General features: G+C 40.4%; 1 protein-coding gene across 4 annotated transcripts; it reads left to right on the top strand.

Annotated features, from left to right (window-relative positions):
• The first annotated feature begins 11,008 nt into the window (after positions 1-11,008).
• On the top strand, positions 11,009-42,896 carry LOC133575326 (transmembrane protease serine 2-like). Of its 4 annotated transcripts, none has more exons than XM_061927976.1 (14): positions 11,009-11,091; positions 13,619-13,760; positions 15,607-15,699; positions 17,488-17,604; positions 18,762-18,885; positions 18,964-19,074; positions 19,149-19,192; positions 26,631-26,790; positions 26,858-27,030; positions 34,255-34,356; positions 36,044-36,067; positions 36,129-36,265; positions 42,592-42,744; positions 42,805-42,896. In XM_061927976.1, the coding sequence occupies exons 1-14, from the start codon at positions 11,077-11,079 to the stop codon at positions 42,820-42,822; spliced, it is 1,413 nt and encodes a 470-aa protein (XP_061783960.1). In that variant the 5' UTR covers positions 11,009-11,076; the 3' UTR covers positions 42,823-42,896. The 4 variants fall into 4 exon arrangements, 3 of the variants coding, with proteins under 3 accessions (XP_061783960.1, XP_061783961.1, XP_061783962.1); XM_061927977.1 differs by having other exon boundaries at positions 19,152-19,192; XM_061927978.1 differs by lacking the exon at positions 36,044-36,067.
• The last annotated feature ends 29,193 nt before the right edge of the window (positions 42,897-72,089 follow it).

The raw sequence follows: 72,089 nt of genomic DNA on the forward strand, positions 1-72,089 counted from the left end.
TTAGGTTTAGATTGAACATTTAGTCTTCACACTTAGTTTTAAGTTTTATGTTTAACATTTAGCTTTGTATTTTAGATATAGATTTAACATTTAGTTTTAGATTTAACATTTTGCGCTCACATCTAGATTTAAGATTTAGATTTAAAACATGGGTTTAGAATTAACATTTAGCGTTTACATTTAGATGTAAGATTTATATTTAAGATTTACATTTAAATGAAATTGTTAGATTTAACATTTAGGTTTAAATTTAACAAATTTAGATTTAACATTTAGCATTCACATATAGATTTGGATTTGGATTCAACATTAGGACTTAACATTTACATTTAGTATTTATTAGTGATGGGTTGATGAGGCGTCATGAAGCGTTTCGACACATTGCAAAACTGTATTGATACTGTGTCGATACTGTGTCACTAAATACTGACATCTGCTGTACATTAAAAATCCCTACAGGCAACCTATGGACCGACTCAACAGACACTGATTTTATGACCTAGTAATATAAACCAAGTCATTGTATTTCATTTAGGATTATTTCATATCTTCATTTAAATAAAAATGTATTTTTACCTTTTTTAGATACAGTCAATAAATAATGTGAACATGTATTATAACATGGAAATCTAAGAGAACGTGTTGTGAATGAGGATGCTTGTGGACTGGGAATTTCTTATTTTTTATTTTTTTACACATTTTCATTAAAAAAAAAACAGTTTTTCCAACGTATTACATTTTAGACGATTTCTTTTCTTAGTTATTATTTCTCCGGCTGTAGAAAAGACCCGCTCACAGGACACAGAGGAGGCGGGAGTGCAACACAGTTTGCGTATCGGTTACGTGACCGAAACAGCTCATGATCGGTCACGTGACTTTCTAAAAGCGGTACGCGCACCGACACAGGGTTTTGCTCTATGCCGGACCCATCACTAGTATTTATATTTGGATTTTACATTTAGGTTTAGATTTAACATTTAAAATTCAAGATTTAGATTTAGATGTATTATTGAGATATAATATTTATAGTCAACATTTAATTTAAATCTGAAAGTGATGAAAATGTGGTAATTGTGAGAAAAGTGAGTTAAATCTGAGAAATATATCTGCAAGAAAAGTGTGACTGAACTTTACCATTCAGCACCCTATATTGAGGCTGTTGTAGTGACACAAACTACATTGAGGTAGGGGACATGGACGAAGCAATGCAAATTCTGCATGAATATTATTATAAAATGTCAAGACGTGGTCTATGGGATGTTCGTTTTCCCGAGTTGCAAGGAAGGTTGGAGTGGACAAGACGTGCAGGTAAAGACATTTTTATTTTTACACTATAAACTACAAAAAAGGGTGCAAACAAAAGGCGCGCACAAGGCGGAGAACAAACTTGGCTATGAAACAAAAGAACGTCAACACATGAACTGAACTATGGTCATAAACAATAACTTACTTGGAAAGCATGGAGCATGAACTATGGTATCAACAGGAAGCAAAGGATAGCATGGGTGTCAGAAGTAAACAGGGGTAATGTCGCCAGACCGACTGCCTGGCAACTACAAGCTTAAAGGGGAACATTATCACAATTTCAGAATGGTTAAAACCATTAAAAATCAGTTCCCAGTGGCTTATTTTATTTTTCGAAGTTTTTTTCAAAATTTTACCCATCACACAATATCCCTAAAAAAAAGCTTCAAAGTGCCTGATTTTAACCATCGTTATATACACCCGTCCATTTTCCTGTGACGTCATACAGTGATGCCAATACAAACAAACAGCAAGGTATAGCGACATTAGCTCGGATTCAGACTCGGATTTCAGCGGCTTAACACTGTCTGATAAGATAATTACTAACAACTATGAACTAGGTTTACAGCATATGAAATACATTTGGCAACAACATGCACTTTGAGAGTGCAGACAGCCCATTTCAGGCGCGCTAAGAACATATATTTTTCCACGATTTCAGCACTCAGGTTAACCATACCTAAATAGACACAAAATACTGCATTACACACCGAATGTACTCGAATGATTCAAAAAAATAAATATTTTTAAGCTAAATTATTGGTAAACACAGTTTATGTATAATAATTTACATAAAACCGCGAGTAATGAATAAAGTTTTCATCAATTAATATATTCTGTAGACATACCCTCATCCGCTCTCTTTTCCTGAAAGCTGATCTGTCCAGTTTTGGAGTTGATGTCAGCAGGCCAGGGAAGCTAGGGTCGATATTCTTCTCTTGATCATCTTCGGTGGCATAAGGGACGGTGTGAGCCAAGACATCCAGGGGGTTTAGCTCGCTCGTCTGCGGGAACAAACTGCCGCCATTGCTTGCTGTGCTACCGAGGTCCGTTGTCCCTGAATAGCTCACACACTCCGGCAGATTCAATGGGGGTCTGGCGGCAGATTTCTTTGACTTTATCGTTGGAAATGCATCTGCTTTGAGTGTCGCAGGATATCCACACATTCTTGCCATCTCTGTCGTAGCATAGCTTTCGTCGAGGGAGTCAAATCGTAGATTAAGATGTTGTTTTCTTCGAGCGGTCAAAACAATGACCTGCCTGCTCTGTGTGTCCGTGCTGGATCTCTCGAATTCAATTTAATTCTTCCTTCCCAGCAAGCTTCTCCAAGATGAGATCCATTTTGCGATTCAAATCAGAAATCGCCCCAGTCTGTGTTACCACAGCTCGACCCAATCCTTCCATTGCGATGAACAGCCGTTGGGCTCCTTGAGTGACTGCCATCATCTTCCGAATTTGATGATACACCAGAGCAATACCCAGCCCAATCAGCAGGTGCCCCGCGATCACGGTTCCAAATAGGTAGATTGACTGAGAGGCACATGAGTCTCCATTTATCCCAGGAATCTCTCACGTACTCTGCAGCAATGGTTCCATCAGGGCAGCCAGGCTCCCCCGAACCTCTTTTCCTTGTTGAAAAGACTTTGTCAATTGCGTCGAGAGTCCAGCTGATCATATCCATGTTTGATATTTAGATTTGAGGACAGCGCAAAGAAAAAGGTTATGTGACTGTAGTCACATTTGAAAAGATCAGATTCCAAATGGATTCGGACTACCTCCTAATCTGGCCCAAATCTGATGCAAAAAGATCCTATTTGAAGCACTCATCTATTAATAACCCTGTCATTGCAGCTATGATAAGGTGTCATAAGCTGCGTTTCCATTATCCCCAGAATTGAGCAAAACCTAAATATCGCAATAAGAAACTGGTAATGGAAACATCCATATTTCCAAAAACCTTTCAAATATCGCTAAAACATGTTTGCGCTCTCATGAGGTGGTTTCGATATTAAAATGTTTTGCAAAAGCATGATGGAAACACTTTTTTCACATTTGGAGGTCATATAAAGAACGAACTAGTGGGTTGCGATGCTGGGGCAGACGGGTCGTCTTGTCTTGTTTCCAATCAGTTGGCCAGGGGGAGTGAGGCGGCACTGCCGCACCGGGCCGTCTCGCGGGTCATTTTCTGGCAATCGATCCGCAGCCTCGTAGAGACCCACATGCCCGGACAACAATGTCAAGAGGGCTGTAAGTACATTGCCTTTAAGCGATCACCCGCTGCCCTCGTTTTCTATTGACATCACAGCAACACGGCAATATCTTCCACAAAGTGACATTTTACGAGAATTATGCTTTAAACACCCTTTCATGGAAACACTTAATGTACTTTGTCGAAATTTTAGCAATATCGATTATATTTTGCGAAAAACTGCAATGGAAACGCAGCAATAATGTCAAAGTGTGCATCCGCCCACTTGAACAGGTTGAAGTCTTTCACCAGATGGTAGATGTACAAATAAAGTGGAGCACCAAAATATACTGCTAACTTTAAGCGTACTTCCCTATTAAGACCAAACTATCCCCCTGGCTGGGACATCTGTAGCAGGACTTGGACCTGTGTCTCCTGTTAAAAAAAAAAACATGGAACCTTTTAGGTGGAATACAATCTTTTCAAGGATGCTGCTCAACCAATCTGTTCATATGTTGAAATATATAATTGAAATGAAAAGAGACAACTGCAGGGTAGTTTAACTAAGGTCTGGTGTGGGTTTGAACAACATCATTACTCACTGTAGGGTTAAAAGGTTGTACGTTTCGCATTGGGCATTTCAGGGATATGTCTGTTTTGGGGTATTTTGGGACATTGGAACTATTTGGGGTCCTTTGAGACCTTTGGGGAGAGCATAGTCCTTTTTGAGGTACTTTGGGACCATCAGTTCTGTTAGTCCTGTCCTTATTCCATTGACTTTTTCAGTAAAAGTAGATAGGCCCCGATCCCTTTTAGGGACACTTCTGGTGGGAAAAAAAGTGCACCTTAAAGTCCCAGCCTTAACAAGTTCAAAAAACCTGATCTATTAAAGGTTTGTGTATATTAAAACCTGCGCAAAATTGTAATAACCTAAATCTGATCTACTAAGCTCATGCACAGAGGATTGTCTCTGTTAAGTGAGCAAAAGAGAGAGCACAATCATTTATGTCAGTCTTCATGAATACGCTAAAATATGCTAATTATTAGAAGACAAAATACTGGGAGAGGAGATGCAAATATTGTAGTAGGGATTGCTTTAAGACTGAAAGGTAAGCTCAGCTTCCCCTAAAATGTAAAAAATAATAATAATTAGTCAAAGATGTACTTTTGTGATTACATTTTGTTGTCGAAATATGCGCTAGAATGCTCCTAATATTTGTTGAGAAACAGCTACTTTGGAGACTTTCTTCTCATTGTATGTGGTAGTGTCACAGTGCATTAAACAGTGTTGAAGCTGAGCTTCCATTGACTTTAATGGGGGAAATTGAACAGGTTGTACTCTATTGATGTTCTCCAGGTCTTTGTGTTCTTAGGGCATTCAATAGATCGCGGTTGGATTGTTTGGTTTGTCTTGGACGACGTTTTGCTTCTCATCCAAGTAGGCTTCATCAGTTCCATTACAGCCAAACTAGACAGCTATTGGATAAACGCTCAGTTTTTTTCCTGCCCAATGGACGTCGAGCGTCTCTGGAGGTCTATGAAAAGTGGGTTTGGCCTCGGCTGGCCTGGACGCTGAGCTTCTGCATGATGATTGGAGGATTTGTCTGAAACTGAACCTCCTATTGATTGAGAGCAAAATGAGCGAATCGGCGATCTTGAAATAGAAACCACTGCCAGTGGATTTTTCAAGTGTCATTCCGTTATTGTGTTGATATGGAGAGCTTAAAGGCCTACTGAAACCCACTACTACCGACCACGCAGTCTGATAGTTTATATATCAATGATGAAATCTTAACATTGCAACACATGCCAATACGGCCGGGTTAGCTTACTAAAGTGCAATTTTAAATTTCGCGCAAAATATCCTGCTGAAAACGTCTCGGTATGATGACGTCTGCGCGTGACTTTTTGGGACAGCATGGTGGCCAGCTATTAAGTCGTCTGTTTTCGTCGCAAAATTCCACAGTATTCTGGACATCTGTGTTGGTGAATCTTTTGCAATTTGTTCAATGAACAATGGAGACAGCAAAGAAGAAAGCTGTAGGTGAGAAGCGGTGTATTGCGGCCGAATGCAGCAACAACACAAACACAGCCGGTGTTTCATTGTTTACATTCCCGGAAGATGACAGTCAAGCTTTACCACTGGCCTGTGGAGAACTGGGACAACAGAGACTCTTACCAGGAGGACTTTGAGTTGGATACGCAGACGCGGTACCGTGAGTACGCATGCAGCTGCGGCTTCCAAACATGTGATCGCTTGCCCGTACGTGCGTGCCGCTATGTGCATGTCACGTACGTAACTTTGGGGACTTTGGGGAAATATATGTGCTGTATGAACTTTGGGGAGGTGAACGGTACTTTGGGCTGTGGGATTGAGTGTGTTGTGCAGGTGTTTGAGTTGTATTGGCGGGTTATATGGACGGGAGGGGGGAGGTGTTTGTTATGCGGGATTAATTTGTGGCATATTAAATATAAGCCTGGTTGTGTTGTGGCTAATAGAGTATATATATGTCTTGTGTTTATTTACTGTTTTAGTCATTCCCAGCTGAATATCAGGTCCCACCCGCCTCTCACAGCATCTTCCCTATCTGAATCGCTCCCACTGCCCTCTAGTCCTTCACTCTCACTTTCCTCATCCACGAATCTTTCATCCTCGCTCAAATTAATAGGGAAATCGTCGCTTTCTCTGTCCGAATCGCTCTCGCTGCTGGCGGCCATGATTGTAAACAATGTGCAGATGTGAGGAGCTCCACAACCTGTGACGTCACGCTACTCGTCTGCTACTTCCGGTACAGGCAAGGCTTTTTTATCAGCGACCAAAAGTTTCGAACTTTATCGTCGATGTTCTCTACTAAATCTTTTCAGCAAAAATATGGCAATATCGCAAAATGATCAAGTATGACACATAGAATGGACCTGCTCTCCCTGTTTAAATAAGAAAATCGCATTTCAGTAGGCCTTTAACAACCCTCTAAATCAGGAGTGTCTAAGGCCCTGTCTACATTAAGCCGGATTACTCCTTAAACAAATACTTATTTCGCCAAGCCCAGTGTCAGATCATCTTCAGATCTGTCGATTATTAGTTGGATAATTTTTTGAGCAATGACAGTTTCAAAGAGAAAAAAAAAACCTGTAAGGCAACTTTGTGTTATTGGAGTCAACATTGCAACTTTTTCTTGTTACATTTCACTTTTATACCATTTTTTATGTTGTTTTTAATCATTTTATTTTAAAAATGTGCTGCGGGCGGGTTCAATGTCTTGCCCAAGGACACACGGGCAGTGACTGGGATGGCACCAGAGCCACTAAACATGTAAAAGTGTGGACTATAAAGACAATATAACATACATCCGTAAACGTGGATGCATATGCAAAAGTGCAATATATTTATCTGTACAGTAAATCTATTTATATCTGCACCTTCTTTTGTAAATGCAAGCACCTTATTGCTCTTTTATCCTGCACTACAAGGAGCTAATGCAACAACATTTTGTTCTTATCTGTACTGTAAAGTTCAAATTTGATTGACAATAAAGGAAGTCTAAGTCTAAATGTGTGTGTGTGTGTGTGTGTGTGTGTGTGTGTGTGTGTGTGTGTGTGTGTGTGTGTGTGTGTGTGTGTGTGTGTGTGTGTGTGTGTGTGTGTGTGTGTGTGTGTGTGTGTGTGTGTGTGTGTGTGTGTGTGTGTGTGTGTGTGTGTGTGTGTGTGTGTGAATCCAAGTCTGACTTTGATGTCCTAGTTGAGTTCCTGGTGACAAATATGTCCAAATGTTTTTCTTTATTCTGCTGTTTGAGTGTTGACGTTTGTCTTTCAGTCAATAATTAACCATGTGTTTGTGTTTGGAGATCACAAATATGCTTTAGCACCTTTGTAATCCAGGCGGTGTGTGTATGTAAAACACGTCAAAACTAATCATTGACTATTTCACACAGTCGTCATCAAATAGATCTTTTTTCTTACTTTGTCAAATAACGAAATTGTACCACAAGTTTTTTGTTTTTTTTTCAGGACCGATATGGATTATTAGTAGTCGAGGAGGTCGATAATCCATCCATTTTCTACCGCTTGTCCCTCTCGGGGTATTCATTTGCAGTAAACGTTATTTAACCATGAATATTATATGTCAGTAAACATCTGTTGATGTTTTTTTAACATTATTTTTTAGAAAAGGTGGGACCAGTAGTGACATAATGTTTGATGTTGTGTTTAATTTATCCTCAAAAAAACATGAAACATCTTTATTACAAGTGTCTAGGAGGAGCATCAACAATTTATTTTGAAATTTGGAACATCTCCTGGAAAAATTGTTAAAAATATGAATTTTTTCTACTCATTTTATACCATTTTGTAACACTTTAATACAATGTAATGTTTCCTCCTTAAATATTGTCAACATTTAAATAAAAACAATTCTGGGCTCCTTCACGTAGATTATAGTTGAGACATTTTTCAAGATGGCTGACATCGTTTCTTCCTGGATGTTACAGAAAGTATGAGAATGTGTGAGCTGCTGCCTCACCTCCTTGACTTATATAATAATCCCATATTTGCCAAGATATTCACACAAAGTTTGCATTCTTGTCAGAGATATCTTTTCTGTCGTCTTCATGCCGGTCTATTAATGACGGAACATGAAACTGGTGGCGCTCCTTTAATGTGTTTTGTACGGAGGCTTTGCAGTAGCCAAAACAAACAAAACACGACCGGGAAGACACCAGGAAAGAAGGACAAAAAACGGATTTCCCGGCAAAAAATGTTTAATGTTATTGTTAAATACTGTTATCATATGTGTATATATTGTATCTGCTGATGTAGTTCTGTTATATTTGTAATTTTTAAAAAAAATTAAAAAAAGGCCGGTACCAATACACGGGGGAAGGATGACTCGCGACAAGATGCGGTCATGCAGCAGGTGTTTGCCATGTGCTCCATCTTGCTGCAGCGCAACAACGACACTCGGAAGAGGAAGCTCAACATCAGGTTACACCTATTACTGCTTTGTATCATATCTGCTCATATGTCACTGCTTGATATTGCACGTGATATGACACACAAGTAAATGTGCTGCAGGACTGTTTGTATCGCACAAGATATCATGCAAAAGTAAACATGCTGCGAGACTGCTTGTATCGCACATGATATCACACACAAGTAAACACGCTTCAGGACTGTTTGTATTGCACATGATATCACACAGGAGTAAACACGTTGCAGGACTGTTTGTATTGCACATGATATCACACACAAGTAAACATGCTGTGGGACTGCTTGTATCGCACACGATATCACACACAAGTAAACGCGCTGCAGGAATGTTTGTATTGCACATGATATCGCACACAAGTAAACGCGCTGCAGGACTGTTTATATCGCACATGATATCACACACAAGTTGACATGCTGCCGGACTTCTTGTATTGCCCATGATATCACACACAAATAAACATGCTGCGGGACTGCTTGTATCGCACATGATATCACACACAAGTAAACACGCTGCAGGACTGTTTGTATTACACATGATATCACACACGAGTAAACACGTTGCAGGACTGTTTGTATTGCACATGATATCACACACAAGTAAACATGCTGTGGGACTGCTTGTATCGCACACGATATCACACACAAGTAAACGCGCTGCAGGAATGTTTGTATTGCACATGATATCGCACACAAGTAAACGCGCTGCAGGACTGTTTATATCGCACATGATATCACACACAAGTTGACATGCTGCCGGACTTCTTGTATTGCCCATGATATCACACACAAATAAACATGCTGCGGGACTGCTTGTATCGCACATGATATCACACACAAGTAAACACGCTGCAGGACTGTTTGTATTACACATGATATCACACACGAGTAAACACATTGCAGGGCTGTTTGTATTGCACATGATATCACACACAAGTAAACATGCTGTGGGACTGCTTGTATCGCACATGATATCACACACAAGTAAACATGCTGTGGGACTGCTTGTATCGCACATGTTATCGCACACTAGTAAATGCGCTGCGGGAATGTATGTATCGCACATGTTATCGCACACTAGTAAACGCGCTGCAGGACTGTTTGTATCGCACACGATATCACACACAAGTAAACATGCCGCGGGACTGTTTGTATCGCACATGATGTCACACACAAGTAAACCCGCTGCAGGACTGTTTTTATTGCACATGATATCACAAACGAGTAAACACGTTGCAGGAATGTTTGTATTGCACATGATATCACACACAAGTAAACATGCTGTGGGAATGCTTGTATCGCACATGATATCACACACAAGTAAACGCACTGCGGGACTGTATGTATCGCACATGTTATCGCACACTAGTAAATGCGCTGCAGGATTGTTTGTATCGCACATGATATCACACACAAGTTGACATGCTGCTGGACTTCTTGTATTGCACATGATACACACACAAGTAAATGCTGCAGGACTGCTTGTATCGCACATGATATCGCACACTAGTGAACACGGTGCAGGACTGCTTGTATCGCACATGATGTCACACACAATTGACCGCACTGCAGGACCGCTTGGATCGCACATGATATCACACACAAGTAAACATGCTGCAGGACCGCTTGTATCGCACATGATATCACACACAAGTAAATGCTGCAGGACTGCTCGTATCGCACATGATATCACACACCAATAAACACGCTGCAGGACTGTTTCTATCAGACATGATATCGCACACAAGTAAACACAATGCAGGACTGCTTTAATTGCACATGATATCACACACCAATAAACATGCTGCAGGACCGTCTCTATCGCACATGATACCGCACACAAGTAAACACAATGCAGGACTGCTTGTATCACACATGATATCACACACAAGTGAATGTGCTGCAGGATCGCTTGTATAGCACATAATATCGCACACAAGTAAATGCTGCAGGACTGCTTGTATCGCACATGATGTCACACACAAGTAAACACAATGCAGGACTGGTTGTATCGCACATGATATCACACACCAGTGAATGCGCTGCAGGACCGCTTGTATTGCACATGATATCACACACAAGTAAACACGCTGCAGGGCTGCTTGTATCACACATGATATCACACACAAGTAAACACGCTGCAGTACTGTTTGTATCGCACATGATATCACACACAAGTAAACAAGAAAAGAGTGGTGGGCGTCCAGGTCAATCTGTTCATCCAACAGGCCATGACCCCAAAAACTCTTTGCGGGCTGGCAGGCGTGGGTGTAGACCCCAATTCATACGCTCTGGTATGATATGTATCCACCGCTCTGTATTATATGGGAAAAGAACATTTCAATGAATGTTTTTATGCAACCTTGATGTCAATGAAATCCTTCCTCTGTGCTTGGCCTGTAATGTTGTGTTGTTAGGTGAAATAAAGCAAAGTGTGATTAAACTGCACGCCTTGTAGGATGCGGCTGTTTGAGCAGGTGGAGTGTTTAGACAAGTGAACAAAGAGGAGCAAACCTCAGAAGAAGTGAGGTGTGGCGTGCAGTCAAGTCGAGCCACTCACGTCTTCATCTTGTGTTCATATTTCCATCTTTAAAGGAACCATGAGCACCAGTCTGGTAAGTCACTTTTAAACCTTCAATATGTCACCCTGTCCTGTTGAAACTCTTCTAAAAAAAAAACTTTCTGCTGGTCATTAAAAAAGTCATTCAAGGGATTAAATGGCATTAAAAGTTTTAAATATGATGTCCGCAGGCTTTCAAAAATGCATACAGAAAAGACAACAAAACAAACAGTTTTTCCAATTGGAAGAAAGTTTACTTAAGTGCAGTTTTTGCTAACAAAATAATATTGAGTCCATTTTAATTAGTTTTTATTCACCTTCCAATTACAATGGTTAGAAATACTACAGTAATGAAAAATACGTTTATAGCGTTTACTCGCATTGTTATTGTTATGATTACACCTACTTTGGCTTCAGCTAATGCAGGGGTGTCCAAACTTTTTCCACTGAGGGCCGCACACTGAAAAATCAAAGCAAGCGGGGGCCATTTTTATATTTTTTATTTTAAAAACCAATACAATACATGTATAAAAAAATATACATTTAGGCCTCCACTCAGTCTTGATCCCGGGGACCCCAAAGGGTTTTGGTCAAAAAAATATTTAAAATGTGTCATTATTCAGTACTATTATTTTTATTATTATTCAAGGTTTAAATCTCTAGATCAACATTAGGTCTATCTGTCAATATAACGTTTTTAAATATTTAAGTTGTATGCTCTTTTTGTCAAAGAAAACCCTGTTTTTTAATGAAAAAAAACACAAAATATATAATATTTTTACCCAATACATTTTTTTTGTGGAATATTTGAGATAATATAATAATTGGAGCCTTAAAAAGGTCAATAATTCGTAACAACATTGATTTTAATTCATTATTATTTTTGGAGCAAAGACACTTAAAAACAAATGACACTAAAAGGGTCCTACTCATTAAAGTGTTGAAAAATATTTTTTTTTATTTTTTTTACTGTTTACTTTTAACACGATAATCTCGAGATCAACTTCAGCTGTATCCGTCAATTATAAGTTGTATTGTTGTTTATGGTTTTTGTTTGTTCGTTTTAGGCCCTTCTTTAAAAAAAAAAACATTTGGTTTTTTATATGGCAAACACAAAATATGCAACATTTTCCCCAAAGAATATCTCAAAGTGGAATATTTAATGTGACGTAATTGGAGTCTTGAATAGGTCAATAATTCATAATGACATTGATTTTGATTCATTATTATTTTTTAAAGAAAGAAACAGCCTGCATGGCAGCTTTGTGTTATTAGAGTAAACATTGCAACATTTTCTTGTTCACCTGGTTGCTCTTTCATACCACTTTTTATGTTGTTGTTGTTGTTTTTATCCTATTTTTATAACGTGCCGTGGGGCCGTTAAAAAGTGACTTGCGGGCCGCACTTTGGACACCCCTGAGCTAATGTAAACTATTCAACATTGTTATTGTTAAATGTTTACAATGTTGTCTATGCACACGTTGGTTTAATACCCATCTGCAGTCGGACATTAAAATAGTTTGAAGTTGCATTCAAACGCATGAAATGACACCTGCAGAAATCCACACTTTTACATGTTTAGTGGCTCTGGTGCCATCCCAGTCACTGCCCGTGTGTCCTTGGGCAAGACATTGAACCCGGCCGCAGCACATTTTTAAAATACCATGATTAAAAACAACATAAAAAGTGGTATAAAAGTGAAATGTAACAAGAAAAAGTTGCAATGTTAACTCCAATAACACAAAGTTGCCTTGCAGGCTTTTTTTTTTCTCCTTAAAACTGTCATTGCTCAAAAAATTATCCAACTTATAAATGACAGATCTGAAGATGATCTCCAGACTTAAGTGTTAAAAATAAAATATACACCTGTATATATGGTTGTTTTTTTTTTAATTTTTATTTGTGGAATCCTTTTTGACCTCCGATACCCTTAGTCTTGTTTTTTTCTCTTTTTTTTTTTTTTCGTTGGGATATAAACAAAAAAGTAATATTTTTAGGGCAGACAATAGATGTATGATGTATGCAAATATGATGTAATGGATAGGAATTCATGATGCTGGAAGTCAATAAAAATAAAAATAAAAATATATATATTTTTTTTTTTTACTTTTATTGTCATTTAATGAATTAAATGTTATGAATTGTTGACCTATTTAAAACTAAAATGACTTCACATCAAATATTTCCATTTCTGTTTTTACCATAAAACAACAGGGTTTTCTTTGTAAAAAAAAAAATAATAATAATAAAAATAAATAAAAAACAGAGTTTTCTTTGTAAAATGATTATAAACACAATAAAACAAGTTTTAAAAAATTGTCAATGTATGGATCTGAAATGTATCTATAGATATTTAAGTGTTGAAGGGAAAAAATATTAATATATGACTTATTTTTAACACTTTGATTACACTTTAGAATCCTTTTTCCTGTGAAAATGAAAGCAAATGTTTCATATTTCACTGCACTAAAGCAACTTTAGAATGTTTGTAGCAGGACTCCCGTGAAAGAGATTATTTCATCTCTCTGATACTTTCTTGGATAAATAAGTTCTCAGTCACACTTGTACTAATCCACCAACAGAGTTTGGATCCCAGCGAGCGTTTGCGCCACGACGCCGCAGAGAAGACACGTCTTCCAGGGAACTTAGAGTTGAAGCCTCAGTTTGTTCACCATCTGACCTCCAGTCCTTCACCTGACCTCAAGAACACTCCCAGACACAAAGGTTTATTCCAACTATTAACTTTATGAAGATGAATATGTTTCATAAATACATCATATTTAACTCACAAACATTAAACGTGTATTCCAACTATTACATTTGTGAAGATGAATATGTTTCATAAATACATCATATTTTACATTAAGGTTTATTTATTAATTTTCCTTGCAGTGATGTCACTACATCACTTATTCAGCGTCCAATCAAGATGCTCTGATGTCATCCCTCATATATGCATGACATTTAGAATTACTGTTTGTTCAATATTGATCTAGAAAATGTAATCCAGACATTTTATTGAAATAAACCTACAGGAAATGTAAGTAAAAAGGCTTATTTGGTGGAAAAATGGAGTAAAGAGGCAGAGTATTCTGAATATTATCTTTTTTACTCTTATCTGCTTAATTTTCCTGCAGTTCATTCATCGATAGAACTTTAGAATGTTTTATAAAATAGATCATAATTAAGTTTTATAATTTATTTTGTTGTAAAAAAAATTATTTTGAAAACTTTATTTGGTTTCTATAAAAGATATATATATATATATATATATATATATATATATATATATATATATATATATATATATATATATATATATATATATATATATATATATGTATATACACATTTATTTTTTTGTATTGTTTCAAAAATATTTATTTAAAAAAACATTGATTAAATATTTAGATTGTTTTTATGGTCTGTAAATTATAGAACAAACTTTATTTTGCTTTATTTTGTCATAAATTTTATTTTGTAAACTCCATTTTGTTAAATTTTGTGTTGTTGATTTAATTTCTATATATGATATAATAATTAGTTTTGCTGTGTTTAAAAAATATTAATTTTAGAAAAAAAGTATCAACCATTTAGATGTTTTATAAATTTGAGAACATCAACTTTTTTCCCGTTTATTTTCTTTCTAAAATATTTGTTTTGTTTTTTAAAAAAATCATTTAGTCAACTTTATTTTATTCAATTTTGTAATGTATTTTTGTATTTCCCTATAAATGATAGAATTATTTGTTTCACTTAATGATTCAAAAATATTTTAGAAAACAAATATTGATTAATCATTCAGATTTTTATTATGATTAATAAATTACAGAACATGAACTTATCCTGCTTTATTTGAAAAAAAATATTTTGTAATCTTTATTTAGTTCAATTTTGCATTTTATTATTTAGTTTTATATTCTGTAAAATATACTGTATAATTTTTTTATTTTTTTTAAAACATTGATTGAACATTTAGATTTTTTATGGTCTGTAAATTATAGAACAAACTTTATTTTGCTCTATTTTTTTATAACAATTATTTTGACAACTCCATTTTGTTCAATGTTGTGTTGTTTATTTTCTATAAATGATATAATTATTAGTTTTGCTGTGTTTCAAAAATATATATTTTAGAAAAAAATTATCAACCATTTAGAATTTTTAATAATTATAGAACATAAACTTTTTTTTTCGTTTATTTTCTTTCTGAAATATTTGTTTTTGTCATAAGAATAACAGTATTTTTTTGAATTGTGTATTGTTTTTTTTGTTTGTTTTATCCTCTATGTATGATATAATTATTTATTTTGCTCTATGTCTCAATGTATTGAATAATTAACCATATATAATTTTTCCATGATCTAAATATAATTTTTTAATGATCTATAAATTATAGAACATCATTTTTTCAAAGTGTGCAGATGGTGCGATTAATTCACGACAAAGAATGGACAAATCTTCATAATCTAGAATTAAAGTGTGTCGATACATTATAACCAAAATTAAATAAATAGCTTTAAACTTTCCACCTATACTCTCAGAATGAAAGGTTTGTTTTGTGTGTGAGGTTTCAAACGCAGGTGTGTCACCAGGATGCTGTCTGCTGGCTTCTGCCTGCTCATCTTCTTGCTGCTGGTTGGAATCCTCTTGGCCTACTACTGTGAGTACACGTCTGAATATATCTTTTTAATACTACTGAAGGACAAATACTCCATGACAATAATCACTTTTTGAGAAAACCCAAAACCAGTGAAGTTGGCACGTTGTGTAAATGTAAATAAAAACAGAATACAATGATTTGCAAATCCTTTTCAACTTATATTCAATTGAATAGACTGCAAAGACAAGATATTTCATGTTTGAATGGAGAATCTTTTTTTGCAAATAATCATTAACTTAGAGTTCAATGGCAGCAACACATTGCAAAAAATATGGCACAGTGGCATTGTTACCACTGTGTTACATGGCCTTTCCTTTTAAAAACACTCAGTAAACGTTTGGTAGCTGAGGAGACACATTTTTTAAGCTTTTCAGGTGGAATCCTTTCCCATTCTTGCTTGATGTACAGCTTAAGTTGTTCAACAGTCTGGGGTCTCTGTTGTCGTATTTTAGGCTTCATATTGCACCACACATTTTCAATGGGAGACAGGTCTGGACTACAGGCAGGCCTGTCTAGTACCCGCACTCTTTTACTATAAAGTCACGCTGTTGTAACACGTGGCTTGGTATTGTCTTGCCGAAATAAGCAGGGGGGTCCATGATAACATTGCTCGGATGGCAACATATGTTGCTCCAAAACCTGTATGTACATTTCAGCATTAATGGTGCCTTCACAGATGTGTAAGTTACCCATGCCTTGGGCACTAATACACCCCCATACCATCACAGATGCTGGCTTTTACACTTTGCACCTAGAACAATCTGGATGGTTATTTTCCTCTTTGTTGCGGAGGACACGACGTCCACAGTTTCCAAAAACAATTTGAAATGTGGACTCATCAGACAACAGAACACTTTTCCACTTTGCATTAGTCTATCTTAGATGAGCTCGGGCCCAGCGAAGCTGCCGGCGTTTCTGGGTGTTGTTGATAAATGGCTTTCGCTTTGCACAATAGAGTTTTAACTTGCACTTACAGATGTAGCAACGAACTGTAGTTACTGACGGTGGTTTTCTAAAGTGTTCCTGAGCCCATGTGGTGATATCCTTTACACACTGATATCGCTTTTTGATGCAGGAATCGAAGGTCCGTAATATCATTGCTTACGTGCAGTGATTTCTCCAGATTCTCTAAACCTTTTGATGATATTACAGACCATGGATGGTGAATTCCCTAAATTCTTTGCAATAGCTGGTTGAGAAATGTTGTTCTTAAACTGTTGGACAATTTGCTCATGCATTTGTTCACAAAGTGGTAACCCTCGCCCCATCCTTGTTCGTGAATGACTGCGCATTTCATTGAAGCTGCTTGTATACCCAATCATGGCACCCACCTGTTCCCAATTAGCCTGTTCACCAGTGGGACGTTCCAAATACTGTAAGTGTTTGATGAGCATTCCTCAACTTTCTCAGTCTTTTTTGCCACTTGTGCCAGCTTTTTTGAAACATGTTGCAGGCATCAAATTCCAAATGAGCTAATACTGTATTTGCAAAAAAATAACAACGTTTCCAGTCGAACGTTAAATATCTTGTCTTTGCAGTCTATTCAATTGAATATAAGTTGAAAAGGATTTGCAAATCAGTGTATTCTGTTTTTATTTACCATTTACACAACGTGCCAACTTCACTGGTTTTGGGTTTTGTGTTTGTACTTCCCCGGCTGACGAGCGGCTAGCAGCTAACTGGGTGTGTTTATACGCAGTGTGGAGCCGCTCCCCTAAGTTAGTTGGAACCTAGCAGGTGTCATGTTAATTGCAGTTATTAATGTTGACATCATGTCGTCCTTGTCAGTTTCGTCCCGCTGCATCCACGGAGTCCAATGTTCTGCAGGCGGCGGCTGCGTGTGGGCGTCGCAGTGGTGTGACGGAGTGAGGGACTGTCCGCACGGCCAGGATGAAGATGACTGTGGTAAGAAGATCCAAGATGGCTGTTAGTTTCGGCGGTAAATAGTAATGTAACGCGTTATTTTTTATATTCAGTAACTCAGTTACCGTTACTACATGATGCGTTACTGCGTTATTTTACGTTATTTTTTATGTAGCATCGGCTAGAAACAGATGATCTGAGTGTGTTTTATTGCAGCGCTGGGGTGTCGTCCTTCTGTGTCACAAAAGAAAAGAAAAGACGTGCTTTGTGTGGGTGGGGGTGGGGGGGGGCTCCCAGATCGTAGTTGAGGAGCGCAGGGGAGACTTTCCTCCAGGGCCTATGTACTTCGGGGCTAACAACCTTCACTTTACCCGGAAGTGGGTCTTTACAGCTGAGGGTGAATGACGAGGCCGGTGGTTTGTTGCAACTTTGTGACTTTATTGGACGCAGCCATCCACCAAGCGAGAGCCCCTGCACGCACTCACTGTCGCCGCTCCCTCACCTCTCTCGCCCACTCACTCACTGATGTCACTCACCTCACATGCTGTCATATCATAAAGGGCCACACACACACACACACACACACACACATATGCTACTCTCATAACAACTAACAAGACATCATGGCGAAGCCAGAAGTCGAGTTTCTTAACATGGAGACATTCTCAATACTTTTCTTTTGACGAGCACAAAGAAAATAAAATTTTAGTTGAATGTAAGTTGTGTCTTGGATCAAAGATCCTATCTACTTCAAGTTAAAGTTAAAGTGCCATTATGTTGCAGCTATTTAAAATAGTTTGGTCAATTTGTTCTGGCCTGAAATAAATTGGCCCTTTGAAACATATCTTTGTCTTTGTGTGTTGTATGTAGACCACATTGCTTTCTGAGTTCAGTGATGCAAATGCATGACAAGTCGATCAACAGATTGTATTATTCTCCAGTGCAATAACAGTACTGAAATGAAGGCTAAAAGGGCAATAATGAGAGCCTTAAAAAAAAAAAGAAAAGAAAAAGAAGTAACTAAATAGTTACTTTTCACAGTAACGCATTTTGGTGTAAGTAACTGAGTTAGTAACTGAGTTAATTTTGAGATAAGGTAACTAGTAACTGTAACTAGTTACTGGTTTTCAGTAACCAACCCAACACTGCTGCCTACTGATCGGCACGTTCGACAGTGTTTGCTTTCTTTGTGAGCTCAGTGAGGCTGCATGGTTCCAACTTCCTGCTCCAAGTCTACAACCAGGAAAGATGGCGGAGTGTTTGTTCTCACGGTTGGACGCCTGAGCTGTCCAGAGCCAGCTGCCGGGACATGGGTTACAGCGGGTGAGCAGGCGTCCATGTTGGACTCTTCCAGCAACTTTTCACGTCCTTCCAGCAACTTTTCACGTCCGTCTCTGATAGGAGCACCAAGGTTCTGGCAGGTTCCAGTGAAGAACTGTCTCAGCCAGGACTCCTCGTGGACACATCCCAGACCAACCCCCATGTACCCCTCGTGCAACAGCTGGCCCCTGGGTGGGCAATTTGTGATATACAACTAACTAGCTAGCTAGCTAACTAGCTAACTAACTAGCTCTTCTTTGCTGCAGCAGTCAGTGTCCAGGTGACACCGTGGTGACGCTGCAATGTACAGGTAATATTTGTATTTTTATTATTATTATTACTAATTATTATTATCACAATTATCATCACAATTATTATTATTATTATTATTATTACTACTACTACTGTTATTATTATTATTATTATTATTATTATTATTATTATTATTATTATCCATCCATCCATTTTCTACCGCGTGTCCCTTTTGGGGTTGCGGGGGTGCTGGAGCCTATCTTAGCTACATTCGGGCGGAAGGCGGGGTACACCCTGGATTATTATTATTATTACTAATTATTATTATTACTATTATTATTATTACTTATTATTTTCGTTATTGTTGTTGTTATCATCATTACACAATATTATTATCAATATTGTTATTACTATTATTATTATAATTACTAATTATTAGTATTACTAATATTACTATTATATTATTATTATTATTACTAATATTATTATTACTAATATTATTATTACTGCTATTACTATTACTACTATTATTATTACTATTATTATTACTAATTATTATCACTATTATTGTTATTGATAATATTATTATTACTAATATCATTATTATTACTATTATTATCATTGCTATTATTATTACTATTATTACTATTGCTAATATTATTTATACTTGTATTATTATTGCTATTGCTATTATTGTTACTACTGCTATTGTTATTATTACTATTATTATCATTATTATTATTACTGTTTCTATTATTATTATTATTACTTATTATTACAAAATGTACTTAATTATTTGGATTAGAAAATATCTGGAGATACTTCGGGGAGCAGTATTCCATAAAATAAATCATATAAATACATTTCAAAATAACTAACGCAGAAAATACCAAAATGTATTAAACTGAAATAATTCGACCCCGATGGCTGGATGGAGTCTATTAATTAATAATATTCTGGAAATTTTGTTATTTAGTTTTCCTGTATACTATGTTTTTTAAAAGTATAGTTTCATGACAATTTCAGCGATCAAATTGTTATGTGTACAGAGGGAGTTGACGGTACAGACCAAGGAGGCAGTAAAGCACTATGATTTATTATATATATATATATATATATATATATATATATATATATATATATATATATATATGGAGTGTGACAAAAACCAAGAGTGTGTGTGTGAGGCTATGTGTGTGTTTAGCTGTAGTGTGTTACCGTAATGTTGAACGAGAGGAGGGACAAGGAATGAAGGAAGACCGTGGGCAGGCAGATAGTCGGGGGCTAAGCGTGGCGCAGAAGGTCCGTGTCCAAGTGGGAGGTCGAGAATCCAAAAGGGCAGTCCGGGAGGCGAGAGAACAAGAAATGACGAGACACGCAGCTCGCCAACACAGGAACAAAGGCAGACCACTTATTGTTCTAAAACCAATATATGGGTCATAAAATGAACACATTTGCTTGGTTGTATGTTGGTAATTATCAACAATTTAATGCATTCTTCCACATTTGAATTAATTCATTTTGCATTTATCAATTTGTCTTTTATATTTATTTTGAAATGCAATACACCAAACTTACTAGCATCAAACACTGTATTGATGCACACAGACTTAAAAATAGACACTAGGTGGCAGTAAAAGCACACACTCAGACCTCGCTGTACTGCTTTAATTCATTCTAAGTCATTATAATTATAGAAAGAACTGTTGACAGCAAACTATCGTGCTCATTTGTGTTGGTACATTAGAGATTATCATCATACTTCAACAACTCTAACATGTGAATGCTGCCTCTTTGCTACACTCTTAGAAATAAAAGTGCTAAGTAGAACCATATAAGGTTCTTCGGCTCGTCCTCATAGGAGAACCCTTTTTGGCTCCAGGTAGAACCTTTTTATAAAGGTTCCACCTGGAACCCTTTTGGAGGGTTCTACCTAGAACCCAACATGAAGGGTTATACCTAGAACTGTGTGTGTAAGGTTCCACCCAGAACCCCCCATGAGAGGTTCTACAAAGAACCCACGCAGGGAGTTCCACTAAGAACCCTTTGATGTTTCAAGGGTTTCATCTAGAACCCACACAGGGAGTTCCACTAAGAACCCTTTTGTATTTCAAGGGTTTCATCTAGAACCCACGCAGGGAGTTCCACTAAGAACCCTTTCGTATTTCAAGGGTTTCATCTAGAACCCACACAGGGAGTTCCACTAAGAACCTTTTCGTTTGTCAAGGGTTTCATCTAGAACCCATGCAGGGAGTTCCACTAAGAACCCTTTTGTATTTCAAGGGTTTCATCTAGAACCCACGCAGGGAGTTCCACTAAGAACCCTTTCGTATTTCAAGGGTTTCATCTAGAACCCACACAGGGAGTTCCACTAAGAACCTTTTCGTTTGTCAAGGGTTTCATCTAGAACCCATGCAGTGAGTTCCACTAAGAACCCTTTCATGTTTCAAGGGTTTCATCTAGAACCCACACAGGGAGTTCCACTAAGAACCATTTCGTTTGTCAAGGGTTTCATCTAGAACCCATGCAGGGAGTTCCAATAAGAACCCTTTCATGTTTCAAGGGTTTCATCTAGAACCCACACAGGGAGTTCCACTAAGAACTATTTCATGTTTCAAGGGTTTCATCTAGACCTGACACAGGGGGTTCTAAAAACATCCCTTTTCAAAGGTTTTCACCGATAACCGTCTTGTCTTCTGAGGGTTCTATAAAGAACCATATTGTATTCTACAGATCAGTTTAGTTCATAGTATGTTGTGGTCATTTATCATGTTGACATTGAACAAACATTCAAAACATTTTAATGAGAAAAACATTTATTTAAAGATAGTCCAACAAAACAGGAAAGGCTGTGTAGGTCCCAGGGGAGAACAGGTCAAAAGTCAGCATAGGTCCAGTGGAATCAGCAACATGACAGGCCAGACACATCATGCTGTCCTCAGTAGGTGAATTTGTGTAAATAAATCTCCAGCAATGGTGACATGGCAGAAAGAGACACAAAATAGTTTTAGTTCAATCAATCCAAGGTGCACTTACTGCATTTACTGCGCCTTATTGTAAGCTATCTACCAACAATAAAATAATGCATGGTCCAATGAAAAGAATCAGTGTACATACTGTATGTACTAATTGTGACAGTGGAACAGAATCATGAGAAAGTGAGGGAATCCCACAAAGTTTTCACATTGATTTAAATAATGTTGAAATACTTTTCAGTGTTATGCAACAAGTACTCAAAATGTTAAGTATTGTAACAATAATGGAAATCTAGAGACGTCACTATGCCAAAATCAAACAAAATGTATTGGTCCAAAATATGTATTAAATAAGGGGTATTTTTTTATCAATATGTACAAACAAAGGGCAGCAGCAGGAATTTGACCATTAACAAGAACATAAAGTATGAAATCCCATGCTGCAACACATCTGCTCACTACTCCCCACTTCCGACACAGTTGTATAGTCTCTTCGCTGAAATGGGTACAACACTGTGGTCCTTGATCCCCAACACAAATCTTTCAATGAAAATAAGAGTTTTTCTCAGTTCCTTTGGGTACTGGACAGCAAAAACAATATAGAGTGACATTAATGCACTCATAGCATATGATTTGTCCATGCTGCTGTCCTTAGTCAAAACCTGTATACCATCCAGGTATAGGACTATCCTTTGTGCCTGCAAAGGGTTCCCCTCGTGTGTGTTATGGAGCATGATTGCTGGAGTAGGCACGCTTGGCTCCTATGCAATAAAAACAGATACATGTCAGTAAATAAAACCTGCTGTGAAAACAGCAAAATGACTCAATGTTGCCATAATATGGATAATGCCAATTCCTAAATCTTGACCTTAAATGCAGTATTTACCTCCAGTAGAGTGTATAGAAAGGATGAGTCCTCTCTGAAAATGGAAGGCAGCAGTAGAATTGCTGCATCCCTAATGAGTCCTGAGGAAATAAAATTATTCTGTAATATTTTTAGTTTTCAGAAATACAGATTGTGGCTCTTATAGATACACATATAGGCCTAGATGCCTCGTCTTACTGAATCATCCAGGCAGGCATCGATTGCCCTCTGGCAGCAGTCCTTTAGGTCACACATAGATGCTCTTTGAACCATCTTCGTTGCCATTCGATCCAACTCTGTGACCATTAGCAATCAGCTTCTACAAGGAATTGCTCCTTCATCTCCCACAGAAGCTGTAAGGAGGGATAAAAAGTGTCATCTCAAAATACTTGATGATCATAAATGAAATAATACACATACAATTAAATATGGTCAATTCAATGCTTGAAGATACCAACTATTTTAGGAAGCTTCAGTGCGGGAAACTTTTCGATGATTTCCTCTGCCTTGGCAGTTGCCATGAAGGTCTTTCGGTATGCATAAGTTCGTCTCATTCTCTCCTTTAAAGAGTTCAGATCTGGGTGTACCTTAAGCATCTCTGTAGACATTTCATTGATATGAGCTTCAATGCTCCATTCATCCTATCTACATTCTTCACTCTCCTGAGCCTATATGCATTCAAGAAAAATGACAAGCAATATAGTAAGAGGTAACCATTAAGATGAGGTGTACATGTTTTTTAAAAAGTTATATAATATGGAAGAATCATCCTCTCTGTAACCTTCGTCTTGTGTTATCTTTCTGCTACCACTATGTTGGAGACCAAGCTCAAGCCCAGTCTCCCTGCTCCTCCTACCCGCACATTAGTGTGTGCTCAACATGGATGTATTAGATCCATGGTGCTCACCAGCCCACCCATCCCTCCAAAGACGAGCTAGATGGCGACCGCATTGCCGCTACCGACAATGTTAAAGCTCCTTCTAACATTGACAATTTATACTATAATGTTTCATTAAAATAACAACTACGATAACCTTTTTAGGATGATTTAAGATTAATTGTACAGATATATTGTAACCTATTTTGTTATGGCAGCTCTCAGCAGAGCTTTGTCAGGTATTGTATTGTTTGACCACAATACAATTTGTTTGTTTGTTTTCTACAAGAAAACAAACAAATAAGCAAACAAACAAAACATAACAAGAAACAAATGCTTAGTCCACCTTTTACCATAAAAGTCCTCAGCTAGGGTCAAGCATGCTGAAATAAGATATTATATTTAGCTCACCTTGATTCTCGGAAGTTTCTTCTGTTCTCTCTCCTGTTCTTCTTTGTTCTGTTCTGTTCACAGTAATCACTATTGGTATGTCACACCTGGTTTGTAGGCAGGGAAGACCAGACCATGTGGTGCAATCCATGGGGCAACCAGCTCTTAACTCACACATGACAGCCACCATCATGCCAGCTCCCTGGCCCAACACACCAAACCTTGCCCTTTCCCCTGGGAGATCAGGGTTCAATTCCCAGCATCAACAAACCCTGATGTAGTAGCCTAAAAGTCAGCATTACGGTGTGTTTTTTGCATCAGTTAAGGCTTGGCCTCTGACATCAAAGACCGTCTATCAATGAACTTATGTGCAGCTTCACAACTGGACTAAGCCAGTCAGCAGGGTACAGCAGCCATGGGATGAGGCCGATCATGGAAAAGTATGAGGAGAAGACAAATACATGAGTAAAATTGTCTGTAAAATAAGTGTTTAATATTTTTTAAATTGTCTGTCACTAATCCACACATCACCTCAGTATGCATTAACATGGTCACTCTGCATCAACCAGGCCTTGAACTCACAACTTCAAACTGTATCCCTAGATCACCTGACTTGTAACAAACTTTCAAAAGCCTTTGTCCAGTGAGTCGTATAGCTCACTTAGATGCCCCAGAAAGAGGGGTTATATCCTTGCTGCAGGGACCACCTTGCTAGTTCTTTGCTGTGTGTCATTTCCTCCTGAAGAAGGGAGTAGTGTAACTAAACTAAATAAACACAATAATAACTGCTGTGCAGTGATGGGTCGGGTCCGGGCGATTTTTGGCAAATTAAGGCAATTCTGAGCAACAAACAGGAGAACAGGAAGGCAAGACAGTTGAAATTATAAAGTTCCTTTTGCACCAGTTGAGGCTAAAATCCACAACAATAGAACCAAAGACTGTGGTCTATCATGCTGAGCTAATTGGCAAGTGACAATTCAACAGTGGCTTCACAAATTGATTAAGCCATTCACTGTTGTGCATGCAGATTTGAAACCACTGTAAATATATCAGTTATCAAGACAAAAGTCTGAAAATACACATATTGCATCTAGACAGAATGGAGATATTGGTAATTTGATTTTTTAATTGATTCGATTTGCTCCATAAGTTAATAACTGATGTTTAATCTATCAAGACTCTAAAATGTATATGTTTGCTTCACAAAGACCATCTGGCATTTTCATGAGCTGTCATCACCACCTTTGTCAGGGCTTGAACCCAGGTTCTTTGGCACCAAGAACCAGCTCCTAAATCACTGAGCTATTTCTCAAACGGAATCACCAGCCAGACAGCAGTTGTCAAAAATGGTCCTCCCAGTCACAGCTAATCTTTGCCTGAGTCAACAAGATTTGCTGATGAAGATCTTGCTTTCTTATAATTAATGGTTGTGGAAATAAATTGGTAACAGAACACTGCCATTATTTGTATGTCTGATCATAAGGTGTAAGGTAATAGACTAGTATGGTGGACCTGATGACTGAAGGCAGACAGCTGGTTAGCTCAGTCACTATTGCCGGTGACTTTAGACTGGGTGGCAGGTGTTCAAATCCCAAGATGGGCAATTATGTTACAGTTTGATCAACAGGATCTGGGGTAGAAGAGTTTGCTTTAAAATAAACCAAAAAATTGTATATGAAAAGTATTTGTATCAGTAGTCACAAGGAAATGTATTTTGCACCATTATTGGCAAATGTTATCAGGAAGTATGTCCCTGGTGACACAGGATCTTACCCATGCTTTCAACAATCCCTGAAGAACTCTTTCTTCCAAAAACGGTTCTCTGGATCAAAATAGTTCTTACTGGAACCCTTAGTGTTAGTGAGAACCCTTTTTAAACCAATTATTCAGAAAAGGGGTTTTAAAGGGTTCTCTGGATCAAAATGGTTCTTACTGGAACCATTAGCGTTACCAAGAACCCTTGAAAAACCCTTTCTTCGGGAAAGGGTTTTTCAGAAGCAAATGGTTCCAGTTAGAACCTCAGCCCTTGTAGAAGAACCCTTTTGGAACCCTTATTTCTAAGAGTGTAGGTGAGTATTGCAAATGAAATTATCTTCTTAATTGTCTTACCTTGGATAAATAAATGTTGAATAAATATATAAATACATGTCAACTAGGAAGTATACAACATTACCCAGAAGGCTTAGCACTGTAGGCAGGAACAGGAAGTAGGATTGGTTGAATTGGCACTATGTTGACATGGAGGCACTGATCTAAATATTTCTATATTTTATGATCTTCCTCAGCTGATTGGCTAACATCAAACTTTAATGAGGTTAAACTATGAAGCGAAGAGTCTGAAGATTTGAATCTGGCATAAAGGCAAACAGGAAGTGTTTCATCCTCTCAGCTTGTGCAGGAGTCAACTCCAGCCAGCCTTCTGGAAGTCAGCAGGCCTCGTTGGGGGCGTGGCCTTGGCAGGTGAGTTTGCAGGTGGCCGGCACCCATCGCTGCGGAGGAGCCATCATATCCCCCTGGTGGATCGTCACGGCGGCCCGCTGTGCGCTCATGTGAGTCGTCACAGACGTACTAGGTGCTCCTCTGATGGACGTGCACCTCACCTCTGTCTCCTCCTAGGACCTCCAGCGCTGCAGACTGGTCCGTGTACGCAGGTGTGCTGCGTCCTGAGGACCTTCTCTTCACACCTGCTGCCTCTGTCAGTCTGCTGGTCGTCCATGAAGACTTTGACGCCAACACTCAGAGGAATGACATCGCTTTGATGAGACTCAGCTCACCTCTCCACTTCTCAGGTGCTCGTCTGTCATGTGACCTTTGAACACGGTTTCTGCTTATCCCAGCTCTTTTCTGCTCCGACACTGAGGAATGAACCTTTGATATATTTGTGATTAAGGGATATATACATTATCTTTGATTGAATGCTTGAACCTGGCCTTTTCCTGAGAACCAGTGTCCTCTGTAGTGGACATTTGCTGTAAATCTCCACTACAAAGGACGCTAATTCTCAGGAGGATATAGCAGGAAATGTACACTACAGAGGACATAGCAGCACATGTCCACTACAAAGGACGTTTGTTCTCAGGAAGATATAAGAGCAAATGTCCACTACAGAGGACGTTGGTTCTTAGGAGGATATAACAGCAAATGTCCACTACAGAGGACGTTAGTTCCCAGGAGGATATAACAGCAAATGTCCACTACAGAGGACGTTAGTTCCCAGGAGGATATAACAGCAAATGTCCACTACAGAGGACGTTAGTTCCCAGGAGGATATAGCAGCAAATGTCCACTACAGAGGACGTTAGTTCCCAGGAGGATATAGCAGCAAATGTCCACTACAGAGGACGTTAGTTCCCAGGAGGATATAACAGCAAATGTCCACTACAGAGGACGTTAGTTCCCAGGAGGATATAGCAGCAAATGTCCCCTACAGAGGACGTTGGTTCCCATGAAGATATAGCAGCAAATGTCCACTACAGAGGACGTTGGTTCCCAGGAGGATATAGCAGCAAATGTCCACTACAAAAGACATTAATTCTTATGAGGATATAGCAGCAAATATCCACTACAGAGGGTGTTGGTTCCCAGGAGGATATAGCAGCAAATGTCCACTACAGAGGATGTTGGTTCCCAGGAGGATATAGCAGCAAATGTCCACTACAAAAGACATAAGTTCTTATAAGGATATAGCAACAAATGTCCACTACAAAAGACATTAGTTCTTATGAGGATATAGCAGCAAATGTCCACTACAGAGGACGTTGGTTCCCAGGAGGATATAGCGGCAAGTGTCCACTACAGAGGACTTTGGTTCCGAGGAGGATATAGCAGCAAACATCCACTACGGAGGATGTTGGTTCCCAGGAGGATATAGCGGCAAGTGTCCACTACAGAGGACTTTGGTTCCGAGGAGGATATAGCAGCAAACATCCACTACGGAGGACGTTGGTTCCCAGGAGGATATAGCAGCAAATGTCCTCTACGAAGGACGTTGGTTCCCAGGAGGATATAGCAGCAAATGTCCACTACAAAAGACATTAATTCTTATGAGGATATAGCAACAAATGTCCACTACAAAAGACATTAGTTCTTATAAGGATATAGCAGCAAATGTCCACTACAGAGGATGTTGGTTCCCAGGAGGATATAGCAGCAAATGTCCACTACAGAGGACGTTGGTTCCCAGGAGGATATAGCAGCAAATGTCCACTACAGAGGACTTTGGTTCCCAGGAGGATATAGCAGCAAATGTCCACTACAGAGGACGTTAGTTCCCAGGAGGATATAGCAGCAAATGTCCCCTACAGAGGACGTTGGTTCCCATGAAGATATAGCAGCAAATGTCCACTACAGAGGACGTTGGTTCCCAGGAGGATATAGCAGCAAATGTCCACTACAAAAGACATTAATTCTTATGAGGATATAGCAGCAAATATCCACTATAGAGGGTGTTGGTTCCCAGGAGGATATAGCAGCAAATGTCCACTACAGAGGACGTTAGTTCCCAGGAGGATATAGCAGCAAATGTCCCCTACAGAGGACGTTGGTTCCCATGAAGATATAGCAGCAAATGTCCACTACAGAGGACGTTGGTTCCCAGGAGGATATAGCAGCAAATGTCCACTACAAAAGACATTAATTCTTATGAGGATATAGCAGCAAATATCCACTACAGAGGGTGTTGGTTCCCAGGAGGATATAGCAGCAAATGTCCACTACAGAGGATGTTGGTTCCCAGGAGGATATAGCAGCAAATGTCCACTACAAAAGACATAAGTTCTTATAAGGATATAGCAACAAATGTCCACTACAAAAGACATTAGTTCTTATGAGGAAATAGCAGCAAATGTCCACTACAGAGGACGTTGGTTCCCAGGAGGATATAGCAGCAAATGTCCACTACAGAGGACGTTAGTTCCCAGGAGGATATAGCAGCAAATGTCCCCTACAGAGGACGTTGGTTCCCATGAAGATATAGCAGCAAATGTCCACTACAGAGGACGTTGGTTCCCAGGAGGATATAGCAGCAAATGTCCACTACAAAAGACATTAATTCTTATGAGGATATAGCAGCAAATATCCACTACAGAGGGTGTTGGTTCCCAGGAGGATATAACAGCAAATGTCCACTACAGAGGACGTTAGTTCCCAGGAGGATATAGCAGCAAATGTCCCCTACAGAGGACGTTGGTTCCCATGAAGATATAGCAGCAAATGTCCACTACAGAGGACGTTGGTTCCCAGGAGGATATAGCAGCAAATGTCCACTACAAAAGACATTAATTCTTATGAGGATATAGCAGCAAATATCCACTACAGAGGGTGTTGGTTCCCAGGAGGATATAGCAGCAAATGTCCACTACAGAGGATGTTGGTTCCCAGGAGGATATAGCAGCAAATGTCCACTACAAAAGACATAAGTTCTTATAAGGATATAGCAACAAATGTCCACTACAAAAGACATTAGTTCTTATGAGGATATAGCAGCAAATGTCCACTACAGAGGACGTTGGTTCCCAGGAGGATATAGCGGCAAGTGTCCACTACAGAGGACTTTGGTTCCGAGGAGGATATAGCAGCAAACATCCACTACGGAGGACGTTGGTTCCCAGGAGGATATAGCAGCAAATGTCCTCTACGGAGGACGTTGGTTCCCAGGAGGATATAGCAGCAAATGTCCACTACAAAAGACATTAATTCTTATGAGGATATAGCAACAAATGTCCACTACAAAAGACATTAGTTCTTATAAGGATATAGCAGCAAATGTCCACTACAGAGGATGTTGGTTCCCAGGAGGATATAGCAGCAAATGTCCACTACAGAGGACGTTGGTTCCCAGGAGGATATAGCAGCAAATGTCCACTACAGAGGACTTTGGTTCCCAGGAGGATACAGCAGCAAATGTCCACTACAGAGGACATAGCAGAAAATGCCCACTACAGAGTGTAGTGGACATTTGCTGATATATCCTCCTGCGAACCAACGTCCTCTGTAGTGAACATTTGCTGCTATATCCTCCTGGGAACTAACGTCCTCTGTAGTGGACATTTGCTGCTGTATCCTCCTGGGAACCAACATTTGTTGCTATATCCTCCTGGGAACCAACGTCCTCTGTAGTGGACATTTGCTGTAAATCTCCACTACAAAGGACGCTAATTCTCAGGAGGATATAGCAGGAAATGTACACTACAGAGGACATAGCAGCACATGTCCACTACAAAGGACGTTTGTTCTCAGGAAGATATAAGAGCAAATGTCCACTACAGAGGACGTTGGTTCTTAGGAGGATATAACAGCAAATGTCCACTACAGAGGACGTTAGTTCCCAGGAGGATATAACAGCAAATGTCCACTACAGAGGACGTTAGTTCCCAGGAGGATATAGCAGCAAATGTCCCCTACAGAGGACGTTGGTTCCCATGAAGATATAACAGCAAATGTCCACTACAGAGGACGTTGGTTCCCAGGAGGATATAGCAGCAAATGTCCACTACAAAATACATTAATTCTTATGAGGATATAGCAGCAAATATCCACTACAGAGGGTGTTGGTTCCCAGGAGGATATAGCAGCAAATGTCCACTACAGAGGATGTTGGTTCCCAGGAGGATATAGCAGCAAATGTCCACTACAAAAGACATAAGTTCTTATAAGGATATAGCAACAAATGTCCACTACAAAAGACATTAGTTCTTATGAGGATATAGCAGCAAATGTCCACTACAGAGGACGTTGGTTCCCAGGAGGATATAGCGGCAAGTGTCCACTACAGAGGACTTTGGTTCCGAGGAGGATATAGCAGCAAACATCCACTACGGAGGACGTTGGTTCCCAGGAGGATATAGCAGCAAATGTCCTCTACGAAGGACGTTGGTTCCCAGGAGGATATAGCAGCAAATGTCCACTACAAAAGACATTAATTCTTATGAGGATATAGCAACAAATGTCCACTACAAAAGACATTAGTTCTTATAAGGATATAGCAGCAAATGTCCACTACAGAGGATGTTGGTTCCCAGGAGGATATAGCAGCAAATGTCCACTACAGAGGACGTTGGTTCCCAGGAGGATATAGCAGCAAATGTCCACTACAGAGGACTTTGGTTCCCAGGAGGATATAGCAGCAAATGTCCACTACAGAGGACGTTGGTTCCCAGGAAGATATAGCAGCAAATGTCCACTTCAGAGGACGTTGGTTCCCAGGAAGATATAGCAGCAAATGTCCACTTCAGAGGACGTTGGTTCCCAGGAGCATATAGCAGCAAATGTCCACTACAGAGGACATAGCAGAAAATGCCCACTACAGAGTGTAGTGGACATTTGCTGATATATCCTCCTGCGAACCAACGTCCTCTGTAGTGAACATTTGCTGCTATATCCTCCTGGGAACTAACGTCCTCTGTAGTGGACATTTGATGCTGTATCCTCCTGGGAACCAACATTTGTTGCTATATCCTCCTGGGAACCAACGTCCTCTGTAGTGGACATTTGTTGCTATATCCTCCTGGGAACCAACGCCATATGTAATAATTTCCTGTCATCATTAAATGGCCCTGATATGTCAAAATGCATTAATAAATCATGTTATTTTCCAATACCTCTATAACTGATAAGAGTAGTTCAGCCAAGATATGCTCATTTCAAAATTAGATTTACAGCCCCGAAATCGTGTTATTGTTTTCATTTCGATGCCCCGCCCTCCACCGTTTGACCAATTAGAAAATCTGTGAGTGTGTCACATTCAGGTTGCCAGTTACGCACCGCCCCCACTGTCTAGCTACTGCCACTGGTAAAGTTACTAATCATGTCAGACCTTAGTAAATCTAAAAGGCCTCGTTACCATTCTCAACTTATTCATGACAAAGCCAGGTACACAACCAGGATTTGTATCGGTTATGCATTTTAAAGATGGAGACGATTGAAGGCTGAGAAGAGTTTTTCATCTGACGCCAAACTTGCTTGCCTTGATAAGTAAGTCAGGCATTTATGTTTTCTTATTTCTTGTAATAAATGGAAATGGACATTTGGTATGTAAACTATATTGTCCAATACAGTCTATAATATTGTCTAACAAAGCTAGTATGTCCCTGCAACCAATGCTTAGTGTGATGGTGCTTAGCTCCTAGTGTAATGCTAAGCATGCTAGCCCGTTCAATGACACATGGACATACAGGCTAACGGGCATATATTTATGTTGATGTGTCATCCAACTGACGGGGCAAAATATATTTTCGACAAATAAAACCTCTGTGGATATGGGTAGCGTCAGTGCCTATTTCCTTCTCAATATGCTGATATGCTGAGGAAATGGGTTCCAACATTAGCATGGCTGTCATTATGGCAATGTGAAAGGTATGCAGACAGCCAAATAACATGATACAATAATTCCCCGTTTGTGTAGCACAGGGGTCGGCAACCTTGACCACTCAAAGAGCCATTTTCACAAAATAAAGAAAACAATGGGAGTCATCAAATTCTTTTGAAATTGAAAATGAAATAACACTGCATGTGCTATGTATAAACCAGGGGTCTCAGACACGCGGTCCGCACCTTAATATGAAAATGTAATGTTAGTGCGGCTCGCGAGTTTTATATGAATGCCGCTTGACAGCATCACACTTGCCAACCGTCCCAATTATTCGGGGAGACTCCCGAATTTCAGAGCAACAATTCTCTCATAAGGGCGTGCTATGATGGCACTGTCTTTAGCGCCCTCTACAACCTGTACAAACAGCTTGCCAGCCCAGTCACATGTTGTATGCGGCCGCTGCAGACACACAAGGCATACTTACTCAACAGCCATACAGGTTACACTGAGGGTGCCCGTTTAAACAACTTTAACACTCTTACTAATATGCGCCACACTGTGAACCCACACCAAACAAGAATGACAAACACATTTCAGGAGAACATCCGTGCGTCGGTTGAGGTGGGCAGGGTTGGGGTGGTAGCGGGGGTGTATAATGTAGCCCGGAAGAGTTAGGGATGCATGGGATTCCGGGTATTTGTTCTGTTGTGTTTATGTTGTGTTACAGTGCAGATGTTCTCCCGAAATGTGTTTGTCATTCTTGTTTGGTGTGGGTTCACAGTTTGGCGCAGATTAGTAAGAGTGTTAAAGTTGTTTATATCACAACCCTCAGTGTAACCTGTATGGCTGTATGCCTTGCAGTCACTTACGTGTGTAAGCAGAGGCCGCATACTACATGTGACCGGGCCGGCACGCAGATAGCATGGTGTAAAAGCGGACGCGACGACATGTTGTAGAGGACGTTAAAGGCAGTGCCATCACGGCACGCCCTCAATATTGTTGTCCGGGTAAAAATGTTTGCCCCTGGAGATTTCCGGGAGAGGCACTGAAATCCAGAAACCTCCCGGAAAAATCGGGGGGGTCGGCAAGTATGCAGCTGAGCCGCATCAGAGTGATCAAAGAGCCGCATGCGGCTCCGGAGCCGCTGGTTGCCGACCCCTGGTCTAGCATAAAGGCATAACTTGGTAAAATGTCTCCTCTTTAGTGTTGGGTGTACATTAGGCTGCTAAGCATCCTCAACTTATTTTCAAAATAAAATGCTAGTGTTGGTTTTAGTCTTTGTTTTCTAATAATACTGACAATAACCATATGATTGCCATTTGTTGTGATATTGTACGCAGGCATGACGTACTTCTTCCTGAAAATAGCCTAATTTCTGTGTCAAATTAGTTGATTAGAGATTTGTTATCGACAAAAAGCTTGTTGATTCAGCTATTATTGTCCCAGCACCTCAACCCCTAGTAAGAGGCAGTGGAAGTTTGAAGTTCCTTGAAGTAGCCCAGTCCATCCAGCTGGATTTCACTGTGTATCTGGCAACCTCAGTTAGGGAGGGGGGCGGGGGGGGGACTACAGAATTTTGACCGTGATTGCCATATCTGGCCAGATTATTACATATGGCACCTTTATGTAGGAACAATAACTAAAAATGATCCATTTATTGATGTTATTGTAGTTTTTATAGATAATATATTTATTTTGTGTGTAGCCTCCAGTCATGTTGGTCCTGTTTGCCTCCCAAATGTTGGTCTCAATTTGTCCCTCCCTCTAATGGGGTGGACTACAGGATACGGAGGTCCAGGACATGGAGGTGAGTACACTTGTTTAACATTGCCCCGCCACCTTATCATCGAAAATATTAAATAACAATTTTTGTGCTGCAAACATTTTTTGTGCAACTTTTATAGTTTTTATCTCATTGACGTGTTATAGTTTTTATGTTAGTGTTATATTTTTAGATTTTATTAACGTATTATTAATTTTACGATAACATTGTGTAGTTTTTATGTTAACATTTTATGGTTTTTATGTTTGTGTTATAGAATGTATGTTATTATTGTGTAATAGTTTTTATGTTAACATCTTATAGTTTTTGTGTTATTAACGTGCTATAGTTTTTATGTCATTAACATTTCATAGTTAAGTTTTTTGTAATGTTATAGACATGTTATTAACATGTTAGTTTTTATGTCATTAACATCTTACAGTTTGTGTGTTATTTTGTTATAGTTTTTATGTCATTAACATGTTATAGTTATGTTATTAATGTGTTATAGTTTTCTATTATTAATATTTTATAGTTGTGTTATTAATGTGTTATAGTTTTTAAGTCATTAACATTTTATTGTTATGTTATTAACATGCTATAGTTTTTATGTCATTAACATTTTATAGTTATGTTATTAACACGTTATCGTTTTTATGTTTTGAACGTGTTATAGTTTTTATGTCATCAACATTTTGTAGTTAAGTTTTAACATGTTATAGTTTTTATGTCATTAACATTGTATAGTGAAGTTTTTAACATGTTATAGTTATGTTATTAACATGTTATAGTTATTATGTCATTAACATTTTATAGTTATGTTATTAACGTGTTACAGTTATTGTGGTATTACGTGTTATAGTTTTTATGTCATTAACACTTTATAGTTAAGTTTTTAACATGTTATAGTTATGTTATTAACATATTAGTTTTTATGTCATTAACATTTTTTAGTTATGTCAAAGTGTTATAATTTTAGTTTTTATGTTATAATCGTGTTATAGTTTTTATGTTATTAACGTGTTATCGTTTTTATTTTTTATGTCTTTAACATTTTATAGTTTTTGTTATAAACATGTTATAGTTTTATGTTCACATTTTATAGTTTTATGTTAACATGTTATAATGTTTGTGTTAACATTTTATAGTTTTTGTTATTAACGTGTTATAGTTATGTTATGAACGTTATAGTTATGTTATTAGTGTGTTATAGTTATGTTATTATTGTGCTATAGTTTTTATGTTAACATTTTATAGTTATTATGTTACTTTTTATGTTTTTATGTTATTAACGTGTTATAGTTATGTTATTGTTATATTTTTTTCAATAACATTTTGTAATTATCTTACTAATGTGTTAGTTTTTATTTTAAGAACATTTTATAGTTATGTTACTAATGTGTTATTTTTTATGTTAACGTTTTTATAGTTATGTTATTAACGTGTTATTATTCATAGTAGCCGCACCTTGTCAAAATCTTTTTAAACTCGTCCAGTCTGTTTATGCTGCAAACCATGTATTTGTCAAACTGATAGTTTTTATGTGATGAGGCTTCTTATGAGTAATAAAACATTTATAACATGAAAAGTAAAATAGCTAGACAAAGAAAGTTTGCAGCAAAAAGGAATGGGACAAGTTTGTATTGGTTTTTATTTAGTTTCAGAAGAAGTAGAAATAGTAATGACACAAAGGAACATTTTTACAGCACAAATATAATTGTAATATTTGCAGTGATGGGGGGCGGACTTGACCCAGGTGAGTTGTTTGATGAATGGCACACATCTGCAACAGCGCTGACATCATGGCACCTGTCCAGACGGGTGGTACCTGCTGCAGGCTCAGGTGTTTCTTGAGGGACCTGAAGCGTGCAACACGTCTGCCTCTCACCAAGGAACCATATCGGAGGACATGTTTTGTGGCGCACGAGCAGAGCCGGCATCACAAATGTGCAGGGTAAGATATTAATGTTGTCGTACTTTCTAGAACAACACAAATACACTTGAACACCAGAAGCCGTCGTCTTAACCACACCTGTGAACGTCCATCCTTACTCACTCAACACCACCACAGCAGTGGAAACAGCAAACATTGACTTGTTTATTTCACACGTCAATATGTTTAAACACATTTTTGCACACACTTGGAGAGCCACCTGCCAAGGTGTAAATATTGCAAAGAAAAAATATAAAATAAATATATCACTGCAAGCAATAATGCTCAATGGCACTGAACTACATCTCCCATTATGCCTTGCGCAGGGCCCACAACCCAGAACTATGAACACATTTTAGTTTTACGCAAAAACGCTGAAGGAGAAAAAAATGTTCGATTCTTTCGTCAGTCTCAATTAAAATGAAGGAGCCGACAGAAATTATTTTTTTGGATAAAAAATTATGGATGCTCTTTTGTGTCTTTTTTAGCAAATTTATATTTTTACACTCAATTTATGGAACAAATGATGCTGACAATTTCATCAAATACAAACTCAAAGTGTGCATGTCTAAGAAGTATGTGTTTCACATACATTTTTTTAAATTAATTTAGTAAGAATTTAATTTAATTTTTTTTTTAATTGTTGCTTCAAAACTGAAGACTCACTTATATGGGGAATGTATGTCTTTATTACTATATATATATGTATGTATATATATATATATATATATATATATATATATATATATATATATATTAGAGATGCGCGGTTTGCGGGCACAACCGCCGAGTCCGCGGATTATCCGCGGATCGGGCGGATGAAATTTAAAAAAATTAGATTTTATCCGCGGGTCGGGTCGGGCGGTTAAAATAAAAAAAAATTAGATTTTAAATAGATTCAGGCGGGTGGCAGTTAAACCAATTCGGAAATATATATACATAGTTAAATGTTGTTACCCACATACGAAAAACAAGCAGGCACCTGCTGCATATGCCACAACAGAAGAAAAAAAAAAAAAGAGATGGACACTTTTACGGAGCGGAGAAGGGACGCCTCGCCGGGGTCCGGGACCGAGGCCCCTTCCCCCGAGAGGGCCCCACCGGGAGCCGTAGCTGAGGCGATCCGCGAGAAGGGCCCGACGCACGTCCAGGGTCACCACCGCGCCCACCGCACCGACACCCCGCCTCGTCCGCCTTCGCCGCGGCCGGCGTCACGCACAGCAGGTAAGCAGCTTACCTGCCCGCCACCCCCGTGGCCGGGGGCTCATAACAGGGGTCGCTCCGCCCGCGCAGCTTACCTGCCCGCCACCCCTGTTGCCGGGGGGCGCGTAACAGGGGTCACTCCGCGCGCAGTGCGCTCACGAAAGGGGTGGGGCTCACCCTGGTTGATATAGACAGCAGGACGGTGGCCATGGAAGTTGGAACCCGCTAAGGAGTGTGTAACAACCCACCTGCCGAATCAACTAGCCCTGAAAATGGATGGCGCTGGAGCGTCGGGCCCACACCCGGCCGTCGCCGGCAGCGAGACGCGCTTGGAGGTGCGCTCAGCGCGGCTCCCATATGATTGCGCACTGGTGTGCGTCTGGGTCGTGACAGCGTGGCACGCGAATGTCTGTACTGCATTGGATCAGTCTCCTTTCTTTAACAGGCAAAAGCTTTATAACCTCACTAATGCCTTGCATCGTCTATATTAGATATATAACAACGGGCGGGTGCGGGCGGGTGCGGTTCTGATCAAATGTTAGCTCGGGTGGATGGCGGATGGTTGACGACTTTCTGATGCGGTTGCGGATGAAATAATTGCCTATCCGCGCATCTCTAATATATATATATATATATATATATATATATATATATATATATATATATATATATATATGTATGTATAGATATAGATAGATATATACATATATATATATATATATATATATATATATATTTATATGTATATATATAGATATATATAGATATATTTGTATATATAGATATATTTGTATATTTTTATTTTTTATTTTTTTTTTATATATATATATATATATATATATTTTTTTTTTTTTATTTTTTTTTTTATATCTATATATATACATGTATACAAAATGCCGAAGCAACAATTTCCATATCAACACCGTGTGAAAAAAATAGTCAACAACAGAAGGAGATAACGTCCGCAGGAACCTACCACATAGCGAAGGACATACACTATTTGATTTCCTATTATGCAGCTCTTTTTTTTTTGACAGTTATTGAAATATCTTGTGTGACATCATGCACAAAAGTGCACTTTATTTGTTTTAAACTATTGCAGTGGCGTTCTGTACAAAAAGTTCACTTTAATTTCATGTTGTTTTAATATGTCATCTTAGTGACATCATGCACAAAAGTGCACTGTCTCTGACAATCTTGCACTTTCTGTTTTGGAAATGACATGAATGTTTGTGCCACTGCTTAATAAGTGTTTAATAAATACACTTTTGGTCAATTGACTTAGTTGAGATTTTCCTCTCTGCATGAAAGTTTAAAAGTAGCATATATTAATGCAGTATGAAGAAGAATGTTGTAATGTAGACACATAGAATCATCATACTGCTGTGATTATATGCATCAAGTGTTCATTATGAAGCAATGTAACCAGGCTAAAAAGTTGGCGGACTCTTCCGGTCTACTTTCTGATGAGATGATCTATCGTAAATTAAGAAATCATGTAACTAAAATGAATAGAGGTAATAAAAAGGTATATTATCAGACAAAGATCTATGACTTTAGACATGATGGAAAACAATTGTGGAAAATTTTAAATCAAATAATGGGAAGATCAGCATCATGTAAAACAAATTTGTATATAGAAGTTGATGGAGCCTACCTGACTAAGCAATGGAAATTACCACATATTTTAATAATTACTTCACAAACAAAGTGGAAAATCTGAGAGTGAATATGACGCCTTCTGATGGCTCCTCCTCATGCACATTAATTGAAAAATCATATAATGAAGGGTAAAAACTGCAGGTTCGATTTTGTACCAGTTAGTAGTTCTGATATTGAGAAATTGTTGTTATCACTGCCATCTGATAAACCTGCTGGGACGGACATGCTAGATGGCAAATTGTTAAGAATTGCGGCATGCCATGTATCAACTCCGATTTGTCATATATTTAATAAATCATTAAGATATGGAGTCTGTCCTGGGGTTTGGAAGGAGGCCAAGGTCATCCCTCTACCCAAGGTCAAAAATAAAGATTTTACTGGTAAAAACAGTAGACTAATAAGCATACTTCTTGCTCTTGGTAAATTGATGGAAAAAGTTGTTTTCAAACAAATTCAAGATTACTTTACCTACAACAAACTGATGTCGTGTTCCCAGCATGCTTATAGGTAAGGTCACTCAGCTGACTGATGACTGGCTGTCACAAATGGATGTCAAGAAAATGGTTGGTACTGTCCTGATTGACTCTAGTGCGGCATTCGATGTCGTAGATCACAACATAATGATCTCCAAACTGATAAAATATGGTTTTAATAGTATGTCACTTTCTTATCAGGAAGATCACATAGAGAGTGTGTTTTAATGGTAGCCTATCTGAACGCAAGTACAATTACTGCGACGTGCCTCAAGGAAGTTGCTTAGGTCCTTTACTTTTTATTATTTTTACTAATGATCTTCCTTGTGTTACAACAAACACCAATATGGTTACGTATGCAGATGACACAACTCTATTCAGTACTGCCTCTACCTTAAATGACCTCGAAAATAACTTAAATCAGGAGCTGGAGAGAGTGTCAAGCTGATAGTAAACTTGTTGTGAATATTGACAAAACAAAAAGCATTCTTTTTGGATCCAGGCATATGCTTGTTGATGACCCTCAGCTTCATATTTCAATGTCAGATATACCCATTGAGCAGGTCAAAAAAGCAAAACTGCTTGGTGTTATTAGACAGTCAACTGTCATGGTCCAATCATATTGATGGTATTTTAATGAAAATGGGAAGAGGTTTAGCCATGGTCAGGAAGTGCTTCACCTTCTTGACATCTTCAACAATGGGGCAAGTCATACAGTCCTTGGTTTCTGTCATCTTCATTACTGTCCTATAATATGGTCCGCTACGACTAAGTCTGACCTGAACAAACTGCAACTTGTTCAGAACAGAGCGGCTAGACTGCTACTTAAATGTTCTTTGCGCACTAATATTTCATTAATGCATTCATGCCTGTCCTGGTTGTCTGTTGAACAAAAGATGCATTGTAGTCTCCTTATGTTCTTTAGAACTATCATTTTAGATCAATCACCAGACTTCTTTTACAAACAGTTTTTAAAATCAACTAACACATATTCATGACACTAGGAATGCCAGCAATGGCTATTTGGCACTTCCTGCTCCCAGGACCAATCTCCTCAAACATACAGTCATGTATAGATGTACATCATTCTGGAATGGGCTGCCATCTCACATTAATCTCTCACAAAGTAAATTGTCATTCAAAACAGCTTTGAAGATACACCTATTGCAGCTGCCCACATGACGTGAATTTTTAATACTGAGTTTTTAGCTTTTTTATCTTATGTTGTATTTTCCCATTGTATAATGTTTGGTAATGCATTTATTCTTTGTATTTTAATTTTGTATGCTCCCTTTTGGACCCCAGGAAGACTAGCAGTCGCCTTGGTGTCAGCTAATGGGGATCCATTCAATAAACAATTCAATTCAAGGCTAAGGCAAAATATCCAGATATATATCGTGTATCATGACATGGCCTAAAAATATCGAGATATTAATAAAAGGCCATATCGCCCAGCCCTAATATATATATATATATATATATATATATATATATATATATATATATATATATATATATATATATATATATATATATATATATTTACACTGAATTTATGTCACTGAGCAAATTATGCTTAAAATTTCATTACATGTTTAAATAATTTTCTTAAATTTACTGGAAGTTTTAAAGCAACAAATATTTCTTCACTTTTTTATACACTACATTTTAAAACACTTTTAACAAACTGAATTTTGAAGTCGTGGGCCACAAAAATGATGTGGAGGGCCAGATAAATGATGTGGAGGGACGGTTAAAATGACGTGGCGGGCCAAATAAAATGATGTGGCGGGTCAAATAAAATGACGTCGCGGGCCAGATAAATTTATGTTGCGAGCCAGATAAATTAGGTGGCGGGCCAGATAAATGATATGGCGGGCCAGTTAAATGATGTGGCGGGCCAGTAAAAATGATGTGGCGGGCCAAATAAAATGATGTGGCGGGCTAGTTAAATGATGTGGCGGGCCAGATAAAATGATGTGGCGGGCCAAATAAAATTATGTGGCAGGCCAGCTAAATTATGTGGTGCGCCAGCTAAATGATGTGGCGAGCCAAATATAATGATGTGGCGGGCCATATAAATGATGTGGCGAGCCAGTTAAATGATGTGGCGTGTCAGATAAAATGATGTGGCGGGCCAGGTAAAATTTTGTGGCGGGCCAGATAAATTATGTGGTGCGCCAGATAAAAGACCTGGCGGGGACCAGTTAAATGATGTGGCGGGCCAGGTAAAATGATGTGGCAGGCCAAACAAAATGATGTGGCGGGCCAGGTAAAATGATGTGGCAGGCCAAACAAAATGATGTGGCGGGCAAAATAAATTACGTGGCGAGCTAAATAAAATGTTGTGGCGGGCCAAATAAAATTATGTGGCGGGCCAGATAAAGTGACAAGGTGGGCCAGTTAAATGATGTGGCGGGCCAAGTAAAATAACTTGGCGGGCCAAATGAAATGATGTGGCGGGCCAATCAAATGACGCGGCAGGCCAGTTTAAATGACGTGGCGGGCCAAATAAATGATGTGGCGGGCCAGATAAATTATGTGGCGGGCCAGCTACAATTATGTGGCGGGCCAGATGAAATGATGCGGCAAGGCATGTCTGGCCCCGGGCCTTGAGTTTGAGAGCAATGTTCAGAAGTGTCTATGGTGAAACAAGAACATATTTAGTGTATTTGTGTGTGTTGCTAGGCAAGTATGGACACTTTAGACATTTTAGACACTTTAGAGTCGTCAGTGTGCAGCCAGAGAAAGATGCGTTTTTCATCAGGTGGTATAGCTCGGTTGGTAGAGTGGCCGTGCCAGCAATTTGAGGGTTGCAGGTTCGATCCCCGCTTCCGCCATCCTAGTCACTGCTGTTGTGTCCTTGGGCAAGACACTTTACCCACCTGCTCCCAGTGCCACCCACATTGGTTTAAATGTAACTTAGATATTGGGTTTCACTATGTAAAGCGCTTTGAGTCACTAGAGAAAAGCGCTATATAAATATAATTCACTTCACTTCACTTTCAGAGTGACAGCGGGGGTCCGCTAGTGTGGCAGATGGGGGGAGTGTGGTGGCTGCTGGGAGACCACGTTTGGTCAGCAGGCTGCGGGGAGTCCAACAGAGGAGAACTTTACAGCAACGTCACCTTCTTCTTGGACTGGATCCATCTTCACATGAAGGTCAGACATGGACTCAGCTTTCATCACCTGGAATTAAATAAAAGTTGTCTTTGTTTGCAGAAACATCTCGCAGACTGAAGACAAGAAGGAGGAGCAAACATCTCACAACGCTCTTTTCTGATGTTGTCACTAAAACTTTGTTTCACTCTTTAGTAGAACGTTTTTTTTGTCAAGTGGATTTTTTTCATCAAATTATGCTGACTATTTATTTTCATTCCATTTATTTCATCATTTCATTTAATTGACTGGAAGTGTTCTGCCCGAATGCAGCTAGGATAGGCTCCAGCTTCCCCCACAAACCCCGAGAGGGACAAGCAGTAAAAAAGGGATGGATGGATGGATGACTGGAAGTGGGTTTTGAAGCAACAAAAATATCTGCACTGATTTTTTTATTATATTAAATAAAAAATAAAAATAAATGTATTTAATGAAAATGTCAACATAACTTAAGTTTGTGAGCGAAATATGTGTTTAAAAATTCTCTGTATAAAAATTCCCTGTGTTAAAATTCAGTGTTGAAAAATTCTCTGTAAAAATTCAATGTACAAAGAATATTTGGTGCTTCAAAACTGAAGACTAATTTCCACTAAAATAAATAAAATTATGAAATCAAATTGTCATCATTTCATGTAAAAAAAAATTCAGTTAAGATTTACTTTAGTATTGGTTCTTTTTGTCATTAACTGAACTTTATTTAACTTGATGCATGAGAGATTTTAATGTTTTCATGAAACCTGTTCAAAAAAAAAAGTTCTTGTGTGAACTCCAGCTTCTTCAAAACGTTCATGTCAGCTTTTGAGGAGACAATTAGTGATTCATGCAATCAAACTTGATTTCTGTCACACTTTCTCACGTACAAAATGTAGCACAAAGCACTTTACTTTGAAAAACATGACGTAAACACAACCTCAAACCTCATTCCCATCCCCCACCACACCCAGGGGCGCCGAAAAGGGGGGTAAAGGAGACGGAATCTAGGGGCCCATGATGATGAAATTATAATACAGAAAAAATAATGACACTGTGTTGGGGGCCCTGTAAAGATTCTTTTCATGGGGCCCAAAATCCCTAGCGGCGCCCCTGACCACACCCACACTAATAGTCATATGTGGCTGAGCATAGAGGATCCAGGTGAAAAAACGCTATCTTCAAGATCTGCGTGATGACGGGCCACAGCGACTGTGACCGTTAAGGGCCCACAAGCGTGGGCATCACCAATGCCATGCCTCTAAATGCTCAGGCTACCTTCCCACGCAAAACAACTTTCATCCGGGAAGGAGAAAAATGGCGGACCAAGCCATTACCTCCAGACTTAGGCCCACTGAACGCAGCCAGAGATTGGGAAATGCGAGTAGACCTCAACCAGAGGCTTATTTTCCCACCCGAAATTGCAGCGACCAACCTGTGCCCAGACCTGGTTCTCTGGTCCATGTCCTGCCGCTGTGTCTTCATCGTTGAGCTAACGGTCCCATGGGAGGACGCCATCGATGAAGCATTCGAACGGAAGAGGCTGCGATATGCCAACTTAGCAGCTGAAGCAGAGTCACAGGGCTGGAACGTGAAGGTGTGGCCAGTGGAGGTGGGCTGTAGAGGCTTTGTAGCCAGTTCCACCACAAGGCTCCTGAAGTAAGTAGGGATCAGAAGACAGGCCCAACGGAAGGCAATTAAAGAACTTGCCACTGCAGCAGAACAGAGCAGTCTGGCTGTGGCTGAAGCGCAGTGATGCAGAGTGGGCTGCCAAATAACCACGTGGTGCCACCATGCGACACACACCCAAGTCTGATCGGCCTTGTGATAGGTGGCCGAAACCCCCAATGACGTCGGGGAATCACTACTGAAGATGTGTCGTATTGGTGGCACCAAGTGATTATTGCCAAACTCCACCCCACCCAAGAGGACATCTCCAACCCCATTTAATTGTTGTGCTAAATATTTAGGGATCTTTAACAACTAGTCCTATTAAGAATCCTATATGCATACATATATATATATATATATATATATATATATATACAAACCCCAAAACCAGTGAAGTTGGCACGTTGTGTAAATCGTAAATAAAAACCGAATACAATGATTTGCAAATCCTTTTCAACCTATATTTGTCATGTCTGTATTATCATGTTTTGTTTTAAGTCATGTTTTGTTTAGTTTCTGTCTTTTCACTCCCTTGTCTGGTCACCATAGCAACCATTAGTTTTCACCTGTCACGTCACGCACCTGTTTCACGTTTTGACTCACACACACCTGTCACCAATCATGTCACTGTTATTTAAGCATACCTTGTTCATCACTCGTCCTGCCTGCATTGTCGTTATGTCACTCCGGTTCAGGTCTCGTTTTGACAAAGTAAGTTTCCATGTCCTAGTTTTTCTTAATTAGCAGCTTTTTATGTTTTAGGCACACTTGCCTCTTTTTTTTGTTGTTGTTGTTGTATTGTTTATGTTCGCGGTAGTGCGTGATTTATGTTAAATAAATCCTAGCCTACCTTCACGCTGTTGTCCGGAGCCGTCTATCTTGCGTTGGAAGAACAACCCCGCAGCAAGCTGCGACCCCCACGTGACAATATTTAATTGAATGGACTGCAAAGACAAGATACTTAATGTTCAAACTGGAAAACGTTGTTATTTTTTGCAAATATAAGCTTATTTGAAATTTGATGTCTGTAACATGTTTCAAAAAAGCTGGCACAAGTGGCAAAAAAGACTGAAAAAGTTCAATCAATCAATCAATCAATCTTTATTTATATAGCCCTAAATCACAAGTGTCTCAAAGGGCTGCACAAGCCACAACGACATCCTCGGTACAAAGCCCACATACGGGCAAGGAAAAACTCACCCCAGTGGGACGTCGATGTGAATGACTATGAGAAACCTTGGAGAGGACCGCATATGTGGGTAAACCCCCCCCCCCTCTAGGGGAGACCGAAAGCAATGGATGTCGAGTGGGTCTGACATAATATTGTGAGAGTCCAGTCCATAGTGGATCCAACATAATAGTAAGAGTCCAGTCCATAGTGGGGCCAGCAGGACACCATCCCGAGCGGAGACGGGTCAGCAGCGCAGAGATGTTCCCAGCCGATGCACAGGCGAGCGGTCCACCCCGGGTCCCGACTCTGGACAGCCAGCACTTCATCCATGGCCACCGGACCTGTGCCCCCCCCCCCCCTCAAGGAAAAGGGGAGCAGAGGAGAAAAGAAAAGAAACGGCAGATCAACTGGTCCAACAGGGGGGCTATTTAAAGGCTAGAGTATACAAATGAGTTTTAAGATGGGACTTAAATGCTTCTACTGAGGTAGCATCTCTAATTGTTACCGGGAGGGCATTCCATAGTACTGGAGCCCGAATAGAAAACGCTCTATAGCCCGCAGACTTTTTTTGGGCTCTGGGAATCACTAATAAGCCGGAATTCTTTGAACGCAGATTTCTTGTTGAGAAATTCTTATCAAACACTTATTTGGTACATCCCATAGGTGAACAGGCTAATTGGGAACAGGTGGGTGCCATGATTGGGTATAAAAGCAGCTTCAATAAAATGCTCAGACATTGACAAACAAGGATGGGGCGAGGGTCACCACTTTGTGAATAAATGTGTGAGCAAATTGTCGAACAGTTTAAGAACAACATTTCTCAACGGACCACTTGCATCTGCTGGTGGATGGCCGCTGTCACCGCCGCGAGCACCCTCGCAAGAGCCGTCAGGGGGTCGCTCTCTTCCGGCTTGGTTGGGCGCCAAATTGTGGAGGTTGTCCTCCCGTGGGTCCTCCTCCAGACCAGGGACGTGCACATGATTATAGAGGGGCAGGGGCTCAATGTCAGAAAAGGGCAGGACATTTGTTTTTGGTCCTTTGCACAATATGGAAATTAATGTAAAATAAAATTTGCTAATAGGAAGCTAACTACTTAGCTGTGTGTCCTTTGTAGGTAAAAGTGATTGCCATTTCTTTTGTGTCAACAAATTATTGTCATAATGAGTTCATTCACATCATCATAGGCTTGGAAGACATGAAAAGCAACAAAACACTGGTTTATTATTAGGCTATTTATTGTTAAAGATAAGCACTTTAATATTGGACATTGAACAGTGCAACATGAACTTGGAAAAAAAATACAAAAATAAATACTCAAATGGAAAAAAATTCAATGAGAAAATCTGTCCTTCTTCCCTTTACTTGATGAAAACACCATCAAGTTGTAACTTATGGTCTTTCTCACTTAATACTCATCAGACTAAACAACTGAAACGCAATACAGGCCCAAAAATATGGACCAGGGGCCAGTAGAGGGCTGTAGGATGGAGGCCACCCATACCCAAATATGCTCCTCAATGTAAATTCAGGGCTTCCATGGTGCTAGTACTTGGTTTTAGCCATGCATTAAGAGGTCTGCTACCCTTAGCTGCTTCCTGGCGCTCCTTCTCCTTCCTTTTCTGTATCCTTTCTTTTTTTGGCATTGTGCTGCAGGCATAATCAACATGAATCAAGTTTAAATACAGATGGTAATATTCCTAACAGATAACCTACATCTTATATCCCCAGAATTCTGAAATTATCATTATTATTATTAATAATAATAATAATAATAATAATAATAATAATAATAATAATAATAATAATTATTATTATTATTATTATTATTATTATTATTATTATTATTATTATTATTGTTATTATTATCATTATTATTATCATTATTTTGTTAACCCACACAGTAATAGCAAAGTCACAAACTTTATATGTAAACCTCTACTGTGAGAGAAATGTGATCCGCCGTAAACACAGTGCATTTTATTTTGAAAATTAACCCGGTGTTTTATTTTGTATTTTGTACACTACTTCCTGTCCCGCACGATCCGCTCTGCTCTGTGCGGAATAGATGTGCCGTGCTCAATTGATGCGCCGTGCTCCGACGTCCGGCAAAAACAGAAGCTGACACATTGAATAATAGAATAATACAGCGTTTTTCTGAAATATTACCCATATTAGATGCTGAATAAGTGGACGGCGACTAGACCATAACTCACAGGTTCAAGTTGCTCCACTGTCACGTCTCCTCAGGGGCGCAGTTGGCTCTCTCTCCTCTCACTTACTCACTCACTCGCCCTCTCTCTCTCTCTCTCTCTGGCGGAAGCGGCAGCCTCAAACAACCCGGTATTACAAGAAAACGTGGAGTTTTTGTACCGCTGTTTTTTTTTTCATCCCTGACAGGAATTTATTAATGTTATTTACAGAAAAAATAAATAAATAAATAAAAAAGACACACACACACACACACAAACAGAGGGCGCTTTTTAAGACGAGGCAAAAAAGGGCAGGGGCTCAAGCACCCATAGGGCCCTATGTGTGCACGTGCCTGCTCCAGACCACCAAGCATTGCCATGAGAGGTCGTTTCAGAGTTACAATACAGTTTTATTTTTATATAATGTCCACAGGTTGCTATCCAGCAATTGTCCATTTGTCTCTGACAGGCACGCTCTCGCTCTCACGCCAGCTCCAACAGTCTCTCTCCTCCCGGCTGCTGCTTAAATAGAGCGACAGGTGATTAGATAACAAGGCCCAGCTGGGCCATCTATGCACCTGTCGCTGACTTCGAGGCCGGTCCTGGCACACCCCTTTCCACTGCAGGCCCGCAGGCAGAGCCGGCCCAAGGCATAAGCGTACTAAGCGCTTGCTTAGGGCCCCGCGGCCACCAGGGGGCCCCCAAAAGCAATTAACAAAAAATTATTATTTTTTATTTTTTGCATGTACGAGTCTGACTGATCATTTCTAAATGATCAAAGATATATTATTGTACAAAAACACAATTTTAGGTCAACATTTTTGCACATTGCTGTTTCAGGTTTTTGTTACCAAAAATAATAAAGTGAATCAGAATCAGCTTTATTGTCCAGTTATGTTTAACACACATGGAATTTAACTTCAGTAGACTGTGCTCTCTTTGTACAAAGTAAACATTAAATATGAACAATTAACTAAAAATATAAACTAGTAATTAAAGACTAATATGTACAAGACTGATGAGACAAGATGACACTTTTACTGTAAATACAAAGCTTTATCACTTGGACTGTTCAACCCCAGGCCACTCTTGTAGCTGAATGTTTTCTACATTTTAAGATTAGGAACCATATGTGGCACTCTGGACATCATTCGTTCATTCATTGGTATTATTTATGTTCTTAACTGGGCCACCGGCCACCCCCATATCTTTATAAATGACATGTCATTTGTAAAGACATGCCAGGCTGACAATAGGATAATGTAAACAACACTGCCAGAGCCGCAATGAGTTTATATATTATTTATATATTATTGGCAGAAATAGAGGGCCCCAAAATCAAATTTTGCTTAGGGCCCCATGGAGGCTTGGGCCGGCACTGCCCGCAGGCCACGCCCCCCTCCACAGGATGATATAAATAATATAAATGATATATTTGGGGAGGCGGGGCCGGCGGATCGACAACGAGGCAGGGCACGCCGGAGCCCGCTCCAAGATGGCGGCGTGGCCAGTAGTCCGTCAGCGGGGCAGGGCACACAGGGGCCCGCTCCAAGATGGCGGCGAGGAGGCGTGGCCGGCGGACCCGCGTCCAAATGGACTACAGGTGCGTGGATCGCGCAGCTTAGCAGAATTGAGTGATCCCTTTTCAGTGTTTAAAAGGGCGGCGGCCGAGAGAGATGGGGCAGAAGGAGGTGGAGAGCCAGAGGTGCATGAGGAGCGAGAGAGACAGAGAGCAAGACGCAGATGACGAAGACGCGGCCGGCTGAAAAGCGACCGGAAGAGCGAGCGGTTGGAGAGGCGAGAGCTGAAAAGTGACCCGACCTGAAAGCAACTTTATTGAAAAATAAAGAAGTCAAAATCTGCTCGCAGCGATGTTTGTCTGTGATGGTCCTGCGAACCCGGACGACGGCGAGAGTCGTTCACATTATACATTTGGCCAATGATGGAGGTTTTAATTCTAAATGATATCCTGATAATGCATGTTGACATATTGTAGCAGTGTCCCACAAATTTGACAGCGACTAACGGACTAAAACGTCCTCTAGGCACTGTAGCATTCTTCCGCTATCAGCTAATGTCCCTCCAGAGAACAAAACCACTTCAATAGACCCTTTTCCACTGCAGAAAGTTTCCCATTGACACGGTAAAAAAAAGTTCCCCTTGTGTTTCCACCAAAAAGATTATTGTTGGTAGATAGATTGTTTTTCAGGAACCTTTTGGAGATCCTTCTAGCTAGGTGGGACTTTTTCAAGCGACTCGGAACCTTTTTGGGGGGTGCTTTGCTGTTAAAAGCCATACTTGCCAACCCTCCCGGATTTTCCGGGAGATTCCCGAAATTCAGCGCCTCTCCCGAAAACCTCCCAGGACAAATTTTCTCCCGAAAATCTCCCGAAATTCAGGCGGACTCAGGTCCATGCGGACCTGAGTCCGCTTTCCCACAATATAAACAGCGTGCCTGCCCAATCACGTTATAACTGTAGAATGATCGAGGGCGAGTTCTTGGTTTCTTATGTGGGTTTATTGTTAGGCAGTTTCATTGACGTCCTCCCAGCGCGGCAACAACACACAACAACAGCAGTCACGTTTTCGTCTACCGTAAAGCAGTTCGTCTTCCGTAAACAGCAATGTTTGTGACACTCTAAAACAGGACAATACTGCCATCTAGTGCATTTGATGAAGGCACTTTTGTGCGTGCCACACAGCAATACATCATCAGAGAGGGTGTTCAGCATGGTTCAAAAAATAGTGACAGAGAATAGAACAAGGATGGACAATTCAACCCTTAAATCAACAATGAGTAGATGAGTGTTATGTGTGTGTATATGTGTAAATAAATGAACACTGAAATTCAAGTATTTATATATATATATATATATATATATATAAAATAATAAAACAAATATATATTTATAGCTAGAATTCACTGAAAGTCAAGTATTTCTTATATATATATATATATATATATATATATATATATATATGTATATATATATATATATATATATATATATAATATGTATATATATATATATATATATATATATGTATATATATATATATATATATATATATATATATATATATATATATATATGTATATATTTGTATATATATATACAGTGGGGCAAAAAAGTATTTAGTCAGCCACCAATTGTGCAAGTTCTCCCACTTAAAATGATTTTTAATAATTTTCATCATAGGTACACTTCAACTGTGAGAGACAAAATGTGAAAAAAAAATCCAGGAATTCACATTGTAGGATTTTTAAGGAATTTATTTGTAAATGATGGTGGAAAATAAGTATTTGGTCAAGAACAAAAATTCAACTCAATAATTTGTAATATAACCTTTGTTGGCAATAACAGAGGTCAAGCGATTACTATAGGTCTTTACCAGGTTTGCACACACAGTAGCTGGTATTTTGGCCCATTCCTCCATGCAGATCTTCTCGAGACCAGTGATGTTTTGGGGCTGTCGCCGAGCAACACAGACTTTCAACTCCCTCCACAGATTTTCTATGGGGTTGAGGTCTGGAGACTGGCTAGGCCACTCCAGGACTTTCAAATGCTTCTTACGGAGCCACTCCTTCGTTGCCCGGGCGGTGTGTTTGGGATCATTGTCATGCTGGAAGACCCAGCCACGTTTCATCTTCAAAGCTCTCACTGATGGAAGGAGGTTTTGGCTCAAAATCTCACGATCCATGGCCCCATTCATCCTTTCCTTAACACGGATCAGTTGGCCTGTCCCCTTAGCAGAAAAACAGCCCCAAAGCATGATGATGTTTCCACCTCCATGCTTCACAGTAGGTATGGTGTTCTTGGGATGCAACTCAGTATTCTTCTTCCTCCAAACACGACGAGTTGAGTTTATACCAAAAAGTTATATTTTGGTTTCATCTGACCACATGACATTCTCCCAACCCTCTGCTGTATCATCCATGTGCTCTCTGGCAAACTTCAGACGGGCCTGGACATGCACTGGCTTAAGCAGGGGGACACGTCTGGCACTGCAGGATTTGATTCCCTGTCGGCGTAGTGTGTTACTGATGGTAACCATTGTTACTTTGGTCCCAGCTCTCTGCAGGTCATTCACCAGGTCCCCCCGTGTGGTTCTGGGATTTTTGCTCACCGTTCTCATGATCATTTTGACCCCACGGGATGAGATCTTGCGTGGAGCCCCAGATCGAGGGAGATTATCAGCGGTCTTGTATGTCTTCCATTTTCTGATAATTGCTCCCACAGTTGATTTTTTCACACCAAGCTGCTTGCCTATTGTAGATTCACTCTTCACAGTCTGGTGCAGGTCTACAATTCTTTTCCTGGTGTCCTTCGACAGCTCTTTGGTCTTGGCCATAGTGAAGTTTGGAGTCTGACTGTTTGAGGCTGTGGACAGGTGTCTTTTATACAGATAACGAGTTCAAACAGGTTTATTAATTAATACAGGTAACAAGTGGAGGACAGAAGAGCTTCTTAAAGAAGAAGTTACAGGTCTGTGAGAGCCAGAGATCTTCCTTGTTTGAAGTGACCAAATACTTATTTTCCACCATAATTTACAAATAAATTCTTTAAAATTCCTACAATGTGAATTCCTGGATTTTTTTTCACATTTTGTCTCTCACAGTTGAAGTGTACCTATGATGAAAATTACAGACCTCTGTCATCATTTTAAGTGGGAGAACTTGCACAATCGGTGGCTGACTAAATACTTTTTTGCCCCACTGTATATATATATATATATATATATATATATATATATATATATATATATATATATATATATATATATATATATATAAAATACTTGACTTGGTGAATTCTAGCTGCAAATATACTCCTCCCCTCTTAACAACGACCCCAACCACGCCCCGCCCTCCGCCCCTCCCCCCACCTCCCGAAATCGGAGGTCTCAAGGTTGGCAAGTATGAATGGTTGAACACTGTTGGGGGTGTTCTTATAACTTATTTTTCAAACACACAACTGCCATTATATTAAATGCGTGTGTATTTCTATTACAAGAAACTTGACAACGGAGAGTAAGAAGAACGAAATGAGCTTTCGAAATGCAGGAAATTTTGTGGGGTATCTTTGTGCTGAAGAACGCTGATCAGTGGAACTAGTTTGGAATGCGTTTTTACTCAGCCGCAGTCTTTAAGTCTTTGTTGTTTATTATTTTACAAACGTAATTTTGTTACGCGAAGCTACGGGGAGTGGACGGACTCTTTTAAACGTATTTAAGGAGGAGTATGAAGTTGGACTTGAAGCATCAGCTGTTTCCTACTTTGATGTTGGATAAATATGGAGAAAAAGGAGGCAGTACACACATGTACAAAGGTAAATAACATCAAATATTAACTATATATGTTGTAAATGTAGTCAGTGACACTCCATTTGTGTAGTTATTAGCCTCAACCCGAGTGAACAGAATGCTAATGCTAACAAACTAAGGCTAAAGCGTGAGATAAACCCTGACATGTAATATATATATATATACTGTTATTTACAGTGGAAATGTACCAAAAGGAATGGCTTGACCCTCATGAATGTGTCATTTACCGGGAGGACGACTTTCTGACTGTTGGACCAAAGCCTGACTTTTTATGGACAATTCTGTACACTTAATTTTTTAAATCATACCATGTTGTATATGATTGCTTTGTATTTACATTTTTTACTTTCAGTAAAAGAACTGACATGATATTGTCTGTTTATTTATATGGTGTCTGTGTAAATATATAGTAAACCACTCCTCCATACTTCATCAGCCTGATTTGTAAAAATGACTCTGAACTGTGAAATACAGTTGAAACACAAACCCACACACTTCTACAGGAATCTAAAGATCCGGGAACCAAAAGTTCCTGAGCTTTTGGTGAAAAGGGGCCAAATGTCCCTCCAGAGATCAAAGCCACTTACATGTAAATTAAGTCAGTAATCCTCGCCTCATGGCGGCAAAAAAACAACCTAATTTGTCATATTTATTGTTAAGGAAGCGAAGGAAACATTTTTTCACTGTTCCATCCATCCATCCATCTTCTTCCGCTTATCCGAGGTCAGGTCGCGGGGGCAGCAGCCTCAGCAGGGAAGCCCAGACTTCCCTCTCCCCAGCCACTTCGTCCAGCTCTTCCCGGGGGATCCCGAGGCGTTCCCAGGCCAGCCGGGAGACATAGTCTTCCCAACGTGTCCTGGGTCTTCCCCGTGGCCTCCTACCGGTCGGACGTGCCCTAAACACCTCCCGAGGGAGGCGATCGGGCGGCATCCTGACCAGATGCCCGAACCACCTCATCTGGCTCCTCTCGATGTGGAGGAGCAGCGGCTTTACTTTGAGCTCCCCCCGGATGACAGAGCTTCTCACCCTATCTCTAAGGGAGAGCCCTGCCACCCGGCGGAGGAGACTCATTTCGGCCGCTTGTACCCGTGATCTTGTCCTTTCGGTCATAACCCAAAGCTCATGACCATAGGTGAGGATGGGAACGTAGATCGACCGGTAAATTGAGAGCTTTGCCTTCCGGCTCAGCTCCTTCTTCACCACGACGGATCGATACAGCGTCCGCATTACTGAAGATGCCGCACCGATCCGCCTGTCGATCTCACGATCCACTCTTCCCTCACTCGTGAACAAGACTCCGAGGTACTTGAACTCCTCCACTTGGGGCAGGGTCTCCTCCCCAACCCGGAGATGGCACTCCACCTTTTTCCGGGCGAGAACCATGGACTCGGACTTGGAGGTGCTGATTCTCATCCCAGTCGCTTCACACTCGGCTGCGAACCGATCCAGCGAGAGCTGAAGATCCTGGCCAGATGAAGCCATCAGTAGTACATCATCTGCAAAAAGCAGAGACCTAATCCTGCAGCCACCAAACCGGATCCCCTCAACGCCTTGACTGCGCCTAGAAATTCTGTCCATAAAAGTTATGAACAGAATCGGTGACAAAGGGCAGCCTTGGCGGAGTCCAACCCTCACTGGAAACGTGTCCGACTTACTGCCGGCAATGCGGACCAAGCTCTGGCACTGATCATACACTGTTGATTTATGCAAAAAGATGATACCAGCGTGTTGCCAAGTCGTTGTTATACATCATGTGCCCACCGGACGGAGTTATCCTCAGATGATACATTAAAGTAATACAACCTATACACTGCTTCTACACTATACAATAAACAAACAATGCCCCCTTCAAGAATTAGAACAAAATTAAACCATAGTGGTGGTGCTTTTTTTGTGTGTGTATGCTTGAGCATCCAAGATGGCGCTGCGGATGGCAGCCTCGGTACATCGCTCTCTCGCTTGTGTTGTTTTTGTCTTTTGTTGTGAAATTCAACGATGCAAAGTGGATTACTTTCAGCAGAGAGTAACTGTTGTGCATCAGGCAACAAACCTCAGAGTTAATAATGTGCGCGACCCGAGGGTCCCTGGTTCAATCCCCACCTAGTACCAACCTCGTCATGTCCGTTGTGTCCTGAGCAAGACACTTCACCCTTGCTCCTGATGGATGCTGGTTAGCGCCTTGCATGGCAGCCCCCTCCATCAGTGTGTGAATGTGTGTGTGAATGGGTAAATGTGGAAGTAGTGTCAAAGCGCTTTGAGTACCTTGAAGGTAGAAAAGCGCTATACAAGTACAACCCATTTATCATTTATTTATTTATTTAATGTCACACAACTTTGTCGATACAGAAAGTTATTTGGAAGTTTTGTTCAGCGGAGTTTGAGACGTAAGAGGAGGTGAGGGAAGAGATCTTGCACTTTAGTGAGACTTGGCCAGCGGGGATTTTGCATGCCTCTCCCGGCAGTGCACTTGGCGAACGTTCGGTCCCTACCCAACAAGATAGACTAACTGCTTCTTCTGAACAAGACTAACAAGGATTTTGCACACTCGGCAGCCCTCTGCTTCACATAAACCTGGCTCAGTGATACGATTCCTGATAACAGATTACTCCTACCCGAGTTCGGTTTACATCGCGCACACCGGCAAAAAGAGCTATCAGGAAAAACTAAGCACTGCAAACTCACGCTGATTATGTAAACTCTGCAAAACACAAGTATCCGGACTCTGTGATCATTATTATGGGCGACTTTAACAGAGCTAAATTAAACCACAAACTTCCGAAATACGGACAGCACATTAAATGTCCCACCAAAGACAATAACACAGTAGATCACTGCTACACGGCTCTTAAAGGGGCATACCACTATGTCCCTCGTGCGGCTCTTGGCTGCTCTGATGACAATTTGATCCATCTCATCCCAATTTACAAACAAAAATTTTAATCTGCAAAGCCTGCATTCAGAACAGTAAATAAATGGACAAATGAGGCTATGGAAGAGTTACAGGACTGCTTTGACAGTACAGACTGGAGTGTGTTTGAGGACGCCACAAGTGACTTGGACAAGCTCACAGACACTGTGACATCTTACAATAGTTTCTGTGAGTAAGTATGTGTGCCAACAAAGACTTTCGGCACCTTCAACAACAACAAACCATGGTTCACAGCAAAACTGAGCCAGTAGCGTCAGGCAAAGGAGGAGGTATACAGAGCGGGAGACAAGTCTCTGTACAAAACAATCAGGAACAATTTGAAAAAGGAAATCGGAGCTGCAAAAAATAAATTGTCTGAGAAGCTAAAAGTCCAGTTTTCAGCAAACCACTCGTCTTCGTTGTGGAAAAGTCTTCTAGAAATCTCCACCTACAAAAGACCATCACCCAATGTTGATGCTAATTATGGCCTTGCTGAGGAGCTGAATAGCTTCTATTGTCGTTTTGATAAAGGGCCATCAACACCCCTCCCCCATTCTAGTGCAGCTGCAATCACCTCCACTCACCTTGCTAACCTTCCCCCACCCGACACACAATCCACACTAATCATACATTAGGAAGATGTTCGCCGCCTCTTTCAGAGACAGAACATCCGAAAGGCACCAGGACCTGACAGAGTTGCACCTTCCTGTCTCAGGACCTGTGCTGTCCAACTAGCACCTGTCTTCACACAGATATTCAACAGATTACTGGAGCTGTGCGAAGTCCCCTCATGCTTCAAAAACTCCACATCATTCCAGTCCCTGAGGAATCCTCCATCACTGAACTGAACGACGACACACCTGTGGCCTTGACTTCCGTCGTCATTAAGTCATTTGAACGGTTAGTGCTGTCCAGTGTTGGGACTAACGCGTTACAAAGTAACGCGTTACTGTAACGCCGTTAGTTTCGGCGGTAACTAGTAATCTAACGCGTTATTTTTTATATTCAGTAACTCAGTTGCCGTTACTACATGATGCGTTACTACGTTATTTTACGTTATTTTTTTATGTAGTATCGGTTAGAAACAGGAGATGTGCGGTGCGGTGTTGTCCTTCTGAATCTTTTGTGTCACAAGAGGCGCGCTCTGTGTGTGTCTGGGTGTGGGGAGGGCAGGGGAGGGAGGGGAGGGGGGGTGCGCTATACAACGTAAACCGTTGGCCAACCAAAAAGTAACCACAGGTTACGGTATAGTGTTCTGTGGTTACTTTTTGGTTGACCAAGCGGACGTGACAACAGGCTGTCCTCACTCAGGTCCGCACGGACCTGGAGGGGGCGTGCCTTAAGTCCGGCTGGAAATCGGGAGAAATTCGGGAGAATGGTTGTCCAGGGGAGAGGCACTGAAATTCGGGAGGGTTGGCAAGTATGAGATATTCTCACTTCTTTTCTTTTGTCGAGCACAAAGAAAAGAACATTTTAGTTAAATGTAAGTTGTGTCTTGGATCAAAGATCCCGTCTACTGCCCAAAAACAACAATTCAAATCTGCCTGGTTAGGCTTTGTGTATGTCACGTGTGCCTTCCTTGGGTGAAGCCAGCTTTACAGCTATGTTGTTATTATGCTGTTTGTTACTTATGTATGTTATGTTGCAGCTATTTAAAATAGTTGTGTCAATTTGTTCTGGCCTGAAATAAATTGGCCCTTTGAAACATATCTTTGTCTTTGTGTGTTGTATGTAGACCACATTGCTTAGCAGAGTTCAGTGATGCAAATGCATGTCAAGTTGATCAACAGATTGTATTATTCTCCAGTGCAATAACAGTACTAAAATGAAGGATAAAAGGGCATTAATGATAAATGATAAATGGGTTATGCTTGTATAGCGCTTTTCTACCTTCAAGGTACTCAAAGCGCTTTGACAGTATTTCCACATTCACCCATTCACACACACAATCACACACTGATGGCGGGAGCTGCCATGCAAGGCGCTAACCAGCACCCATCAGGAGCAAGGGTGAAGTGTCTTGCCCAAGGACACAACGGACTTGACTAGGATGGTAGAAGGTGGGGATTGAACCCCAGTAACCAGCAAACCTCCGATTGCTGGCACGGCCACTCTACCAACTTCGCCACGCCTACCCCGTAATGGGAGCTTTTTTTTTAAAAAAAAAGGAGGGAAAAAAGTAACTAAATAGTTAGTTTTCGCAGTAACGCATTACTTTTTGGTGTAAGTAACTGAGTTAGTAACTGAGTTACTTTTGAAATAAAGTAACTAGTAACTGTAACTAGTTACTAGTTTTCAGTAAGTAACCCAACACTGGTGCTGTCCCATCTTAAAAGCACCACAGGTCACCAACTGGACCCCTACAGAGCAAACAGGTCAGTGGATGATGCAGTTAACTGCACTTCATCCTGCAACATCTTGACCAACCAGGAACCTATGCCAGGATACTGTTTGTTGACTTCAGCTCCGCGTTCAACACCATCATACCTGAAATCCTCACCACCAAACCCTCCCACCTCGCTGTGCCTCCTACTACTTGTCAGTGGATCTCCAGCTTCCTGACAAACAGGAGCCAGCATGTGCAGTTGAAAGATATCACATCTCGAACAAGGTAATTCAACACTGGAGCGCCACAGGGTTGTGTCCTTTCTTCACTGCTCTTCTCCCTATACACAAATGACTGCAACTCCAAGGATCCAGCTGTCAAACACGTATTCATTTGCAGATGACACCACTGTCATTGGGTCATTTAGGATGGTGACGAGTCTGCATATTGGCAGGAGGCTGGTACTTTGGTGTAGTCAACACAACCTTGAGCTGAATACTCTAAAGACTGTGGAGATGGCTGTGGACTTCAGAAAACACCCCTCAGTGCTGCCTCCCCTCACAATATCCAAAAGCCCAGTGTCAATGGTGAGCACAATCTGATCTGTTCCCAAGCACAACCTGACTTTACTGGCACTACTGACTTTATCACTCATGCATCCTGCATATTACAGACTTATTGCACAGTACAGAGACAGACCATGCACCTGGCTTTTTTTGCACTGCACTACTCTTTCTCTACATTTATTGTAACTATATACCTCTCTTATGCATATATTGGTACTTTGCACAAACTCTTGTATACTCTTACTTGTATATAATGCTGATAGGTGACTAGTATATGTCGTGCTGTAAAGTATGCACCTAGAGTACTTGCTTGCTCAGTGAATGTACACGTGTCTATTTGTTGTATGTTTAGAGAGCTAACAACTGCCGAAGACAAATTCCTTGTATATGCACGTATTCTTGGCCAAATGAACCTGATTCTGATGTGTGTGTTCTGTTTTGTGCGTTTGTGCGCGCGTGCATGTGCAGCACAGCAGTGAGTCGCGAAATTAAAGGGGAACATTATCACAATTTCAGAAGGGTTAAAACCATTAAAAATCAGTTCCTAGTGGCTTATTTTATTTTTCGAAGTTTTTTTCAAAATTTTACCCATCACGCAATATCCCTAAAAAAAGCTTCAAAGTGCCTGATTTTAATCATCGTTATATACACCCGTTCATTTTCCTGTGACGTCACATAGTGATGCCAATACAAACAAACATGGCGGATAGAACAGCAAGGTAGCGACATTAGCTCGGATTCAGACTCGGATTTCAGCGGCTTAAGCGAAATTGAAGAAGAAACTGAAGCTATTGAGCCATATCGGTTTGAACCGTATACAAGCGAAACCGACGAAAACGACACGACAGCCAGCGACACGGGAGAAAGCGAGGACGAATTCGGCGATCGCCTTCTAACCAACGATTGGTATGTGTTTGTTTTTAAGTGTTGTAATGTTTTTAAGCTAAATTATTGGTAAACACAGTTTATGTATAATAATTTACGTAAAACCGCGAGTAATGAATAAAGTTTTCATCAATTAATATATTCTGTAGACATACCCTCATCCGCTTTCTTTCCTGAAAGCTGATCTGTCCAGTTTTGGAGTTGATGTCAGCAGGCCAGGGAAGCTGGGGTCGATATTCTTCTCTTGATCATCTTCGGTGGCAGAAGGGACGGTAGAAGCAGTGTGAGCCAAGACATCCAGGGGGTTTAGCTCGCTCGTCTGCAGGAACAAACTGCCGCCATTGCTTGCCGTGCTACCGAGGTCCTATGTCCCTGAATAGCTCACACACTCCGGCAGATTCAATTGGGGTCTGGCGGCAGATTTCTTTGACTTTATCGTTGGAAATGCATCTGCTTTGAGTGTCGCAGGATATCCACACATTCTTGCCATCTCTGTCATAGCATAGCTTTCGTCGGTAAAGTGTGCGGAACAAACGACTGACCATTTTCGTCGGCTTTCCCCACACCCTCGTATTTTGAATACATTTCGTCCAATTTCTTGCCACTTTCGCATCTTTGGGCCACTGGTGCAACTTGAATCCGTCCCTGTTCGTGTTGTTACACCCTCCGACAACACACCGACGAGGCATGATGTCTCCAAGGTACGGAAAACAGTCGAAAAAACGGAAAATAACAGAGCTGATTTGATTCGGTGTTTGTAATGTGTTTGAGAAAATGGCGGATTGCTTCCGAGAGCGAATAATAGAAAGGCGTTTAATTCACCAAAATTCACCTATTTAGAGTTCGGAAATCGGTTAAAAAAATATATGGTCTTTTTTCTGCAACATCAAGGTATACCGTATTTTCCGCACTATAAGGCGCACCGGATTATTAGCCGCACCTTCAATGAATTACATATTTCATAACTTTGTCCACCAATAAGCCGCCCCGGATTATAAGCCGCGCCTACGCTGCGCTAAAGGGAATGTCAAAAAAACAGTCAGATAGTTCAGTCAAACTTTAATAATATATTGAAAACCAGCGTTCTAACAACTCTGTCCCAAAATGTACGCAAATGTGCAATCACAAACATAGTAAAATTCAAAATGGTGTAGAGCAATAGCAACATAATGTTGCTCGAACGTTAATGTCACAACACACAAAATAAACATAGCGCTCACCTTCTGAAGTTATTCTTCATTCGTAAATCCTTCGAATTCTTCGTCTTCGGTGTCCGAATTGAAAAGTTGCGCAAGCGTGGGATCCAAAATGGCCGGTTCCGTCTCGTCGAAGTCATCGGAGTCAGTGTCGCTGTTGTTGTCCAGTAGTTCTGTGAATCCTGCCTTCCGGAAAGCTCGGACCACAGTTGTGACCGAAATATCTGCCCAGGCATTTACGATCCACTGGCAAATGTTGGCGTATGTCGTCCGGCGCTGTCTGCCCGTCTTAGTGAAGGTGTGTTCGCCTTCGGTCATCCATTGTTCCCACGCCGTTCGCAGTCGTGATTTGAATGCCCTGTTGACACCAATATCCAGCGGTTGGAGTTCTTTGGTTAATCCACCCGGAATGACGGCGAGTGTTGTATTTGTGTGCTTCACTTGTTTTTTGACACCATCTGTGATGTGGGCGCGCATAGAGTCGTATATCAACATGGACGGAGCTGTGTGAAAAAAGCCACCCGGCCTCTTCGCGTAAACTTCCCTTAACCACTCGCTCATCTTTTCTTCATCCATCCATCCCTTCGAGTTAGCTTTTATGATGACGCCGGCTGGAAAGGTCTCTTTTGGCAAGGTCTTCCTTTTGAATATCACCATGGGTGGAAGTTAGCATGGCAAGCTAGAACCACAGTGAAGGATGACTTCTCATTCCCTGTGGTGCGAATATTCACCGTACGTGCTCCCGTTCCACAGTGCGGTTCACAGGAATATCAGTTGCTGTGAAATACGGTAGTAATCCGTGTGCGGATGGAGAGATTGCGTCTTTTTATGAACCGGATCCTTGTCGCTTAGTAGGAGCCATTTTGTGGTCTTTACAGATGTAAACAGGAAATGAAACGTACGGTGATATCCGCGCGTTTTTTCTTCTTCTTCCGGGGGCGGGTGGTTGCTTACAGTAGAAGAAGAAGCGCTTCCTGTTCTATGGGGGCGGGTGCTTTCCTTGGCGGTTGCTTGCGTAGAAGAAGAAGCGCTTCCTGTTCTACCGGGAAAAAAGATGGCGGCTGTTTACCGAAGTTGCGAGATCGAAACTTTATGAAAATGAATCGTAATAAAGCGCACCGGGTTATAAGGCGCACTGTCAGCTTTTGAGAAAATTTGTGGTTTTTAGGTGCGCCTTATAGTGCGGAAAATATGGTATATTGACGCTTACATAGGTCTGGTGATAATGTTCCCCTTTAAGGTCCTGTAATAGGCGAATGAAGCACAGAGAAAAGTATCAAAGCTTTGAAGAATGTTCTGAGAGAACAAAGCTGGGATATTTTGAGAGAACAAAGCTGGGACACTGTGTGCAGTAAGAATGATCAATCAATCAACGTTTTTTTATACAGCCCTAAATCACAAGTGTCTCAAAGGGCTGCACAAGCCACAACGACATCCTCGGTTCAGATCCCACATAAGGGCAAGGAAAAACTCACAACCCAGTGGGATGTCAATGTGAATGACTATGAGAAACCTTGGAGAGGACCGCAGATGTGGGTGACCCCCCCCCCCCCCCCCCCCCCCCCCTCTAGGGGAGACCGGATGCAATGGACGTCGAGTGGGTCTAGCATAATATTGTGAAAGTCCAGTCCATAGTAGATCTAACATAATAGTGAGAGTCCAGTCCATAGTGGGGCCAGCAGGAGACCATCCCGAGCGGAGACGGGTCAGCAGCGCAGCGATGTCCCCAACCGATGCACAGGAAAGCGGTCCAACCCGGGTCCCGACTTTGGACAGCCAGCACTTCATCCATGGCCACCGGACCTGTGCCCCCCCCCCCCTTCCACAAGGGAGAGGAGGGCAGAGCAGAAAAGAAAAGAAACGGCAGATCAACTGGTCTAAAAAGGGGCACAGGTAGCATCTCTAACTGTTACCGGGAGGGCATTCCATAGTACTGGAGCCCGAATAGGAAACGCTCTATAGCCCGCAGACGTTTTTTGGGCTCTGGGAATCACTAATAAGCCGGAGATCTTTGAACGCAGATTTCTTGCCGGGACATATGGTACAATACAATCGGCAAGATAGGATGGAGCTTGACCGAGTAGTATTTTATACGTAAGTAGTAAAACCTTAAAGTCACATCTTAAATGCACAGGAAGCCAGTGCAGGTGAGCCAGTATAGGCGTAATATGATCAAACTTTCTTGTTCTTGTCAGAAGTCTAGCAGCCGCATTTTGTACCAACTGTAATCTTTTAATGCTCGACATAGGGAAACCCGAAAATAATACGTTACAGTAATCGAGACGAGACGTAACGAACGCATGGATAATGATCTCAGCGTCGCTAGTGGACAAAATGGAACGAATTTTAGCGATATTACAGAGATGAAAGAAGGCCGTTTTATTAACATTCTGAATGATGTAGATGAAGCATATGGTACTTTTCAATACTTGCATGGTTAGGGTTAGGAAAAATATTTTTTGTTGTTAAAATAAAAATTAGGAACGCTTCACGAATTTGCGTGTCATCCCTTCGAATAACCAATCCAGAGCGTAGCCTCTATTCTTAACCCTCCCAGTCGGCTGTGATTGGTCCCGCCGCTCTTGAGTCCGCCCCCAGAAAGGTGGTGTCTTTCTCATAGCCCGCTTGCTTCACTCGTAGACATCGATAGGATTATACGCAGCTCTTCAAATTCAGACAACAACGACGGTAAGTTCTTACTTTAAAATGTTTACTTTTAGTGTGTGAAAGTTTTGGGCTTTTTACATGAACAGCGTTAACGTTGTGGTGTGCGGTTTAACACGTTTAACACGTGGAGGAGAAGAGGGGGGTGCTAACGTCGAGCAGCTTGCTCGACATTCGCAGGAAAACGCACCCCTGCCATAATATGCACCCCCTGACGCGGGAGCGCGCTTACGTCACTCAGTTGCGTCACTCGTCTCGAAAAGTATATCTAACTCGGCTGTTGGCTGAAATCGCCTCTTTTAAATCGCCTCTTTCGGCATAAAAAAGTACATAAAGTGAAATAATCCAAGTTTTCTTTACTTGTGCTTTACTTGTGGATGAATTAAAAATTGTGAGCCTTTAATGATTTCGCCGTCATTCAAGTGGCTGAAATCGCCTCTTTCGGCATAATAAAGTACATAAAGTGAAATTATCCTTACTTGTGGATGGATTCCAAATTGTAAGCATTTAATGATTTCGCCGTCATTAGATCAGATAAGGCGAAAACAATAACCAATTAATATTGGAATATTTGCTGTCCCGAAAATGTAGTATTGTCTACCTTGACAGCTATACTGTAAAGAATATGTACACCAAAGTAAACCTCTATATGTACTTTTTTAGAGACATCAAGAAGAACGAATGTTTGCTGCTTCATTCGACGTGTTGTCGTGATCCAATACTCGTATTTTAAAAATATGACATTTTCTTTAACTTTAAGGAGCTCATGGGTGGATGGATGAATAAATAAATGAATGCATCTGATATTTACCTTTGATTTGGTTTTAAGAAGTTTCAAATTGAACATTCACAAATAACGTTACCAAAAGTACCCGAAGTACCAGAGGCGGAGTTATGGGGGGGTGCATTTCCCACCTGCCACAGAATGCACCCCCCATCTATCTCTGGCTAGGAAGGTCCTAGAGACATGAAACTCACCCTGGTTACTCATCATAGCCCCCCGGGTATACACTGAAAACCATGTGATGATCGGACTACCAGAAGTGGAGTTATGGGGGGGTGCATTTCCCACCTGCCATAGAATGCACCCCCCATCTATCTCTGGCTAGGAAGGTCCTAGAGACATGAAACTCACCCTGGTTACTCATCATAGCCCCCCGGGTATACACTGAAAACCATGTGAAAATTGGACTACCAGAAGTGGAGTTATGGGGGGGTGCATTACCCACCTGCCACAGAATGCACCCCACATCTATCTCTGGCTAGGAAGGTCCTAGAGACATGAAACTCACCCTGGTTACTCATCATAGCCCCCCGGGTATACACTGAAAACCATGTGATGATCGTACTACCAGAAGTGGAGTTATGGGGGGGTGCATTTCCCACCTGCCACAGAATGCACCCCCCATCTATCTCTGGCTAGAAAGGTCCTAGAGACATGAAACTCACCCTGGTTACTCATCATAGCCCCCCGGGTATACACTGAAAACCATGTGAAAATGGGACTACCAGAAGTGGTGTTATAGGGGGGTGCATTTCCCACCTGCCACAGAATGCACCCCCCATCTATCTCTGGCTAGGAAGGTCCTAGAGACATGAAACTCACCCTGGTTACTCATCATAGCCCCCCCTGTATACAGTGAGAACCATGTGAAAATTGGACCTCCAGAGGTGGAGTTATTTGCATTTTCAGGCAGGACGTTCAGACCAGCTGCCTGAGAATGCACCCCCTATGTTTTTCTTGGTATGTACAGTGTCCCCAGCTCTTGGTACATGGGACTTCTCTAACAAAGTTTACCTCACAATAGAGATAAAGTCCCTGTCACACCAAACATCATAAATACATCGGTATCACGATAATATAATCTGAAACCAGTCTTGTAATTAAATAGGTTTTTTCAGGTCAGAGGAGAAGAAATATAATTTCTTATCAAACAAGGTATAATGCAATTTATTTTAATACAACAAATAACAAAATCCACCAATAGTTAAATAATTTATATATACAATATTCAAAGTCAAACGTCAAATAAAGTGAACACAAAGACAATCAATCAATCAATCAATCAATCAATGTTTATTTATATAGCCCTAAATCACAAGTGTCTCAAAGGGCTGCACAAGCCACAACAACATCCTCGGTACAGAGCCCACATAAGGGCAAGGAAAACTCACCCCAGTGGGACGTCGATGTGAATGACTATGAGAAACCTTGGAGAGGACCGCATATGTGGGTAACCCCCCCCCCCCCCCCCCCCCTCTAGGGGAGACCGAATACAATGGATGTCGAGTGGGTCTGACATAATATTGTGAGAGTCCAGTCTATAGTGGATCCAACATAATAGTAAGAGTCCAGTCCATAGTGGGGCCAGCAGGAGACCATCCCGAGCGGAGATGAGTCAGCAGCGCAGAGATGTTCCCAACCGATGCACAGGCGAGCGGTCCACCCCGGGTCCCGACTCTGGACAGCCAGCACTTCATCCATGGCCACCGGACCTGTGCCCCCCGCCCCCTCCACAAGGGAGAGGGGAGCAGAGGAGAAAAGAAAAGAAACGGCAGATCAACTGGTCTAAAAAGGGGGTCTATTTAAAGGCTAGAGTATACAAATGAGTTTTAAGATGGGACTTAAATGCTTCTACTGAGGCATCATCTCTAACTGTTACCGGGAGGGCATTCCATAGTACTGGAGCCCAAATAGAAAACGCTCTATAGCCCGCAGACTATCGCTGGCTAGTTCTAGCTTAACTGACTCAAAATAGAACACTTTTTTGTAATAAAATGTAACTCCTCATAAAAAACTATACATCTATAAACAGAAATATTATTATATATTGGGCAGAAGGGGATAACATAAATATAGTTTAACACTTCCAACACTCCCCTCATCATGAACACGCAGGGCACAGGTAATCCCCATCCACATCTGGCCTCAGGACACACTCATGGTGAAACCACCTATCACAGATGTCACAGCAGATCTAAGGTGGGGGAGGAGGATGGAGGTGAGGAGGCAGATAAGTTGGGCCATTAAATGTATATAAATTCCGAATTTAAATAATTCATCATTATCACTGTTACAGCTCCATATCGAGACTTCACAGCCACAGAATCCACTTGCTCATACTACACATGAAATGGACTGAGACCTTTTTCCAGCTTCTGTATGAAATGAGGGAGTAGGTCATGGAAGAGTTCAGTAAACTGTTCTGTATTTGTTGGTTTCACTAACATTTGTAGGGCTTATTACAATGTTTTATTTTTTTACTTCTATCATTCAACCAATTTGTACACAAACACATTGAAACAGAAGGTACACTGTTTGAACTCATACACATTATGCATTGTCACCAAAATACATTTTCCATTTTACTACAATAATGATGTTATCTACTCCCTGCTATTTCACAGCCTGACTGTATTGCACAGTGAAAACGTACCCATTGAGGGTTATCGCTCTCCTCCATCCCACAGCTGTGACAGACCTTGCTGAGATCATCTGTTCCGAAAAAGAGTATGCATCAATATTCAGTCTCGAATTTCTTCAAATATCTTGCTGAAATTAAAATAAACTCCAGTAATATGTAATTGTATTAAGCTGTCCTGATTATTTGATTTAATCTGTGCCATCAATATTTTTTATGGTTTAAAAATGTTAGTGGCAAACCTCATTTGAAATACGTCATCATTTACCGAGAAAAAAATCTGTTTTTAAATGTGTTAAAGTAAAGCAATATGTTAAGCAGTCAACCAATTTTCAAATTCTTAAAATCAAGACTGTCTTGTATTACCTGGAGCAGGGGTCCCCAAACTACGGCCCACGAGCTGGATCCGGCCCCCCAGCATCCAAAATCCGGCCCACAGGAAGTCCCAAGTTAAACAAAAAGTTTTAATTTTTAATTTTTTAATTTTTTTTTTTTTTTAAATCTTTCTTTTCTAATCCATTTTCTACCGCTTGTTACTCTTGGTGTCTCCTAGCTGCTCAGGCAAATCATATTGTCTAAAAATGAATTTTCCCATAGATAACGTGACAATGTTAAATGTTGATGAACATCAATGTTAATTGATGTTAAATGACAAAACAGATTATAAAGACAATGTATATATGTATATATACATACATATATATATATATATATATATATATATATATATATATATATATATACAGCCTGGCCCCCGGCCAAAAATTTTTAACCCAATGCGGCCCCCGAGTCAAAAAGTTTGGGGAACCCTGACATAGAGGGTTAAAAGAAAGTGAGACAGTAGGACCCAGAGGACCCCTTCCACACATGCACTATTAATGTTACTTAAATAATTCCAGAATATCCAGCATTTATAAATTCAGTGTATACCCGGGGGGCTATGATGAGTAACCAGGGTGAGTTTCATGTCTCTAGGACCTTCCTCGCCAGAGATAGATGGGGGGTGCATTCTGTGGCAGGTGGGAAATGCACCCCCCCATAACTCCACTTCTGGTAGTCCAATTTTCACATGGTTTTCAGTGTATACCCGGGGGGCTATGATGAGTAACCAGGGTGAGTTTCATGTCTCTAGGACCTTCCTAGCCAGAGATAGATGGGGGGTGCATTCTGTGGCAGGTGGGAAATGCACCCCCCCATAACTCCACTTCTGGTAGTCCGATCATCACATGGTTTTCAGTGTATACCCGGGGGGCTATGATGAGTAACCAGGGTGAGTTTCATGTCTCTAGGACCTTCCTAGCCAGAGATAGATGGGGGGTGCATTCTGTGGCAGGTGGGAAATGCACCCCCCCATAGCTCCGCCTCTGGTACTTCGGGTACTTTTGGTAACGTTATTTGTGAATGTTCAATTTGAAACTTCTTAAAACCAAATCAAAGGTAAATATCAGATGCATTCATTTATTTATTCATCCATCCACCCATGAGCTCCTTAAAGTTAAAGAAAATGTCATATTTTTAAAATACGAGTATTGGATCACGACAACACGTCGAATGAAGCAGCAAACATTCGTTCTTCTTGATGTCTCTAAAAAAGTACATATAGAGGTTTACTTTGGTGTACATATTCTTTACAGTATAGCTGTCAAGGTAGACAATACTACATTTTCGGGACAGCAAATATTCCAATATTAATTGGTTATTGTTTTCGCCTTATCTGATCTAATGACGGCGAAATCATTAAATGCTTACAATTTGGAATCCATCCACAAGTAAGGATAATTTCACTTTATGTACTTTATTATGCCGAAAGAGGCGATTTCAGCCACTTGAATGACGGCGAAATCATTAAAGGCTCACAATTTTTAATTCATCCACAAGTAAAGCACAAGTAAAGAAAACTTGGATTATTTCACTTTATGTACTTTTTTATGCCGAAAGAGGCGATTTCAGCCAACAGCCGAGTTAGATATACTTTTCGAGACGAGTGACGCAACCGAGTGACGTAAGCGCGCTCCCGCGTCAGGGGGTGCATATTATGGCAGGGGTGCATTTTCCGGCACAACACCGGGCGTGGGGGGTTAATTTCGACACATTTAAACAATTAACGCAAATAAACATGTTTTAATCGTGTGTTAACATGAGGAGGAGTCTGCTAACATCAAGCAGCTTGCTGTGAGTGTGCGAGTGTCTGTTTTCCATTCAACACATTTAAACAACAAACGGAAAAAAACACGTTTAATTGTGTGTGTGTAACGAAACAAACATATGTTAAATGTAACAAACATGTGTAATTTGTGATTAAATCTGCGCAGGGAACCGTGTATGACTTTGTTTGTTTGTTTGGAGAACAAAAGGAATCCTAAACTAAAATGGCTGCCATCCCCATCAAACTTTCTTCTTCCCCCTTACTAATAACTCCATTAACATTTGTTGTTTACATGTAACATTATTCTACTAGTACTACTACTGTTGTTGCTACTGCTACTACAAGTGCTACTACTACTACTACTACTACTACATATATGTTGTTGCTACTGCTACTACTACTATACTACTACAAATACTATAAGTACTTCTGCTACTACTACAAGTAGTACTACCGTTGTTGCTAGTACTACTGCTACTACATTACTACTACTACTACTACAAGTACAAGTACTACTACTGTTGCTGCTAGTACAACTACAACAAGTGCTGCTACTACTACTACTACTACTACTACTACTACATATATGTAGTTGCAAGTACTACTACTACTATACTACTACAAATACTATAAGTACTTCTGCTACTACTACAAGTAGTACTACTGTTGTTGCTAGTACTACTGCTACTACATTACTACTACTACTACTACTACTACTACAAATACAAGTACTACTACTGTTGCTGCTAGTACAACTACAACAAGTGCTACTACACTACATATACTAACAAGTATGTTGTTGCAACTACTACTGCTACTATACTACTACAAATACTACAAACACTTCTACTACAAGTACTATACTACAAGTACTATTACTGTTGTTGGTAGTACTATTGCTACTACAATACTACTACTACTACAAATACAACTACTACAAGTGCTACTACTACTACTACTACTACATATACTAACAAGTATGTTGTTGCAACTACTACTGCTACTATACTACTACAAGCACTTCTACTACAAGTACTACTACTGTTGTTGCTAGTACTACTGCAAATACTACTACATATACTACAAGTATGTTGTTGCAAGTACTACTGCTACTATACTACTACAAATACTACAAACACTTCTACTACAAGTACTATACTACAAGTACTATTACTGTTGTTGGTAGTACTATTGCTACTACAATACTACTACTACTACAAATACAACTACTACAAGTGCTACTACTACTACTACTACTACATATACTAACAAGTATGTTGTTGCAACTACTACTGCTACTATACTACTACAAATACTACAAGCACTTCTACTACAAGTACTATTACTGTTGTTGGTAGTACTACTGCTACTACATTACTACTACTACTACTAATACAAGTAAATAAATAAATGATAAATGGGTTGTACTTGTATAGCGCTTTTCTACCTTCAAGGTACTCAAAGCGCTTTGACACTACTTCCACATTTACCCATTCACACACACATTCACACACTAATGGAGGGAGCTGCCATGCAATGCGCTAACCAGCACCCATCAGGAGCAAGGGTGAAGTGTCTTGCTCAGGACACAACGGACATGACGAGGTTGGTACTAGGTGGGGATTGAACCTGGGACCCTCGGGTCGCGCACGGCCACTCTTCCACTGCGCCACGCCGTCCCCTACTACTACTGTTGTTGCTAGTACAAATACTACAAGTGCTACTACTACATATACTAACAAGTATGTTGTTGCAACTACTACTGCTACTATACTACTACAAGCACTTCTACTACAAGTACTACTACTGTTGTTGCTAGTACTACTGCAAATACTACTACATATACTACAAGTATGTTGTTGCAAGTACTACTGCTACTATACTACTACTTCTACTACAAGTATTACTACTACAAATACAAGTACTACTACTGTTGTTGCTAGTACTACTGCTACTACATTACTACTACTACTAAAAATACAAGTACTACTACTGTTGTTGCTAGTACTGCTACTACCGTATTTTCCGCACTATAAGGCGCACCTAAAAACCACAAATTTTCTCAAAAGCTAACAGTGCGCCTTATAACCCGGTGCGCTTTATTACGATTCATTTTCATAAAGTTTCGATCTCGCAACTTCGGTAAACAGCCGCCATCTTTTTTCCCGGTAGAACAGGAAGCGCTTCTTCTTCTACGCAAGCAACCGCCAAGGTAAGCACCCGCCCCCATAGAACAGGAAGCGCTACCGCCCGCCCCCGGAAGAAAAAGAAGCGCGCGGATATTTCGTTTCATTTCCTTTGTGTGTCTACATCTGTAAAGACCAGACTACAAAATGGCTCCTACTAAACGACACGCTTATAACGCAGAATTTAAACTTAAGGCAATAAGTCATGCCGAAGAACACGGAAATAGAGCAGCAGCAAGAGAATATAACATAAATGAATCAATGGTGCGTAGGTGGAGGAAGCAAGAAGATGACCTGCGCCAGGTAAAGAAGACAAAACAGAGTTTCCGAGGGAACAAAGCAAGATGGCAACAGTTGGAGGACGAACTCGAACAGTGGGTTGTTGAGCAGAGAGCAGCAAGCAGAAGTGTCAGCACCATCACTATTCGAATGAAGGCAACAACGCTAGCAAGCGAACTTCACCTGGATGATTTTAAAGGTGGTGCTTCTTGGTGTTTCCGGTTTATGAAAAGACGCAATCTCTCCATCCGCACACGGACCACTATTTCACAGCAACTGCCTAACGACTTTAAAGAAAAGCTGGCTACTTTCCGTGCATATTGTAAAAAGAAGATAGCGGAAAAAAAGATCCGGCCAGAGAACATTATCAACATGGACGAGGTTCCACTGACTTTTGATATTCCTGTGAACCGCACTGTTGATACAACGGGAGCACGTACGGTG

Source organism: Nerophis lumbriciformis, linkage group LG35 (assembly GCF_033978685.3).
Source record: "Nerophis lumbriciformis linkage group LG35, RoL_Nlum_v2.1, whole genome shotgun sequence".
NCBI classification, from domain to species: domain Eukaryota; kingdom Metazoa; phylum Chordata; class Actinopteri; order Syngnathiformes; family Syngnathidae; genus Nerophis; species Nerophis lumbriciformis.

Excerpts from the sequence above, each read along its gene's own strand:
- LOC133575326 (XM_061927976.1), top strand. Across the intron at positions 34,357-36,043 it reads CGGAGGTCCAGGACATGGAG|TGATGGGGGGCGGACTTGAC; the intron begins GTGAGTACACTT and ends TAATATTTGCAG. Across the intron at positions 36,068-36,128 it reads GGGGGGCGGACTTGACCCAG|ACGGGTGGTACCTGCTGCAG; the intron begins GTGAGTTGTTTG and ends GCACCTGTCCAG.